Raw genomic sequence first — 56,328 nt, 5'->3', positions numbered from 1 at the left:
CACCAGCCAACCCAGACAAAGGACAATCACCCAACCAGCGCCTCTATCCAAACCTGCCAGAAGAATACAGACCCCCACCCTACTCGCCTCCCTCAGCCTCACCACCAGCTACTATACAGGCCCCTGTATTAACTGTGAGAGGGGGTGTGGTGAAGGGGGAAGTGGCAGTACGCCTGATGGAGGGAACAATCGATGTTGTGGATCTGGAGCCCCCTGGCGTTCTCTACTCCATGGACACTGGGAATTTGGGTTCCCCTGGAGGACGATCAACAAGCAACCCATTTATTTTTTCTGAGGAGCCAAGACTGCTGTCACGGCTCACTCCGAACCCCAGGACACAGGAAGAACCACTGGGGAACAATGACTTTCAGATATCGGGATCTTTTTCACATCAAAGAACTACAGCTCTCAGCAGGATCATATGAACACTCAGTTTGGGGACAGAGGGGAGCCACAAAAGGGATGGATGACCTCTGGCGTTCCCATGATGGAAGATTAGTAGCACCAGCTAATCTCTGCCCAGAACTGATTCGAGAAGCGCACGGCCTGACACATGAGGGAAAACTGAAGACCCTACAAAAAATTTCTTATGTATGGTGGCATCCATACATGAAGGAAATGACTGACTTGTTTTGCGACAGTTGCACTATCTGTGGAAATTACAACCCGAAGAAACCATACCAAACACCAATGGGTCATTACCCGGTGCCCAATGCCTGTTTTCAAGACATCAGCATAGATTACACAGATATGGGAGCAGAGCAAGTGAAAGGGGGAAAGAGATATTTGCTAGTAATGGTAGACAGATTCTCCAAATGGGTAGAAGCAATCCCAACAGCCAAAGAGGATGCGAAGTCTGTCATTAAGTGGCTACAAACGGAACTCATACCTAGGTATGGGGTCCCGCGACAAATCAGATCCGACAATGGGTCCCACTTCTCCAATCAACACCTGAGACAGGTTGAGGAGAGGTTTGGCATTGCACACAAATTCGGTTCGGTGTATAAGCCGCAATCGCAGGGACTTGTGGAACGCTGTAACCAAACTTTGAAAGCTAAGATAGCTAAGGTTTGTGCAGGGACAAAATTGACGTGGGTGGAAGCCCTGCCCCTGGCACTGATGGCCATGAGGTCCTCACCAGGTGCAGGGACACATCTTTCACCCCATGAAATAATGACAGGCCGAGTGATGCCTGGGCCGCCAAGAGAGGGAGGTCATATGCCCCCTCTTGATGTCCACCAGATAGGAATGTCTGACTATGTAAAAAAACTGACCGAATTATCTGCAGCTCTCTCCATACAGATACACCGTGTCGCAGAGGGGGAGCTGACGGATGACCAGGGACAACCAAGGGTAAAGGTTGGAGACTGGGTAAGGATCAAGGTCCACAAAAGAAAGTGGGCAGATCCCAGGTGGAATGGACCGTACGAAGTGAAGGAAGTTACTTCACACTCAGTCCAGGTCAAAGGTAAATCGGGCGCACCTTGGCACCACCTGACTCACTGTACACCAGCACCAGCACCTGACAGAACACTGACTGAAGTCAGAAGCGACTTGATCGCATCTAATTCGGCTACAAATTCGGTACGCCCTGACAACTGAAGAATGTGGAGGCGACTCCACTCCTCAGGTGCCAGGGAGGGCCACCCATGGTCTAGACAACAGAGAACGCCATGGAGTAGATTAGGATGTTCTCTTCCAATGTTTGTACTGTTTATGATAACCTCAGGTTGCATAGTGGGAATAATGCTTTGGGCTTTTGAACACATGGCTAAAAATGTGGTCAAGATATCTGATGGCGCCAACTCTACCTCTAACGCTAGTATGCCCAGGCACATAGTACGCAAAAGACACATTGAACCTATTAACCAAAATTGCACCACAAACCAGGTTAGAAGCACCACCTTATGTGTACCCGCTAATGTAACCACCACCATTACACTGTCTTGGGGGTTATTGGGAAAAGCTAGGAATGGCCTGGGAGGGCATGCTCTGGAATACACCAGATTTAACTGGTATATGACAAAAGGGGGGTTTCAGGAGTGGTCATGGAAGAGCCTGGTCGCTGAGACTGGTCCTGACTGGTCCAGTTATTCATCAGGACAAGCAGTTCTTATCTGGCGGAAAAGATTGTCACTGACTAGGACTAATTGCGTAATTGGGGTTTATCACTAATTATCCGACCAGGTACTGGGACGGGTTGTCAGGATTTTATACTAGCACCACATGTAGAATCTAGTAAGGATCTACTCTACTGGCCAGTAAAAATCTGCATTACACAGCAGGCTCAGCCCTCTGCTATTACTGACCGGTTTACTGTTTTAACATCTAAGGGAAAGGGCGATTGGGGTCCTATTAATATGGTCACCACTCCTACCACCCCTGATGATACCATTCTTACTGCCACCGGAATCTCAGGTTTCAATAACAATTGGCTACTATTGACCGAACAAGCAGCTAACATGACCCTGCAAAGCTGTGTAGTTTGCATGGGAGCTAGGCCATTGCTCCGCATAGTCCCAGCCGCTATTAGCGGAGACTGTCTATTGCCCCTTATGAACAAAGACAACCCACCTGAGAAATGTTCACAGTGGGACACTGTTTATCCGGTAGTCACCACGGTGGTCAATAAACCGATATTTTCCTCCAGTGTGGCAAGAGCTAATTTTACATGCATAAACATGATAGGTGGAGGGACAAGGTTGGGTAAGCTCCCTGATAGTTGGTGCTGGTACACTCACATGCTTACGGCAAATTTTAAACCAGTGTCTAGAGCTGATGTGTGGTGGTGGTGTGGAGGTAATAGGTTGTTGTCACGATTTCCTCCTACCTCATCTGGTTTATGTGCCCTAGTGTCTTTGCTCCTTCCCATTACAGTCCATCCCATGAGTGTGTCTGAACTCATGTCCCAAGTGGAAGAGGCGAAGTTGAGCCGACCCAAGCGAGAGGTGCACCCCACTGCTGAGAACCCGACCTACATTGATGCTATTGGGGTACCCAGAGGGGTGCCGGATAAGTATAAGTTAGTGAATCAAGTCAATGCAGGACTTGAATCGTCCAATATGCTGGTGGTGCACCGTTAATAAAAATGTTGATCGGATAAATTATATCCATTTTAATGTACAACGTTTAGGCAACTGGACTCAGCAAGGGTTTGAGGCAGTCCATGGTCAACTATCAGCTACCAGCCTTATGGCTTTCCAGAATCGTATCGCTGTAGACATGCTGTTGGCAGAAAAGGGAGGTGTTTGCTCCATGTTTGGGGAACACTGTTGCACGTTCATTCCTAACAATACGGCCTCTGATGGTAGTCTGACAGTAGCACTAGAGGGACTGAGGACTTTGAATGGTAAAATGAAGTCCCACTCCGGCATCGACTCCTCTATGTGGGATTCTTGGATGAATGTGTTTGGCAAATATAAAACCTTGATTTCCTCAATCCTAGTTTCTATCTCCGTCTTTGCAGCAGTTCTTGTTCTGTGTGGTTGCTGCTGCATACCATGCATACGATCCTTAATAGATAGGCTCATTACCAAAGCCATTGACCCCCATAGCACGGCGCAGATGTTCCCATTATTGGGCCCAGAGGATGTTTATGACGACCTAGGGACGGAAGCAGAGTTCATAAGTATGGACTGTGCTGTTGACTGATTGGTCACGTCTCTGAAGAGACGTGAAGAGAGGGAATAATCAAAACTTTTCTCTGAAAAGTTTCTTTCCAGACAGTTAGTCACGTCTAGGAAGACGTGAAGAGAGGGATTTGTAAGAAAAACTTTTATGCTCATATATGCTTGAAGCCAAGATAGGCCTTTATATCTATGCATTAGCTTTTAGTAACAAAAGGCAAAGCAAATGAACTTATATTACAAGTGTGTTTGCAGTATGTTGCACAACCTGCTTCTGGCATGCCATACTAATGTTTCCACATACAGCCAAGAAAACAGGAACTGGGTCAACCGCAGAGGTCTAAGGGACTTCATTTTGTGATGACATATCTGCTGATGGCTGGAAGACACACACACACACACACACCACCCACGCACATTCACACTCAAACACAGAGAACCACACACACCGCATTAATACCTAATAGAGCTTCTAGGGATCCTAAGCTTATCAACATTGTGCACCCGCGGCAGTTGGGAAATTCAAAACAGACATTAAGCAAGGGACATTCTTCAACAACAATGGTGGACCAATAAGCATGGACTACGCCCGGACCAGAGCCAACCAGAGGACCAGGACTTCAAAGAATCAACCTACTTTCTGTACTGTATATAATCTGTAATCAACCTGTTTTAGGGGCTCTCTTCTTTTAGCTCACTCGGAGTTCTTAGACGGAGCCCGCATGCGCAGTACCAAATATATTTACTCTGAATAAACTGCTGATTGTTAAACTTTAACTCCTCGTCTGAGTCGATCCTTGACCGACTCGCTCACCTGTGCACCTCACCTTTTATCAACAGGAGCCATCCACCGAAAGCAACCAATCTGAAACTCTACAAAGTAAGTTACTGGGCTCAATCTTCGGCTGAAACGTAAGTTTGCAATATGGTAATGTAAAAACTGCACACTCTAATGATGAGCGGCTTGACTCATAACCCGGTACCCACGGTTATATCAGTGGGGCGGGCGGGTTTAGGGTCATGAAATATTGTATGGATGAAGAAAAAACAATATTTAAAAAAAACGACAATGGTGAAATTCAAATCAATAAGAGAAAAGCTATGAAATAGAGAGTTGATAATAAAGAGAAAACAGGCCAGAAAAGTAATGTTTGGGAAAGATTTGGTGAAGCAGTAAAATAGGATGATAGAAGTGCCAGCTATGTTATGTGTGATGATTGTGAGGAGCTACACAAATTCGACAGTCACACGATGGGGACTTTAAATAGGACTATGGCACGTCAATGGAACTGCAGCCTGCACAGTGGATCTGGGCCGATTCTGGCTGAGAGACGGGGCACTCGGCCGAGGTCATGTGGCCCGCTTTTGGCAGTATTACTTATGGCTAGGATGCGGGGATTAAGCTCGGGCCGATTCCGGTGTCAGTTATCTGGCCCAAATGTGTTACTTGAGGCTCGGGCCGATTGGGGCTACTCTCTGGCAGATGATTACACGGGCTGCTTTATATAATTAACATTCCATAATGATAATTTTTTCTCCATATTTTCCTCATTGTTTCTGTGATCAAAAAATACAATTAACATTTAAATTAAATTCTTTAAGAGTCCTGTGTAGTATTTTGATACTTCGTGCCAGGCAATTAATAAGCATTCAAAACTTTGTGGATGGAACTTCCCGAGTGGTGCATCGCAGTGTAAACTGCGTTTCTACAGATGCTGGTTTGAGATCCGTGTCATTCCGGCCGCGAACAGGAGACCCGTGAGGCGACACACAATTGGCCCAGCGTCGTCCGAGTTAGGGGAGGGTTTGGCCGGCCAGGATTGTCCTTGTCCTATCACTTTTTGGATATTAGAGTTTTGGGCGGCAAAAGTTTCTGGGGACAAAGGACATTCCTTTAGCCAATACTGGATGGTCCTTAAATATAAGACCGGGTGTGAGCTGTCTCTTCTGTGGATGAGAGAAGGTCTGGTTATTGTCAACCATTGCCAAGCTGATCTAAACCATTGGATCCTCACAGGACAGTCATGAGAGTAGTGAGTGTTGCAACTGAGGACAGACAATTTTTATGAGCTTCAGCACTCACCGGTCCCGTTTTGTGAGCTTGTGTGGCCTAACCCCTTCCCGGCAGAGGCGTTGTTGCTCCTAGACATTTCCACTTCACAATAAGAGCACTTACAGTTGACCGGGGCAGCTCTTGCAGAGCAGAAATTTTCCGAACTGACTTGTTGGAAAAGTGGCATCCTATGACGGTGCCAGGCTGAAAGTCACGGAGCGCTTCAGTAAGGCCATTCTACTGCCAATGTTTGTCTATCAAGAATGCATGGCTGTGTGCTCGTTTTATACACCTGCCAGCAACGTGTGTGGCTGTGTGCTCGTTTTATACACCTGCCAGCAACGTGTGTGGCTGAAATAGCCGAATCCACTCATTTAAAAGGGTGTCCACATACGTTTGTATATATAGTGTACATCCTCAATGACATCCGAAACTGAGATCCCACTGATTACGTCGCGGTTCTGGGGCTTTTTTTCAATTCCAAGCTGCTTTCAGACAACAAGCTCTACTGGGCACCGTACTTACAAATATAGTTTGGATTTTAAACATGTATTGTAGTTTCACCTGACTGGTATTTTAGCAGGTAGAGTATGGAACTATGGAACAATCAGGGATGTGAGTGTATGAGGTTGAATCCTTTTAAAGGCATGCTATTTTGAAAATGTATTTCATGTGAAACCACACTTTCTGCGCTATTGTTCAAATCATTTGTTTTATTTAGTATAGTATATGTGTCTATCTTAAGCATCCTAAATAATGCCAGAGATTCCATTTTGAAAAATAGTAAACTTGAAGGCAAAAAAGGGAAGCATGATGTAAGATGCAAATGACTCCAACGACTTATCGCTACGAAATAGAGTTTTGATGAAAACAATGGAGAAGAAAAAAAGTATATCTGATAATTCCACTAAAGCGCATTGTGAACAGATAATGAAGCCCTGAGTTATGAACCGTTTTTCAGCACAATTTGGGTGAACGCTCCAAAGCATTCAGAAATCCTCGGTTTCCCATCACTAATGATCACCATCCACATGAGCGTGCCACCCGCCCTCAGGCCATGGATGAGGCATGCAATGACATCAACGCAGACCAGTGTCAGGCTTGCAATGCTAAACGTTTTTTCCCCAGGTGCATGAACAATGAAGGCATGCTAGATGCAAACTAGTGCCTGCTAACTAGTTTCTTTCATTCATTTATTTTGTTTCATTTAATTTGTTACATTTGATTACTGTACACCTATGTTCTACATGTAATTATATCAGAAAAATGTAATACATTTGTTGCATCAATGATTGGGGAAGATGTCATCAATGATTACACCTTTGATCACACATGGGATAGAAATTATGGACATTTTGATGGGTAGTACAAGTGTATAGCCTAATGTGAAAACAGTGTAATGTACTGTAATTTACTGTACTGTAGCATATCACTTTCAGCACTTCAAAGGGCAATTTAGAAACAAGTATCTTGCATTGTTTGCTATTGGATTAGCTGGTTGTTGAAACAACTATATTGAGAAGATATCATTATGTTGTATTTTGGTGATTAAACCAATTTTTTCATATTTCACAGCAAAGTCATATTTTCGATCAATGGTTGTGTGGTGAAAGATGTGGCCAAACATCTTGTGGCTCAGTTGGTAGAGCATGGCGCTTGCAACGCCAGGGTTGTGGGTTCGTTTCCCACGGGGGGCCAGTACAAAAAAAAGTATGGATGTATGTACTTGTAAGTCGCTCTGGATAAGAGCGTCTGCTAAATGACTTAAATGTAAATGTAAATGTAAACAAAATGAATGCACAAGGAAAGGTTTTGAATGTGTTACCAGTTTTGTATTTATAGTTTTGGGGATTCACCACATACTTGTGAAAATAGAACCAAAAGCGATTGATTAAAAATGACAAAAATAACCGTGCTGTTTGGATACTACATACTGTTGTTCAGATACTTTTATTGAATGTCTGATTTAACTACTGTACAGGTAATTCACTCATTGTGGAGTGAGAAGAGCTATCTACATCTACCAGACAGCAAGTCTTCCATCGCCTCCACCAATCAGCTATCTTCAAACTTGAAAAAAAAGGTAGATCATGGTATCATGGTAACAATGAAAATATAATTCAAGAGTGAGTGTGTGTGTGCATGTATGAGTGTGCATGTCTGTGTGAGAGAGGCCTTATTTGTAGCCTCAGAGAAGAGAGTACAGAATGTAATGTTTATAAATGTGTTATTTCTTTCTTAGGGAAATGGAGCGTACTAATCGAAGAAATAAAAGAGAGATTTTTTTCAGTGGAGAGCATAAGAATATCACCACTCTGAAACATGAGGCGATCCTTAACGACCATGGGTACCTTCATAACTCCATTCCACGGTACCCAGAAGAACCCGAGTTTCACATATCCAAAGTGGCCCATGTCACCAATGAATCTAAAATCGATGAAATCTTGGATTCAAATGGATTTAGGGGCGGGGATAGGAGTCTCCTGTGGTGGAGCCTGGCCATCGAGCATGATGATATCAGAGCAGCAGAAGATCGTTACCTGGAGAAGATCTTCCCAGACAGAACCCCAGAGCAGAGAGAGATGCAAAGAGAGATAGGTTCCTTCCTGAATCAGTTCACCACGTCACCTGCCTTTAAGCAGGAATCGCGTTATGGGAACTACAGGTTCACTCTCAGTCTGTCTGATCTCCTGAAGATGTACAGAGAGCAGATATGTGGTGGAGAAAAGCCTGTCCTGAAAGTGTATGAAACCTCTGTCTACCAGCAGGAGATAATGTACTGTGTGCTTGTTCACTCTCCAAGTGTGGATGAGTTTGAGGAGTACCCATGTCTTGGTGATGGTAGTGATGACGCTGTCTGTGGTTACAAGGAAAACGATGTAGAGGGGGAAGGAAAAGGACACATTGTCTGGCGAGCACAAGCCATGTCAGCAACACAAAAAGTTGGGTTAACCATAAACGCCATGGACAAAATAGTAGAAACAGATGGTCATGTTTACAATACATGGTACATGTGGGACCATGTGACCCTGGCGCTCCACCTGCCAGAAGGCCTGCTCCTAAATGTTGATAGAGAGAATCTAATCAAAAACCTCACTGCTTGTGAGGCTGATAAACCCTTCCTTGGGGCCCGTCGCCTGTCCCTCTTAGATGCTCAGACAAAAGTTCAGAGCTTAAACAACTAACTCTGGAACTGATTAACAAAATCAGTCAGGCAGGTTACATTAGATGTTTAAGGATACTCAATTAACAAACCATAAAACCATTATATTATGGTATACCATTAACCATTTTCCTTTTTTTCTTTTTTGAACTCAAATTAACTATTTTAGGGGGGGAAGATTTGTCTCATTCAATATTTGTCTCATTCAATATTTGTCCCATTCATAATCAAATGTCAAGCAAATGCAATACAATTTAAAACGCTTATGCCATATTTGTAAAAGCACCAGATGTCAGGACTTAATATCACCCTATGTAGTGTGACAGTTTAAATAATTTAAGCATCTATGCAGTTCTTATGAAGAAATGATGAATGCCTTATAAAGCTTTTTTAACTTGTTATTTTTGTGGGGCCAAAATGATGTTGTGTTATGTATTTTTTGGTTACTGTGTCATATTGGGGCCATTTATGGTCACTAATAGATTTAGTGTGATGGGACTGCAGTGGCAGTATTTACCACTCATTCCCACTTTCCTCTATACATTTTTGCATGATGTATGTATATTACAGCTTTTTGTTTACACTCCTTGAGTCTCTGTATTGCTATATAACTATGAGTATCATGTAATATTTTCTCTAATCTAATTGAACACAAAAAGGATGTTTTAAATGAGAAGGGCAAGATATGAACTGTTCTATTACCTGTTGTTTGTGTGCAAATTTACACATCAAATCCACACTGTTTGCCTTCTTTGGGAATAAATTATGTAAACGTCATCACAATATTTTCCTGTCATATGTTTCCCTCTTCTGTGTGGAAAAGTTTTATTACACCATTCTGTGACAAAAACAAACAGAAAACTTAATGTGTCAGTAGAGCAGAGTTATCAACAGACTCCTACTCATACCGTCCCAGATGGAACCATTCCAAAAAAATAAATATGTAAGAACTTTATATCTGCTGTTAAATATCATTTGTATTTATTGAATAATCTTCATCTATTGTTTTCCTGAAAAATCACTCCTAGTCAACTTTTCAATTTTTGGGATTTCTGAGGCCTTAAAACAACCCCAGCCGCACATTAGTTCTCATGGTCAATTCTTAGTGCCCACTAGAGCTGTCTTGTAACACCCACTAGAGGGCAGCACAGACTCAGAAGTCTATTTGATACGGTGTATGAAAGATATTATCAAGAGCTGCACTGGTCTCTCATTTAGATCAGAGCAGTGTTGGCTATTCTTCTTGCACCGTCAAGTAATGACCCCTCGCTTAACACATTGTCTCCTCATCTACTGCTTGTATGAAACTCACAGAGCAATAATACACCTATAAACAGACAGAAGGGGATTGATGGTGAGCCACTAGTGCATAGTACACAGGACACAGGCCTACATCAACAACCCACCACATCTACAACCTCCTGCTACCCTCAATCTGATCCTATCCATCTTCAGACCCTTCCTCACCTCCCCCTCACATCCTCTCTACAGGTAAACTACTATTCTCTCTGAGATCTCCCCTGGCATATTAATAGCTGTTTCTCTCTGCATGTTCATAATGTGGGCGTTGTGAGAGGAGTGATTTAGTCAGACCAGGAGGGAACAGTAGTGGAGTGAAGGTGGCATGTTGTATGATATTAGCCCAGTTCCTTCACTAGTGAAACACTGATTGATGATGTGTAATGGGGTAATATAATGGAATAACATGTTTATTCTCTCTCACTCTGATATAGTGTGCACACATGCACTCACTCACGCACACACACGTAGAGCAGACTGAGAGGGGGGTTAAGCTGAGAGGGGGGTTAAGCTGACAGTGCTCTCTGTACGGCTGATTAGACTCACGGGAGTGGGCTCTGCTGCACAGTGTGAGTCTGAGCCGTGAGCTCCATGCTAAGATACTGCTAATATTCTGCTGAAGCACATTGGAGGTGAAGTGGAACCGTGTCCTCACGGAAAAATAACCAGAGCCAAGTGATCAGAGGTCAAACAGAGGTATAGTAACAGGTCATGGGCTGCACAATATAATTTCTACTGAGAAATTACTATAACAGTTGAAATAAATATGCAACAACTGATTAAGAGACATTTATATAAAACAAACAACAATGTTATTTATTTAAACTTCTTCCTCATATACAACATTTTGCATGTTAAAATCACAACAAAAGTTAGTGGTCAGCAACAGATTTGAGCAAATAAGAAATAAATAATTCAGAGTAAATAAAAAAGCTTCTACTGTACCTAGTTATGTTATCAAACATTCACATTTCTAGCTTTACAGCACATTTATCAGCAAACTAATTCCAAAAAAGAGTTTAAAATGATAGTTGATACAACATTACCGTACAATCGCTAGAGTTATTCAGTAGACAGTATACGAAGTCTAATCCCCTTAGTCAGCTTTTAATTGAAGTCCATACAAACTCCTTTACAATTCAGTGCACAACAGATCACCTGTTTTACAAAAAGAGAGAATGAGCAGTGCAATCCCTAACAACATTGCCAGAGGAACCTTTACCTCGACTAATAGTACCTGCTGCTGCATCAACAAGACAAAAATCTGTCCTTCAAAAACGCATCACAGAAATAAAATGCAGCAACTAAGACAACCCGGAAGCTAGACACAGCTGCCATCTTGGACTAGTCCAAACGATAACAGAGAAAAAGAGAGAGTCAAACAAAGGCGATACGCTATACTAATAAAAATCCTGTCCTTTATCACTCTGCCATGTGTTAGCAAAGCTGAAAAATACAAAAAAAAATGTTTTATGACTTTTATACGACTTTTGCACCAAAATGGCAAAAGTGTCTGTGTGTGCTGGTGCAGGCCCGCTTCACCACATGTAGTAGCTGCGTGTGGTGTCCACGGGGGAGGGCTTGCTCTCTGTACCGCCCTCCTTGTCCTTCTCACTGTCTGCCTCCCATAGGTTGATGAGGGGCGGGTAGAGCTCATTGAGGGGGATGGAGGAGGTCTTCTGCATGTACTTCTTCAGGGAGTGGTGGTAGTTCTTCTTCTTCCAGCGCCGGGCCACGTACACCCCCACAGTAGCCAGGCTGAGGAAGGCCAGCATGGTGGCCATGACGGCTAGCAGGGCGGCGCTAGGTCTCTGGTCCAACACGTCCAGGGTGAAGGTGACGCTGCGCGTGGTCACGTTGACGCACGACTTGTGGGTCTGCAGGTGAATGTTGGACACAGTGAGGCACACCTCGTACTCGGTGGCCGGCTGCAGGTGGGTCAGGTTGTACTCGTGCACGTCGACGGGCACGCGTGCAGTGTAGGTGATGTGGGGGTTGTCAATCTTCATGGTGGCTGATGCCCACTTGAGGTTGGAGGTCATGACGTTGGAGTTGATCTTCCAGGAGACCAGAATGGAGTGGGACTCGGTCTGCTTGACGTAGATCTTCATCACCTCGGCGCTGTCCACCAGGGTACCATTGACCCGGATGGTGGTGACGCGTGTGTCGGCGCCCTCTGTGTTCTGGGCTACGCAGGTGTAGCGACCTGAGTCCTCCACCTGGACGTGGGACAGTCGCAGGGTGCCCTCACTGCTCAGGTGGTAACGCTCCGACACCGTGTCCACCGTTATCTTGCTCCCCATAGGAGACACCCAGTATATCTCTGGCTCAGGCTCAGCCATAGCCCTGCAGTCCAGGCTGACACTCATGCCCAGCTCAAGGCTCAGGTGGCTGGGGAAGGTGTCGTGGGAGATGAAGGGCAGGCACTGCTCTGGGGAGTCCTGCAGCTTCACCTCTCTGACTCGCTGGCCCCGGAGCTCGGGCGGCGAGGTACACAGCATAGCCAGGGGCTCCATGAAGCGCACACTGGTCCTGTTGGAGCTCATCCACTGGATGACACAGTCGCAGCGCAGTGGGTTGCTGTGCAGGCTGATCTCGCGGAGGTTGGGCAGCGCCTCCACGGTGTGCTGGTAGACAGAGTTGAGGGCATTGTTGTTTAGCATCAGGCTCTCCAGGGAGGACACGTCCCTGAAGGCCGTCCGGTGCACGTAGGACAGCTTGGGGTTGTTAGTGGCCTCCAGCTTGGTCAGCTCAGGCAGGTTGTCCAGGGCGTAACGGTCGATGGATACCAGGTCAGCCATGTTGTTGATACCAAGCTCCTTCAGACGCAGCATGTTCCTGAAGTCTCCCTCATGGATCGTGTGCACTGGGTTCTTGTTCAGGTCCAGGAACTTCAGGTTGGGCACTTTCTGCAGGGCCAGCTGGGGCACCCGGACCAGCTTGTTGTCGTAGAAGGATAGGCTCTCCAGGTTATCCAGGCCCACCAGAGCATTCCCAGGAATGTCAGTGAGGTCCATGCAGGCCAGGACCAGGCTCCTCAGGCTCCCCAGGGGCTTGAAGTTCATGTCCAGGATGCCAATGAGAGGGTTCTCTCCGATCATCAGGATCTCCAGGTTGGGCGTTGCCTCGAACCAGCGGTTGTCGATAACCCGGAGCCTGTTGGAGTTGAGGTGGAGGCGCAGCAGGCTATGCAGACCGGAGAACGCCCCAGGGGCGATGGTGCTGATCTGGTTGTGGTTGATGTAGAGCTCCTGTAGGTTGCTGAGGTCCTGCAGGCAGTGGCCAGGAAGCTGGCTAATCTGGTTCTCCTCCAGGTGAAGGGTGGTAAGCTGGTTCATGTTGGCCAGGCCCACAGCCTCCATTGTGCTGAAGTTGTTCTGGGACATGTCCAGCTCCGTCAGGTTGAACAGGGCTTCTAGCTCCCCGCTGGTGTGGGCGATGGAGTTGCTCTGGAGCAGCAGCACCTGGGTGTCAGAAGACAGGTTGGAGGGGATGTGTGTCAGCCGCAGGTCGTTGCAGTCCACCGTGGCCGCCTCCCTGTAGGTGGACTGGGGGGTGAACCAGGGGCGCACCTCACACACACACAGCCGCGGGCACTCCCCGCCCCGCACCAGGGGCAAAAGCAGCCCCACACACAGCCATCCCAGCGGGGGCCAGAGGAGGGGGCTTGGAGCCATGTTGTCTGCTCTCTCTGTCTGGTCACACTGAACTTAGAGGAGAGGCAGGGTTCCTGAGGACAGCCTGGAGGATAGGTGTGGGGTCATGGGCATCAGTGTCCTCCCTTTTCAGGCTTGTAGTGTTTTTTTTCTAGAGCTGCGGTCCATCCACAGTTAGTGTGAGAGTGCGAGCAGTCCGCGATGATTGCGAGTGTGTGTGCGTTTCTATTCAGAAGGGGGCCAGGGGATGTTCAGGGTTGTCCTCTTACTCACTCACGTATTTTTCTCTCTTCTCACAATTCAGCTGAATAAGTCTGCAACACACAGAAACCAGGAGAGGTATTAGAAGTCTGCAACAATGGTGAATGCATTACATTGTTCCATTATCATCCCAGAAACAGATGGTGATTTAGATAAAGAATAGATATAGAGAGGGAGAGGGAGACTGCGAGATAGAGGGGGGCGGTGAGGGATTGAGAGTTCCCGGTGAGAGATACAAGCCATAAAACATATCAGACAGTGAGTTGCATTTAATTTAACACAGCTGATATTGACAAGGCTTCCCAGCTAGCACATAACATTCTTAGAACCTCTTACATCTTGGTGAGAGCGCGGTTGTTCTATGGTTATTTTGCATACAATCTTCCCACAACTTTCTGGGAATGGTACAAGATAGTTGCTTGGCTTTGGAACATCCTTAGCCCATTTAGGTACTTTTCAAAAAACTTTATTTTCTTGGAATTTCATTACTTTAACAGAACGTTTCTTAAAAGTTCAAACATGGTTACATTTAAAATAAATGTAGGTTATGTTCCAGGAACGTTCGCCAACTGGTTTGCCATTGGGAATGTTCTCAAAAAAAAACATTAAGAAACAATAATCTTCTGTGGGAATTGTATTATTTCAGCATAAAGTTTCCTCATGGTTCTATTTAAAGTCATGTTCTCAAATTTGACGTTAAGAAAATATTCCATAAAAACCACAAGAAAACTTCAGTTAAGTTCAGAGAATGTTCTAAGAATGTTATTTAAAAACATATACCATTCTCAGCATCAACAAAACTCTTTCTATTATCTTTTTAAAGATGCACTATGCAAAAATTGCTCCACCATTTCCTGGTTGCTAAAATTCTAATAGTTCTCCTAATTTCAGTTTATGTGACAAAACCAGCAAGTATAGTGTAGAGAATCCTTGTACCATCTAAACCACTGTGAAATATATTTTTCATAACCAAAAATGTAGCATTTTCAGCTGTTTGAAGCTGGTGTACAAAACCGAAAGAAAAAGATGCAAAAATTAAACATAAGCACGGCAAGCATATAAATAACGCACATAGAACAGATTAGACTGTTAAAACAGTCATCACTAGCCGGCCTCCGCCCAGTACTCTGAAGCTTACACGGAACCCAAACCGGCTGCGCACGTGCGTCTCTTGCATACATTTATTTTGTCCCCCTACACCAAATGCGATCACGACACGCAGGTTCAAATATCAAAACAAACTCTGAACCAATTACATTAATTTGGGAACAGGTCGAAAAGCATTAAACATGTATGGCAATTTAGCTAGTTAGCTTGCACATTCACATACAGTTCATAAATACACTCATAAATGGCCAGTTAATTAGATACATCCATCTAGTACTGGGTCGGACACCCCTTTGCTTCCAGAAAAGCCTGAATTATTCGGGGCTTGGAAATGTTGCTCAATTGGTATCAAGGAACCCAACGTGTGCCAGGAACACCTTCCCCACACCATTACACCACCGCCACCAGCCTGTACCGTTGACACCAGGCAGGATGGGGCCATGGACTCTTAAGCCAAATCCTGACACTGCCTGCAGCATTACGAAACAGGAACCGGAATTCGTCGGACCAGGCTTTGTTTTTCCACTCCTTAATTGTCCAGAGTTGGCGATCACGTGCCCACCGGATCTACTTCTTGTTTTTAGCTGATAGAAGAGGAACCCGTTGTGTTCGTCTGCTATAATAACCCATCCTTTACAAGGACCGACGAGTTGTGCATTGCGAGATGCCGTTCTGCATACCACTGTTATACAGAGCCGTTATTTGCCTGTTTGCGGCCCGTCTGTTAGCTTGCATGATTTTTGCCATTCTCCTTCGACCTCTCATCAACTAAATGTTTTCACCCACAGGACTACCACTGACTGGATGTTTTTTGTTTGTCAAACCATTTTCGGTAAACCCTACACCCTATTGTGCGTGAAAAGCCACGGAGGCCGGCCATTTCTGAGGTACTGGAACCAGCGTGCCTGGCAGGCACCGACGATCATGCCACGCTCAAAGTCGCTTAGGTCACTTGTTTTGCCCATTCTAACATTCAATTGAACAGTAACTGAATGCCTTGATGCCTCTCTGCCTGCTTTATATAGCAAACCACAGCCACGTGACTCACTGTCTGTAGGAGTGAACCATTTTCGTGAACTGGGTGGTGTACCTAATAAACTGTCCACTGAATGTATATTTATATTCCGAACTCTGGTCTGGAAGGTAATTTCCTGAAATTCTATCCATTTTGCCATGGGGTGTTGTACTGGGTATTTAAAGGATAACTGCACCTGCTGATTTGGCCTCATTTCTTGGATTGCTTCTCAAGAAATGCTGGCGGCCATGACAGAAGCCAAATGTGAGTTGTCTTGTGGGTGTGGTTTGATGTCTGTGTTTCTTGGGGGTGTGTCCTTGCCATCACCAAGACACACCTATCTGTCAGACCTTTCCGGCAGCTGTTTCCCTCCACTCAATCATAACAAACAAACCTCCTGCAGGTTGAGTTCAATAACTACAGGCAGAGATGTACGGTGAGATGACGGAGGAAGCTTTGAATAGGTCAGTAGCCTACAGAGTAATATGAAAAGAATGCAATGGCTGAATTTATGTAGATATTCTAAACTAAGTGTTTTGCTAACTTTCAAATGTAGCAACAGGTCCGTGTTGAATAAACAACCACTTACATCATACCATAGAAGCAATGTTCTGCTAATATAACAATGCACACCTTTCCTTGTCATGCCCAGCCGATACAGAGCCAATCAACATGTTGTCTGGTGGTAATGGGGCAAACATGTCAGAGTGGTCATACCTTTCAATGTTGTGTTCCGTATAAAACAGGAGTTTCCTGATCCTGGTGCAGAATACACAGGGTTTCTCCCTCCCCATATTGACTGATAACATTCAATAATTAAAAAAGACAATACAAGTACATGTTGTGACAAGTTAAACATTTATGCCGAGTGCCAGGTCTCTCGCCATTCAGAGCCATCAGTATCAAGCCCGTCTGTCAGCGTGGACTTCATCAAATCATCTTGCAAGTCTCCACATGCTGGCTCCATATGTGTTTCTGTGAACACATACACATAGTCACTGTTATAATACCAATGGCAGTTAGGAGAGGTAATATCTGACATACAAACAGGTCATATGTTGAAGTTTGAACAGGTCAGATAAAACCTACCCAATTATGTTCCTCCCCATCAAACCACCAAGACTGTCATCTGCAAAAACATTTACAGTCCTCTCCATCTGTAGAAATAGGGTTAATCATTGACACATGGAATGAAAAGTGTGTTACAAATACTGGACATTTCTGCTGTAATGTATTATTAGTAATCACTTTCAGTCACACATTGTGGATGTGTTGAGCACCAGGTCTCTCTCCATTCAGAGACGTCAGTATCAAGCCTGTCATTTGGGCAGGACTCTAGTGCTGGCTCCATAGATGCATCTGAACACATACACAGTACAGTCCCTGTTCTACTACCAATGGCAGTTAGCATAGGTGATATCTGACAAACAAAAATATACTATGTTGAAGTTTGAACAGGTCAGACTAAACCTACCTAATTCTGGTCTCCCCATCGACGACCATTGGTGAGCAGGTAAGAGGTGAGGCTGGAGGTGAGGTCTTTGCCAGAGCCCCAATGATGGTCGTCAGGCATGGGAGAGTAGATCATCAGCTCCTGGCCCCTCAAAGATACTGGTCAGTCACACACACACAGAACATTGATGACATTATCAATGGTGGTTATGAATCACCTGGTGGAACCAACCTGATTGCTGCATTCACCTTTCTATTTCACTTCAATATCATAACATGTGAATTCAAATAGAATGCTGAACACACCGATCAGGCTGGTTCCACCAGGCTAGGTTATGCTCTGGACACTACATGCATTTAAGAAGTAGAAAATAAGCAACAAATAATATCAGTTTATATCAATTAGGTTTCATAATTTGGTTATAAAATGTATAAAAGTAATGTAGTTGTCACGATCGTCTTCTTTAGAGAATGTGGACCAAGGCGCAGCGTGTGCAAAATACATCTTCTCTTTATTTTGAAGATGAACACGAAACGAAACACTTATACAAAACAACCGTGAAGCTACAAACGAAAGTGCACACACAAGCTACTTACGTTCAACATAGACAATTCCCCACAAACAGCTAAAGCCTATGGTTGCCTTAAATATGGCTCCCAATCAGAGACAACAATAACCAGCTGTCTCTAATTGAGACCCAATTCAGGCAACCATAGACTTTCCTAGATACCTACACTCAACCATAGACACAGCTAGACTTCTATACTAAACTTAAACCCAACTACTCTAATAAACCCCCTAAACTTTACAACCACCCTAGACACTACAAAAACACATACATTCCCCATGTCACACCCTGACCTAACTAAAATAATTAAGAAAACAAAGACTACTAAGGCCAGGGCGTGACAGAAGTGGGCTACCTTCTGTATTTGTACAAATGATGAGCTGGGGAAAGCCGTTGCCGCTGACAGGTGAAGGTTGCTGGCCGGATACTTGCCAACATGTGACTGACTGTTCCATTCATAGTGATGCTCACAGCAAGGGCATGTCTGCATGATGCTGATGAGGGCTCTCTTGCTGGTCTTCTCTATGATGCATGTTCGGCTGCAAACTGGACAACTGCAGCAGGCCGTCTTATGAGGTGGTGTTGACTGGGAGGGCCTGTGACAGGGTGATATAATAGACAGTCAAGTGGTAAATTGCATTTTGTTCTAAAGAAAGGACCAAGCTTTTTGCTAATGCACTTCACAACAAAAACGACTACCAGTTGTATCTGCTTGGCTGGGGAATTAGCCTACTGTACTGAACAAACATATAAACACAACATGCAACAATTTCAAAGATTTTACTGAGTTACAGTTCATTTAAGGAAATCAGTCAATTTAAATAAATAAATTAGGCCCTAATCTATGGATTTCACATGACTGGGAATATAGATATGCATCTGTTGGTCACAGATACCTTAAAAAAAAGTAGGGGGGGTGGATCAGAAAACCAGTCAGTATCTGGTGTGATCACCATTTGCCTAATGCAACGTGACACATCTCCTTCGTATAGAGTTGATCAGGCTGTAAATTGTGGCCTGTGGAATGTTGTCACACTCCTCTTTAATGGCTGTACGAAGTTGCTGGATATTGACGAGAACTGGAACACGCTGTTGTACACGTCAATCCAGAACATCCCAAACACACTCAATGAGTGACATGTTTGGTAAATATGCAGGCCATGGAAGAACTGGGACATTTTCAGCTTCTAGGAATGGTGTACAGATCCTTGCGACATGGGGCTGTGCATTATCATGCTGAAACATGAGGTGATGGTGGTGGATGACTGGAACGACAATGGGCTTTGGGATCTCGTCACGGTATCTCTGTGCATTCAAATTGCCATCGATAAAATGCAATTGTGTTCATTGTTCGTAGCTTATGCCTGCCCATACCATAACCCCCCCACCACCATGGGGCACTCTGTTCACAACGCTGACATCAGAAAACCGCTCGTCCACACGATGCCATACACGTGGTCTGCCATCTGCCCGGTACAGTTGAAACCGAGATTAATCCGTGAAGAGCACACTTCTCCAGCGTGCCAGTGACCATAGAAGATGAGCATTGGCCCACTGAAGTCAAACCCACAGTTTCATCAGCTGTCTGAGTGGCTGGTCTCAGACGATCCCGCAGCTGAAGAAGCCGGATGTGGAGGTCCTGGGCTGGGGTGGTTATACGTGAGCTGCGGTTATTAGGCTGGTTGGACGCACTGCCAAATTCTCTAAAACAACGTTGGAGGCGTATGGTAGAGAAATTAACATTCAGTTCTCCGGCAACAGCTCTGGTGGGCATTCCTGCTGTCGGCATGCAGTGGCACTGTGGCATTGTGTTGTGTGACAAAACTGCACATTTTAGAGTGGCCTTTTATTGTCCCCAGCATAAGGTGCACCTGTGTTCTTAACATGCTGTTTAATCTGCTTCTTGATATGCCTGTCAGGGATGTAAACAAGTTTATGCATAAATTTGAGAGAAATAAGCTTTTTGTGCATATGGAACATTTCTGGGAACTTTTATTTCAGCTCATGAAACAACACTTTACATGTTGCGTTCATATTTTTTGTTCAGTGTAGTTTATCAAGCCGGGTATTTTTTATTACAACTTTCCATGTAACACACATTACCTGTTGTTGTTGATGAAGCCGTCTGTGTCGTCAGGGAAGTAACTCGGGTCACTATTTGAGGCCTCATGATGGCGTGTCCAGGCGGAATTTTAACGTCTGTTCTCAGGAGGTTTAAAAACTTTCCGTTTTACCGGTCAGGAACTATATGGCTTCATTCCCACACCATAGGAAAAAACATAAGTTTCCACAACTTCCAAGGAACCTAATGTGCTAGCTGGGTTTTAACCTAAATAACAGCATGAATAACAAATTCATATCTGCTAAATAGGCTACTGACAGCGCAACATTTCTGTGAAACTGAGAGTAATATATTTAGTTTGCTGCTGACAAAGTGAAAATAAACAGTCACACCGGTATGTTAGAATACATTTATGAGCAAGTCAAATACATGCACACCAGGTTTTGTGCAGACCTGGTTTCAAATACTATTTGAAATCATTTTGAATATTTTAGCTGTGTTTGATTGACCTTGCCTGTTTCAATGGAAACAATAGACAAGTCCCAAAAGTAAAAATCCCACCCAAACAGCAAATGTTTAAAATATTTGAAAGATTTCAAATAGTATTTGAGCCCAGGTCTGGTTCTATGTTTGGACTGAAATACCTGACATTCTGTATAGTTTCTCAGCAGAGGGTTAGACTGGAGATATCACCCAGCCTACACAGCACCAGCCTGCAGACTTCTTGGGGACTAATTTGATATGCCTAACAGGGTAGAATACATCTCTGAAATTATTATTGTTGCTGTGCTATTGTGCAGAGGTTAGTTTCTGTCTTTTAATGAGCTTTTACTCCGCCAAAAACAGGTGAAAAAAGCAAACACTTAGTTTTCAAGTTAATCAGTCAGAATGTCAATCAACCTGACTGCTCTGGCCTGTTGGTGGCAGGTTACCTCTGATGAACAAAAGCTAGAAAAAATGAAAGTGAGTCAGAGATTTCAGTAAAGTAATTAATCATATCGGTGTCCTCCTAATTCTCCTCCTTTTTATATCAAATAAGGAGCATACTACATACATGAACTGTGACATGTACTAGTCCTGCTGTTCTAACAGCTGGGTGAGTGAAGGGTGAAAGAACACGAGTATGTTATAAATCATACTACACATCCAACAATAAGCCTATAAAATCTGAGTTCACATTGTATTGAATTTGTATTGAATACACATTGTGTGCATATGGCTCACTATATTTGTGTACAGAAGACCTGTCTTGTTGTTCAGAAAATGTAAAAGATTATGGTCCAGAATTGTAATGCATATCAATGTATCCAGTGCCTTCAGAAAGTATTCACACCCCTTGACTTTTTACACATTTGTTGTGTTACAGCCTGAATGTAAAATTGATTACATGTAGATTTTTTTATCACTCGCCTACACACAATATCCCATAATGTCAAAGTGTAACTATGTTTTTCGAAATTTGTACAAATTAATAAAAAATGAAAGGCTGGAATGTCTTGAGTCAATAAGTATTTAGGCAAGCCTAAATATGTTCAGGAGTAAAAATGTGCTTAGCAAGTAACATAATAAGTTGCATGGACTATTTTTTAACATGATATTTGAAGGACTCTCACATCGCTGTACCCCACACATACAATTATCTGTAAGGTCCCTTTGCCGAGCAGTGAATTTCAAACACAGATTCAACCACAAAGACCAGTAAGGTTTTCCAATGCCTCGCAAAGATGGGCACCTATTGGTAGATGGGCAAAAAAAGCAGACATTGAATATCCCTTTGTGCATGGGGAAGTTATTAATTACACTTTGAATGGTGTATCAATACACCCAGTCACTACAAAGATACAGGCATCCTTCCTAACTCAGTTGTTGGAGAGGAAGAAATCACTCAGGGATTTCACCATGAGGCCAATGGTGACTTTAAAACAGTTTCAGAGTTTGATGGCTGTGATAGGAGTAACTACAACAACATTGTAGTTATGCCACAATACTAACCTAGTAGACCGAGTAAAAAGAAGGAAGCCTGTACAGAATACAAATACTCCAAAACATGCATCCTGTTAGCAACAAGTCACTAAAGTAACACTGCAAAACATGTGGCAATGCAATTCACTTTTTGTCCTGAATACAAAGTGTTATGTTTGGGGCAAATCCAAGACATCACATTATTAAGTACCACTCTCCATATTTTCAAGCATAGTGGTGGCTGCATCACGTTATGGGTATGCTTGTAATCGTTAAGGACTGGGGAGTTTTTCAGGATAAAAAATAAATGGAAAGGAGCTAAGTACAGGCAAAATCCTGCTTTCCACCAGACACTAGGAGATGAATTCAACTTTCAGCAGAACAATAACCTAAAACACAAGGCCAAATCTATACTGGAGTTGCTTACCAAGAAGATACTGCATGTTCCTGAGTGGCTGAGTTACAGTTTTGACTTAAATCTCATAGAAAATCTATGGCTGTCACGACTTCCACCGAAGGTGGCTCCTCTCCCTGTTCGGGCGGTGCTTGGCGGTCGTCGTCGCAGGCCTACTAGCTGCCACTGATCCATTTTCCCTTTTCGTTTGTGTCTGTCTATTTTTGTTATCACCTGTGTCTGATTAGTTAATTTTGGTGGTTTATTAACCTCCACTGCCTGCTAGTCTTTGTGTGGGATTATTTTGCTGTGTTAGCTCTGTTAGGGGTGCGTGTTTGCGCCACAGGTTTTTTTCCCCCTCACAGTCATTGTACCGTTGGTACTGTATTAGGAGTAGAGGTTTCTCCTCTGTGTGTTTCGTGATTTTCCCCACCTGTTGTTGTCGGGTTGGGACTTATAATAAACGACTGTGCCAACTGGAATTCCTTGCTCTCCTGCTCCTGACTCCTGCACATACCTCTTCTTAGGAGGCACCTAACAATGGCAAGACCTGTAAATGGTTGTCTAGCAATGATGGACAACCAATTTGACAGAGCTTAAACAATTTTGAAAACATTATGGCAAATGTTGCACATTCCAGGTGTGGAAAGCTCTTAGAGACTTACCCAGAAAGACTCACAGCTGTAATTGCTGCCAAATGTGATTCTACAAAGTATTGACTCAGGGGTGTGGGGATATTTCTGTATTGTAATTTTTTTTTTAATTGCTCAAATGTTTTGTTTTTATTTTGTCATTATTAGGTATTGTGTGTAGGTGGTTGAGAAAAAAAAATCGGATTAATCCATTTTGAATTCAAGTTGTAACATAACAAGATGTGCAATAAGTCAAGGGGTATAAATACTTTCTGAAGGCACTGAATGTATATTAGTAGATTAGAGAGTGGTAGCCTAAATGTATGATGCATATTTGATATGTATATTTGTTCCTATCAGAGGTGTATTGTGGATATGAACTCGGCCACTCTGATGAACAGTATTCTGTGTCTGTCTCTTCAGAGATTACCTGCATGTTACTCTCTCCCAGGGGAATATCTGCCTATGCTACCGGGCCGGCACAGTGACAGAGGAAGATCCTTTTGGTGTGGCAGCAGCAGCCAGTGCTCGTTGATCTGACTGTGGGCACATTACTTACACAACCAGGGCGGGCTAGAGAGAGGAAAAATGCTTGGCTCGACGTCGTTTTAAAGGGAGACTCAATTTTCGAGACATGTCTCTGGAAAGCACCGGGAACACAGGTAGGTAGAAATCAATTAGAGGCCTGGAACCTCTAGGCTGTGACTTTGCCAGCACCGGGCTGGGCCCAGGGTGGTGGGATGGATGTGGGTGGATGGGCAGGGCTGAGGCCAGCGTGTTGGTACTGGCAGGGCTGGTTTGACAGGTCTAGCCCCAGAGGACAGGGAGCATTCAGGAGCCCTTCACCGCCACCGTGCTAGCGCCTCACATCTATTTCAGATGAGCCACTGGCACTGCTGCGGCCTCCCCTTTCCCCAACACATTTATGAGGCCTAATTATGGAAATGAAACACAGCAGTTTATTCTTCCTCTCCATTTAAACAGTCAATATGGGATCGTAAGGCCTGTCAAGGGGGAAATATGTTTTTCCTATATCAGTTTGGTGCTGTCAGTGATAAGGGTATTTCCACTGTAGTGGTGAAATCCTCTGTGCTGCTGTGAGATTAGTGTTCTCAGCAGGTGACAGGTCAATGTATGTATGATGGGGATGAACTACCATGTACAGTATGATCTGCACATGATCTATGACTATGCCTCTTCTCTGTCTGCCCTGCCTGGGGATATTCAAATCAGTGACAGTGGAAAATAACACTGCATTATCATAAACAGATATGACAGTGATGAGCACAGAGCAGGCCCTAGTAACGCCTATCCATTTGAGCATATCAGAATTTTTCTCACAAATGAAACCAAATCTGTCAGGACCCGGTGCGAGAAACAGTCACTAATAATCGTCAGAACCCAGAAGATGAGGCAGACACAGCAGTACTAGAGATGGTGGTTTAATTAAAGAACAAAATCTTCAGGCAAAGAATCTAAATCCACAATGTCCAAACATAAAGCCAAGAAGCACAAAATGGATATCCTCCAAAATACAAAGAAACTCCAAAGTGGTAAAAACAGCAGGGAAAAACAAACCTCAAAAGACTACTCAAAAAAAATACACAAGAACTAAACCAGAGAACCTCTGGAAAATCCAATAAGAGAATCATATGTTCAGAACCAGGCTGGGGCTGGGTGCTAACATACAAACACTGAGCAAGGAACTGAGGAACACACAGGGTTTAAATACTAACAAGGGAACGACACACAGGTGCAAACAATAATTAGAGCAAGGAAAAACAAAAGGTACAAAAAAGGTGCAATGGGGACATCTAGTGACCAAAACCTGAACAGTCCTGGCCAAAACCTGACACAAATCCATCTCTATCCAGGCTAATTTATTTTCAATACTGGGGGAAAAGGATGATTAAATCCCAGCCTTTTAGGCAAGGTGAAACACTTTGTATCTGTTCAGGCAGGATTCAAGTGGGTGTGCGTGTGTGAAGATATTACAGCTGAGGACGGCAATATATCTCTTCAACCTGGAGGAATAATCAGTCTTCCATAACTCTCCTGGTCCTGTGTTCTCTGGGTCCTGCAGCCCCTACACTGAGAATAAACCCCAGTGTTCCTCAGCCTCCAGTCTAAGTCAGATACTCATAAAATAACACATTAATCCTCAAAAACACACTCCGCACAGCCTGAAATGGTGTGTCTGTGTGTTTACACATCAAAACCCTGTCTCTGAGTTTCAATATTAACATAGAACAGGTTTTGTTTGATTTCTCTCTTTTCTTTCATGTGTGATTTCTCATCTACATTCAGCGCAAATCTGGCAGAAACACAGAGCACAAGGATGTGTGACTGACAGGAACTCACAGCTTTGATTCAGCATATTGCAGGTGAGGTATTTATAAATATAACAGAATGTCAGTCCCATTGTTTCATGTCTGCATATTTTAACAATGATCACAACATGGAATCTACATATCCATAACCAAACGCCTGATCAAAGGCCTATCTGCCAGTACAAATTCTCAATTCGTTTTTCTAGTCAGTGTGGGAGAAACAAGGTTCAGTACTGTATACTGGATACAATATATGATGTGAAGTCCATTAGAGTATCCATTATCTGGTGAGTATCCTATTTTTATGGCTGTTACCGTGAGAAAACTCCCATACCTCTTAGATACTGTTCCAATAGCCATGATGATCCATATCATCATTCAAGTAAAATGCCCCGGGCATACAGAGAGCCATCTCAGTGATTCATTTACTGTGACTGAACTGAAACATCGGGGCTTTATATCCAGGCTCAGGGCCTGGGAATGGACAATATATAGATCTGAAAGTCATCTCTCCCCCTCTATCCATCCATCAACCTATCTAACCATCTATTCATCTACCTATCTACCTACCCATCTATCTATCTATGCACCTTCAGTTGAAGTCCGAAGTTTACATACACTTAGGCTGGAGTCATTAAAAAACTCGTTTTTTAACCACTCCACAAATTTTTTGTTAACAAACTATAGTTTTGGCAAGTTGGTTAGGACATCTACTTTGTGCATGACACAAGTCATTTTTCAAACAATTGCTTACAGACAGATTATTATACTGTATCACAATTCCAGTGGGTCAGAAGTTTAAATACACTAAGTTGACTGTGCCTTTAAACAGCTTGGAAAATTCCAGACAATTATGTCATGGCTTTAGAAGCTTCTGATAGGCTAATTGACATCATTTGAGTCAATTGGAGGTGTACCTGTGGATGTATTTCAAGGCCTACCTTCAAATTCAATGCCTCTTTGCTTGACATCATAGGAAAATCAAAAGAAATCAGCCAAGACCTCAGAATTTTTTTTGTAGACCTCCACAAGTCTGGTTCATCCTTGGGAGCAATTTCCAAATGCCTGAAGGTACCGCGTTCATCTGTACCAACAATAGTACGCAAGTATAAACACCATGGGACCACGTAGCTGTCATACTGCTCAGGAAGGAGACACGTTCTGTCTCCTAGAGATGAACGTACTTTGGTGCGAAGAGTGCAAATCAATCCCAGAACAAGCAAAGGACTTTGTGAAGATGCTGGAGGAAACAGCTACAAAAGTATCTATATCCACAGTAAAATGAGTCCTATATCGACACTGCTCCAAAATTGCCATAAAAAAGCCAGACTACGGTTTGCAACTGCATATTGGGGACAAAGATTGTACTTTTTGGAGAAATGTCCTCTCGTCTGATGAAACAAAAATAGAACCGTTTGGCTATAATGACCATCGTTATGTTTGGAGTAAAAAGGGGGAGGCTTGCAAGCCGAAGAACACCATCCCAACCGTGAAGCACGGGGGTGGCAGCATCATGTTGTGGGGGTGCTTTGCTGCAGGAGGGACTAGTGCACTTCACAAAATAGATGGCATCATGAGGGAGGAAAATTATGTGGATATATTGAAGCAACATCTCAAGACATCAGTCAGGAAGTTAAAGCTTGGTCACAAATGGGTCTACCAAATGGACAATGACCCCAAGCATACTTCCAAAGTTGTGGGAAAATGGCTTAAGGACAACAAAATCAGGGTATTGGAGTGGCGATCAGAAAGCCCTGACCTCAATCGTATAGAAAATTTGTGGGCAGAACTGAAAAAGCGTGTGCAAGCAAGGAGACCTACAAACCTGACTCAGTTACACCAGCTCTGTCAGGAGGAATGGGCCAAAAGTCACCCAACATATTGTGGGAAGCTTGTGGAAGGCTACCTAAAACGTTTGACCCAAGTTAAAGAATTTAAAGGCAATGCTACCAAATAGTAATTGAGTGTATGTTAACTTCTGGCCCATTGGGAATGTGATGAAAGAAATAAAAGCTGACATAAATCATTCTCTACTATTGTTCTGACATTTCACATTCTTAAAATAAAGTGGAGATCCTAACTGACCTAAAACAGGGAAATTTTACTCGGATTAAATGTCAGGAATTGTGAAAAACTGAGTTTAAATGTATTTGGCTAAGGTGTATGTAAACTTCCGACTTCAACTGTATCTATCGATCTGTCTATACACTGCATCTTTTATATCCGGCCATCTATCAGGCAATCTACTTTTTTGTCTCTCTTTTTTTGTCTCTCTCTCCCCTCATCTCTCTTCCTCGCTCCTTCCCTCTCTCTTCGCTTAAATTGGAGGAGACAGGCGAGGTAATCGCTGTTTTCACGCTGAGGCCATAAAACTCAGACACCTGGCACCAGGCTCCTGGATGGCTGGCAGCTCTGTGGGGGGGATGTATCCGGTCTGACAGAACGCTACCACAGTGTGTGTGTTCATGCGTGTGCGTGTGTGGGGGGGGGGATTGATAATGACAGGTCACCTCTAGGGCTGTTTCGGTGACCGTTTTGCCGCCACACCGGCAGTCATAAGTCATGACCGCAGTCAAATTCCATGTGACCGTTTAGTCACGGTCACTGGTAACTGGGCTTCTCCAAGCTCTGATGCTGCTGATGGTCATTCGTAGCCTACCAAACTTGCTTACTGCCTGGTACTCAGCACTCTATTGTCCCTCTAATCACTCTGGTATCAATGCAAATGTTTTCGAAAATCTAATCAAACACTTCATGAGAGCCCGTGAGCTCATGTTGTGCCATATTTCTATTTACATTTTTTTGGCTTACTTTTGTTGTTGTTACTTTTACCCCTTTTTCATGATATCCAATTGGTAGCTACAGTCTTGTCTCATCGCTGCAACTCCCATACGGACTTGGGAGAGGCGAAGGTCGAGAGCCGTGCGTCCTCCGAAACACAACCCAACCAAGCCACACTGCTTCTTGACACAATGCCCACTTAACCCGGAAGCCAGCCGCACCAATACGTCAGAGGAAACACCATGCACCTAGCAAACCGTGTCAGCGTGTACTGCGCCCTATTTCTATAGTCTATGCAATTGCTTGAGAAAACAGAGTTTTGATGGCCTCTATTAAAAAAGAAGGATCCAATCAGCTTTCTATAGGCTAGGCCTACTATATTTATTTATCAACTTTCTTAACATGAATCACATTGCTTTGCCTTACAACAGGAGACTGGCCTACCTGGCTGGCATGAAAATGAACAATGGGAAAAGTATCCTCCATTCACAATTTAGGTGCATAGATGACATGTATGTTTTTTACCCATGCCCCTGTTACCGAGACAGGTGACTGATAATGTTCCATTCTAAATCAAAACTAATTTCACACATATATTACTTAGCATATGTAAAGACAACAGTAAATTAAGAATAGTCTGATGGGTGCCAATATTAGCCTATCAGTTGTGACTGATGTATTATCACTTGTGAATGACACCCAGCATGTGCAGTAAGACAAGAAACAGTGCATTACTTTTTTTGCAATTTTTTCAGATCAGTCACACTGTAAAGGTTGTCGTAGTCGTTCTCCTCCTCAGACGAGGAGGAGCATGGATCGGACCAAGATGCGGAGTAGGAGGTATTCATGATTTTAATGGCAAACCAACAAACACTACAAATTAACAAAAACAACAAACGTGACTAACCTGCAACAGTCCTGTGTGGCCCAAACGCTAACACAGGAAACAAACACCCACAAAACACCAGTGAAACCCTGGCTGCCTTAGTATGACTCTCAATCAGAGACAAACGATACACACCTGTCTCTAATTGAGAATCATACCAGGCCGAACACAAAACCCCACATAGAAATAGAAAACATAGACTGCCCACCCAACACTCACGCCCTGACCAATAAAGACATATAAAACAAGAGAAAACAGGTCAGGAACGTGACACACACACCTCATGTAGCTTAGTCCATAGGCCAATATGTTTTGATAAGGTTTGTATCACAACTAAAGTGGCCAAAGAACTTCTTAAAATTAAGCACATTAATCCGCTTTACAACCGTTGTAGAGCCTAACTGGCAATCATAGGCGGCGCGTGAGTTTCAAGTTTGGGGAAGATCATTTTCACCATAAAAATGCACCTTTATAATAAAGCATTACATTTATAATCGCATTTGCGGTCACTTTTGAGAAGTGTTTTCCCGATAATTGATTGCATTTGGGAACGTTCACGCTTACAGCCTACTGTTGTGTGCACATTGCTGCATGTATAATGTGAACAAATAGCCTAATAGTTTATCAACATTTTAAGCTAAACGTTCTGATCTGTTGCATCAGCCTCATTGCTTTTAAAAGTTGTTTTGATGCGAGTGGTTGTATTCATTTGGAATATATACAGTTGAAGTCGGAAGTTTACATACACCTTAGCCAAACTCAGTTTCACAATTCCTGACATTTAATCCTAGTAAAAATTCCCTGTCTTAGGTCAGTTAGGAAAACCACTTTATTTTAAGAATGTGAAATATCAGAATAATAGTAGAGAAAATGATTTATTTCAGCTTTTATTTCTTTCATCACATTCCCAGTGGGTAAGAATTTTACATACACTCAATTAGCATTTGGTATCATTGCCTTTAAATTGTTTAACTTCTTGCGACTATAGGGGGTGCTGTTTCCCATTAGCATAATTTGCTCTACAGATTAAACTGCCTAGTACTCAATTCTTGCTCGTACAATATGCATATTATTATTATTATTGGATAGAAAACACTCTCTAGTTTCTATAGCCGTTTGAATTATGTCTCTGAGTGGAACAGAACTCCTTCTACAGCACTGTTCACGACAGGGAGTCAGATTTCAGACATCTTGGCCCCTGATCCCAGGTCGGTTTAAAGGTCCGTGTAAATGCTATGGAGAAACAGACACTTCTTACGTCTTCCCCTGGATGTCAGTACGTGATGACGCTTTGAATGGAGTCGATTGCGCAATCATGGCCTCTATAAATCACCAAATACCGGAAGTAACTTCCTTTGGCTGCCTGCGCCTGACGCACGAAGGACGTCGGACTCGCCTTCTTCCAACCTGTTGTTTAGCCAGTAATATTTCTCCGGTCATGTTTTTACTCGTTATAGGTGTTAACAACATCATAAGGTAGTTAATTTGAACCGTTTTATAGCAATTTATATCCGTTTAGTGCGATTTTGAGGCATTGCTTTGTTGTGCACTTTGAAGCGCCGGGCACGTTTCGGGGTCCCGGTCGAACGTTAGTGGGCATTTCGACAGACAAGAGGACATCTTTCGACCAAAAGAAGATTAGACCCAAGAAAGGATACATTGCCCAAGATTCTGATGGAAGATCACTTCATAGTAAGAAATATTTAAGATGATAAATCGTTAAATATTATATATATATAATCGAAAAATGTGAAACGCTTATGCCGCCATTTTGTTAGGTGTAGCTTCGCTTGGCGCAACCTGTATTGAAAAGTAAGGATAATTTAAAAAATGTAATTCAGCGATTGTATTAAGAATTAAATTGTCTATCAATCGCTGTCCACCCTGTATTTTTTAGTCAAGTTTATGAGTATTTATGTATAAGACTAGATCACTGTCTAATATGGCGCACAACATTTTCTGACCAGCTGGGCAACTTTTCTCATTGTCTAACCATGATTTTGGTGGCTAAATATGCACATTTTCGAACAAACTCTATATGTATGTTGTAATATGATGTTACAGGAGTGTCATCTGAAGAATTCTGAGAAGGTTAGTGAAAAATATTAATACATTTTGGCGATGATTACGTTATCGCTCTCTTTGGCTAGAATCAATGCTCTGGTAACGTTTGCACATGTGGTATGCTAATATAACGATTTATTGTGTTTTCGCTGTAAGACACTTAGAAAATCTGAAATATTGTCTGGATTCACAGGATCTGTGTCTTTCAATTAGTGTACGCTGTGTATTTTTACGAAATGTTTTATGATTAGTAATTAGGTAATACACGTTGCTCTGTATTTTTTCTAGTCGAGTTGTGATTGTGGGTGCAATTGTAAACTATGATTTATACCTGAAATATGCACATTTTTCTAACAAAACCTATCCTATACCATAAATATGTTATCAGACTGTCATCTGATGAGGTTTTTTCTTGGTTAGTGGCTATCAATATCTTTATTTGGTCGAATTGGTGATAGCTACTGGTGTTGAGAAAAAATGGTGGACAAAGAAAAATGGTGTCTTTTGCTACCGTGGTTAGCTAATAGATTTACATATTTTGTCTTCCCTGTAAAACATTTAAAAAATCTGAAATGGTGGCTTTATTCACAAGATCTGTATCTTTCATTAGGTGTCTTGGACTTGTGATTTAATGATATTTAGATGCTACTATTTAATTGTGACGCTATGCTAGCGATGCTACTCAGTGTGGGGGGTGGGTGGGGGGGGGGGGGTGGGGAGTGCTCCCGGACCCGGGGTAGAGACCCGTGAAAGGTTAACTTGTGTCAAATGTTTCGGGTAGCCTTCCACAAGCTTCCCACAATATGTTGGGTGAATTTTGTCCCATTCCTCCTGACAGAGCTGGTGTAACTGAGTCAGGTTTGTAGGCCTCATTTGCTCGCACACGCTTTTTCAGTTCTGCCCACAAATTCTCTATGGGATTGAGGTCAGGGCTTTGTGATGGCCACTCCAATACCTTGACTTTGTTGTCCTTAAGCCATTTTGCCACAACTTTGGATGCTTGGGGTCATTGTCCATTTGGAAGACCCATTTGCGACCAAGCTTTAACTTCCTGACTGATGTCTTGAGATTTTGCTTCAATGTATCTACGTAATTTTCCTCCCTTATGATGCCATCTATTTTGCGAAGCACCCCCACAACAGGATGCTGCCAGCCCTGTTCTTCACGGTTGGGATGGTGGTCTTCGGGCTTGCAAGCCTCCCCCTTTTTCCTCCAAACATAACGATGGTCATTATAGCCAAACAGTTATCTTTTTGTTTCATCAGACGAGAGGACATTTCTCCAAAAAGTACAATCTTTGTCCCCATGTGCAGTTGCAAACCGTAGTCTGGCTTTTCTATGGAGGTTTTCGAGCAGTGACTTCTTCCTTGCTGAGTGGCCTTTCAGGTTGTGTCGATATAGGACTCGTTTTACTATGGATATAGAGATTTCTGTACCTGTTTCCTCCAGCATCTTCACAAGGTCCTTTGCTGTTGTTCTGGGATTGATTTGCACTTTTCGCACCAAAGTACGTTCATCTCTAGGAGACAAAACGCATCTCTTTCCTGAGCGGTATGACGGCTGCGTGGTCCCATGGTGTTTGTACTTGCGTTCTATTGTTTGTACAGATGAACGTGGTACCTTCAGGCATTTGGAAATTGCTCCCAAGGATGAACCAGACTTGTGGAGGTCTACAATTTTTTTTACGAGGTCTTGGCTGATTTCTTTTGATTTTCCCATAATGTCAAGCAAAGAGGCACTGAGTTTGAAGGTAGGCCTTGAAATACATCCACAGGTACACATCCAACTGACTCAAATGATGTCAATTAGCCTATCAGAAGCTTCTAAAGACATGACATAATTTTTTGGAATTTTCCAAGCTGTTTAAAGGCACAATCAACTTAGTGTATGTAAACGTCTGACCCACAGGAATTGTGATACAGTGAATTATATGTGGAATAATCTGTCTGTAAACAATTGTTGGAAAAATGACTTGTGTCATGCACAAAGTAAATGTCCTAACCAACATGCCAAAACTATAGTTTGTTAACAAGAAATTTGTGGAGTGGTTGAAAAACGAGTTTTAATGACTCCAACCTAAGTGTATGTAATCTTCCGACTTCAACTGTAGCATCCCACAAGTGTCCCAGAGAATGTTTGGAATATTTATTTATTGCACAGAAGGACAAGTTGACCAATAGAATAGGTAATTTTTTCTAGTATGGGGGATAGTAGATTGACATAGGCTAGTGCTTTTGCTGTTCGTTAGGCCTACTCATCTTGTTGGCGGACGAAAAGTTGGCAAAATGTGGAACATTCTTCTAACATCTTCAATTTTGCAATGTGAGTGAGTGTGCTTCGGAGCACAGCAGCCGGGGATAGAAGGGAATTATAATTATTATATTCAGCCCAAGGACACAACGGCCACTTTGGCTGCAAAAGGAATGGATTTTTTAGGGGGCACTACGGCCACACAAGGGGGATGATGCCGGTAAATTCGAGGCCTGGTGAGTATATTATCAAGTGCCTGTCAAATTGTGAATGAGAGACTGATGAAGTGTGTGCAGCCTGCACAAGAAACAAAATCAGAGCTCATGCCTTTCATGCATAATTAGAGTCGCATCATGCAGCCTTAGAATGAATTAAAAATGAAAAACATATAGCCCAACTTGTGTCACAACTAAAGTTGAATAAATAGCTCTAAATCAAGCATATAGGTGGACCTGTTTCTTTGTTAACTGCTTAACACAGATAAACCGCATGCTATTCTAACTTCTAACTAACTTCCTTGGAAATCATTTGGGGAATATATTATTTCTATTTCATTCAGCTATGTTCAATTGTATTCTTTATAATATAAAATAATAAAAAAATAATGCCACGGAATTCTAAGCAAATCTTGTCTGCTAAATGAACTAGTGTAGCCCATAGCCATATCAGGGCCTAACATAAGGAAAACTCAGAGTATGCTATTCTGCTCTTCTGAAATAGACTACATTTTCTTCATATCATGTTTCTTTAGACCTGTCTGAAACAAATAATGGATTTATTGTGATGGTGTAGGCTATATTAAATGGATTTTTAGACTTTTTAAAATGTAGGATGTTCCAAAGGTCTGCATCAGTGGCTAGTAGGCTATGTGTGAAAGCCAGGAGAACGTGTTTATGTTCATTTCCGGTCAATTACTGTGAGACCGGCAGTTATTTGCTTGACAATCACCGGCTCACAAAATGTCATGACCGCCACAGCCCTAGACACCTCCCATGGAAACTGGAGGTAAACAAGGCCAGAGGTGCCCTCTCTAATCATCAAAGCCCTGAGAGACTACCAAGCTGTCCATTGGGGCCTGAAAACAGAACACTCTGACTGTCAGTGGTAAGTGTAATGAAAGTTGTCACACTAAGCAAAATTACATCTCCCCAACCCACAGAGTGTTCTGAATGAGGGGAACAGACGTTGCTCACACTGACACAGCAGCACTAGGCACTGTTGACAGGACCCTTTCCTCTCAGCTCTGCTGCTTTCAGATGTGGTGGCTAAATGCTGTTTAATCCTGGATGGAAAAAACGTATCACTTCAAATCCTACAAACTATCCACATTCTGATGGTAATCCTTCAGTCAATCCACAAGTTTTTTGGGGTGTGCTCTCTGTCACAGCCTTACTCACTAAAGTAAAATATATTTCCATTTCCTCTGGTTTGAGTGAAACTCTTCCACATAAGTAACCAATAGACTGATATTCCTGTTCCTGTGAAAGTGGCCAGGGTTGGAACTTGTATTCACCTGCAACCTGCACTCAGAATGACCACCAGATTTTGGATCATTGAGAGGAAACTACCTACGAGATTTAAACTGGAACAAACAATTCAGTAATAGGTGCAAAAAGTGTAACTAACTGATTGGATTAGTTTAGAAAAATGCATTCTATTTATCTTTGTGTAGCATAAGATTAATCAATCAATCAATGCACAAACATAGATATTGAAACAAACAATTCTAAAACTCAACCTGCAATAGAGCATGCTGAGAAATATGATGGGTGTGGTTTTAGTTCAAAGTGATGTGTATGAGTTTCAGGCCCCTGTACTGGAGTAAAACTGGGCCTCAAAATATAGCCTTATGAAATACATACGGTATTGGGTTAAATAATAATAAAAAATAATAACATATGTGCTTAGGGATCTCACTTAGTGAAGTCCATAAGACTGAAAACGGAGGAACGCAACAACCATGCCTCTGTCACTAACAAATACAGTCATGGCTGGTAACTCTACAATGTATTTGAAAGGCACGGCACTGGAAAATATGTGAATAAGGCTTTACCCTAAGAAGTGTGTTAATTTAACACTCTTCTGGTGTCTATATGGGTCCACAGACTCAACACTTTCAGTGTTGATTTAACACTCTCAGTAGCTAGGTTTCAATCCAATTAGTGACAGATTTTCATGTGAATATTAAAAAATCCTCATAAAAACAATATGCCCATTTTCCCACCAGAGATGCTTCCATCAAATTGACTTGTTGCGGATAGAAGGCTGAGTGTGATGACGTAGTGCACATAAAAATAAGTTTTGCGGTTAAATTCCCATGTACCAAATAAAAAATACAAGTTAAATGGGTTTCCATCGCATTTTCAATTCTACTGATGGTTTTGTCACAACAAATGTTGTGTTACATGGCGAATGTGCCCACTCTGGTCTTGGAACATGTGCTCTAGCCAACAGCTCACAGACAGTGTGGGAAGGCTACCTACATGATGAGATTATTATGGATAAGAGCAAGACTATTTTTATTTGTCAAACGGCAGCCAAGCATCGATCATCATCTGGTGGGGCAAACAAAACAAAAACATTTGGGGATGCATGCCAGCAAAGCCACTACACAACACTAAACAATATATTAATTGCACTATAACGGTGACAAACAGTGCCCATAAACTGTTAGGGCCTACATAGAGTCCCAACAGCAGTCCCAACACCTTCCCACTGCTACACCTGGCTATCAGCGTAGCCTTGTCTGGCAACGAAACAGTTCATTCAGCTTCATTTACTGCCTTTAAAATAAAAATAGCTGATAAGGCTGACTTGCTTAAACAAATGTGGTTTCTAGTGACAATTGAGATGTACAAACTATGGCATAAGGGGTCGACAAGCAAATAAGAGGCAATCCGTAATTTCGATTAAGACATTCATGATCGAGCTAGGACGGACATAGTCAATATAACTATTTGTTCAGCACTTTTGAAATGTACAGCGACAGAATTCAGAACATGGGCCGTTGTTACAGTGTTATCCCTGTACACCAAGTCAGAACCATAGGATAAATAAAAGGGGCATATAAGCAGACGATGAAAGCTCTTACAATATTCGATGACTACATATCTCTAAAACAGGTTATAGGCTACATGTGCACCACCAAGTCAGAACATTAGGCGAAATTAAGAGGGGAAAATATATCAAATTATTAGGGTGAGGTACATGGGCTACTAACAGCTTACTACACAACATACACTTAGTATTACTTTCTTAGCTACAGTATACATATCTCCCTGGCATATTAGATCATTTATGCAGCAGCATACAATACATTTTTGGGCTCACCTTGTGCTGTGCTCACTTGAACAGGAAGGCGGCGCGGCGGTCCTTCAGTGGCTAATATTGTCATCAAAGTCTGGCATTATCTGGATTTATGGTGCTTTCAAGAGAACTCTGAAAAAAACAAGGGCGAATCATGATGACGTCAGTGATCTTCAGGTCGTAGCTCTAGAAAGAGGCCTGAGTTCCTGACTTGCAATTCTGAGTTGGATGACCAAAACATATTTTCCAAGTCAGAGCAAATTTTTTCCCAAGTTCCCAGTTGTCTTCAACTCACTGAAGTCAGATTTCCCAGTTCCGAGTTAACAGTTGCTTTGAGCGAGGTAGAAATCATGCTGGATTGACAGCATGGCCAATGTTGAATGTTTAACATTTTAAACTTGGAAAAGAGACACTTAAACCCAGACTTGGGAACACTAACCCACTTAACTGAATAGCAGGCTAGTGATTGCTTTGCAATGCTTGCAGTTAGCCACTGATTCTTTCCAAACCACTCATGGTTGAGTTTGCGATTTCCAACTTGTTGTGTAATGTTTATGTCCAATACGTTGTATTTATAATTTATTTTCATTATTTCTCTTCATATGACATGGATTAAAAAGGATTTGCCAGTAGATTGTCGACTTGATTCATGATGATGTCTACTAGCTAAGATTTTGAAAGTATGATGTTGATATGATCAGTCCAATCAAAGCTACTGTAGATATAAAGTGATTTGTCGTCATTTTATCTGTGACCAATGACCTTGAGCCTTCTTGGATGGGCACTTCTAATGTAACTCTATAGCAGCACCCAAGGGAATTTTCAAGCTCTACCCTTAGATTTGGCGGTGACGTAGTGTCCCCATGAGTGACAGAACACTGAGCCAATCATGGCGTAACTAGAGAACATTACCAACCCCTACACTCTGTATTTTCTGCTGGCTGCTCCACCACCACAGAAAGCACTGAGCTGGGTTGAAACACCTGCATTTTGGAGCTGCCATCCTCAAGAAAGCAAAAAAGAGACCAGGTTAGTATGTCACTTTATTAACTCAATGATTTTAGATTTTTTTTTACATTGTTTGAAAACTGATATGTGACACATATTAATGCCAAAATAAAATGCTAAAAGAAAAATGCGAAAATTGTGGGGCTCAAAACAGGTGAAGCTCTGCCCAACCTTCCATGAATGATGGGTCGCCACTGCCTGAGTGCCTGAACCATGAAGCTAATCTCACAGCCTGGGGAAGCACAGAACAGCACACTCATTTACAGTTTACACCGAGGTACACACACAGACACGCCGATTATGCTCACACACAAGCTCACAAAGGCCTGCATACACACACATAACTCGCTCAACAATACACACACACACAAAGAGTTTAAGAGCTATACATACAAACACACATAAAGACGTATACCACAACATGAACACAGGCACCTCATCAGCAAACCAGTGCCTGCGAATCATGAACATCACCACCCACTCATACTGTACATGCTGTGGTTGTACATAAATTGCATACATAGTCCTGGTCCTAGTACTGGTGCACAAACAGTTTCTTTCACACACACTCCTACTCACACCTCCACAAACCAGTGGTACACTGAAAGGGCAGAAATCCCTCATCATCCAGGCATTATCCAGCTGGTTCAGAGCAGGCCTCAGGCATGCAGGGGGGATTTAGTCTGCCTCTTCATTCTGTCACAGCCTTTATGTGTTTTAGCTTCCTTAAAACACACATGCATGATCACGCACACCATACACAAAAGCTTAAAAACTCACAAAACACACACACACAAACAAACAAACATTCAACACAAACACACAACCATACTGTACACAAAATCATACACCAAACACACACACATACACACCTCATACCCCTGTAAATATGTTCACCCAGCTTAGTGCCTTCCCTTCCAGAAAGGATAAGGCAGGCAAGTAGGACGAGATGTCATTTAGGTATCATCAGCCCTGTCTATTTGATTCCAAGGCCTCATAAATGCATTTATTACCCGAGTCTCCAAACAGCACTGGTACTAATGAAGCTCATCAAAGCCACAGCAGCAGCACACAACCAGGAGAAGACAGATCTGGTCCCTTATCCAGGGTTAGGCTGTGTGGGTCTCTCTCTGTACCCACATAGAGCTCATTGGTTCTGGGGGTAAGAAGCTAACAGACACCCTGTTTAGAGCTCTGAACAGAGGTCTGGAAGTCTTAGACCAAAGATGGATGCTCTTTTTCCTGTCCTGCTGAGCTTTCATAACAGCATTAGGTTTCCTTGGGCTGAGTCCACTCTGCCAGCATAAGCACTCACTGCTCCACAAAGACATCAATAGATAAAACCTTCTCAATCGCCGAATCTGGACACCAAAGTACACAAAGACACGCATATGAATAAAAATGAGCCAAATTGCTTTTTATCCATTGGGGAGGAGACCGTGTATACAGAGTGCCTGTCTTCAGTATCCGTTTTGCTCAGTGACTTAACCTTCGGCTTTCAGATGCTGGCTGGTACTGCCAAGAGGAAACTGGGTCTAATGAGAACATGATAGCACTTTTCACAGGGAAGAATAATGTGTTTCTCCTCATTCATTCAGGCCCTTTTCATTGGGCCTAAAATGTGAGCAGTGTTCCCCAATCAGCAACCACACAACAGGCTCCCTCACATTCATGCCGTCACCATGGTAACCGGCTATGCCACATGTCTGTTTCATACCCAAATGAGGAGACAGCTGTGTGTGCCATTAGGCATCGTAGAGCGAAAAGCGAACAAGAACTGCCGCTAGCACGAGATCACAACCATAAACATCCATATGCAATGACCGGATTAAACAACAGACACCAAACGAAAAGGCTGATAATTGCTATACCAGCAGACAATGGCTCCCACTATAGCGTGGCTACGTTCAGTCTCCCACTACCACAACAAAGAAACAAGGGACTGCTGTTACCTAGTAGATTCTACTGACTACATCTACAAACGCACCGCAGCATGTCTCCTTCCCAAACAACAACCATTACTGATGAAACACAGCATATCACAATACAGCAAGCACAGCCAAACCTACCATTCCATCACTATTATTAGTTTTCAGTCACAATACTCCTATATTACAGCTCCATACACGAGTCCCCAGCTCCGCCATGTGCTGCTGACAGCCGGCCTGCCAGGCGTGTGTAGCTGATGGGCACTGCATGTCCTTGCTGGGCAATTCCACGGAAAAACAGAATTAGACTTTGACTCAGATTTTTCACTTTAAAATGTATGCCAACCAAATCCATTGATTTCAAAGTTTAACAAACCATACAACTTTATGCAAAAGGACTACTTTGAGCAATTTACACCGAAAATGTCACAAAAACACATTGACTGGAAGAACTATGCTGATGCAAAGTTTGGTAAGATTAAGATTCAAAGATGTCTGCAGAAACAATGGGGTGTCAGCTGTGCTATGATATGACACCTTGAGTTAAGAAATACTTTTTGCGGTTATTGAACTACAGTAGGTGAAGTGGATTTACATCTGGTAATGAAATTACGGTAACAGAATTACACCATGGGTCCCTGATCTGTAATATATAGAAATGCATAATTATGGATATGAATATCATTCTCTTCATGGTTATGTATCCTGAATAGGTACACAAAAGTAGAAATATGCAATATCCTTCTTTTGCATATTTGAGTATTGTTCTACACACTGGCTATTATTGTAATGAGCTCGGCCCCCAAACAAGACCACATTTGGTTGGTCCGGACCAGACCTAATCTGAAACAATCATAGATGTCTATGCTTCACAAGTTTGGACACCCCAGTACAGCCCAGTAGAGTACAGTACAGCACAGCAGAGTACAGTTCAGTAAAGTAGTTAAATACAGTACATTATACTGTAGTCTACGTTAATGCCCTATAACGTACTGTACTCTATTCTACTGCACTTTACTGTTCTGTTCTCTACTATGCTCTACTGTATAGTACTGTGCTTTCCAAATCTGTGAAACATAGATGCTGTTGCAGGCTGCCAGTGCAGGCTGGCCAATTTTAAACTACTTTTCACCCGGTGTCGGTCGGTGCTCAGTGAGTGAGGATGCTTGTAACAGTAAATGGAAAGAGGGTAGGTGTCAGTAAGAGCCGGGAGAGGTGACATTAACTGGAGAGAGTGAGAGAGCGAGCGAGACGTCTATACTGTTGTCACAGTCTTGGTTTGACCACCAGATAACAGAATGAGAAAAAAAAACTGTTATGAGCTAGGCTTGGGCAGTAAACCGTATATAATATATACCGTATACCACCAGGGTAGTTGGAAATAGCCATGGGAGGGTTTTTCAATATCGTCAATACCGTTGATAATATATGAAGTGTTTTCATAAATGTTAATATTTGTAGCTAGTTTTTAAGTAAATACCTGCAGTCAACTTGTGATATACGTTATGAGATGAAGAAGATTGCGTTCTTCATTTCACCTGTCACATAATTTTGTATTATTAAGTATTATTACCGGTAGTGCCCAGGCGCAAACTTTGTTTACAAGCACACAACGACACGAGACCAGAGTCTTGTGAGTCACTCACTGTTGTGCAGCAAACGCCAGGTGATCTAGTTACAGTATTGAATTCACAACTAAATGTTTGCCAGCTAGATATCTTCTAACTATTAAGTTAATTGTCTAAAATGTGCTAAAAGCTCTGCCGTTGTACATTTGATTTGCTAATTTAGTAGCTAGCTAGCTATCTAGCTAGCTAAGTAGTTGGCTTCTTCCAAAATCAATCTTCGCTTGGTAACACCAAAGAATCCAGTCCTGGATCAAGAGCCTTGCTGTCTAATATTTGTTTTGTGCAGCAAACTGTGAGTAGCATTTCTGAGTTACATGTATAACTTTATGAGCTAGGATGTCTGTCTTGCAAATAGTTTCGGTCAGAGACTGTATAAAGTGTTTGCAAATGCTTTCTCTATGGGATTTTACATGTACTTGTTAGCATTGCTAACCTTCGCATTACAGAGGCTATGTGGGGTTTGAAAATAGCACCCCTTGTGTTCAGTGCTGGTATGACTGGATATCCTGGTATGGCACAAGGTTAGTATGAAGGTATGACAATCTGGATACTGTCCAAGACTATTATGAGCTGAACATACAGTAACAGTATGCCAGTGGAAGGGTGTACAGTAGCAGGTGACCCAACTGTGGTTTGTGACTACTATGATTTCCCATTGTAGCCAATTCAACTGCAGTAATTCCGTTAACGACTTTTCGGTAATTCTGTTCCCGATTTGTCAGTAATTATGTTACCGATTTGGTAACAGAATTACGAGTTTTAATTATTCATAAACAAACTTGATATAAAAAGGGTCTTCCTTTACTTGCTGCTTCTGTGAACGTTCATTATCCTTCATCATCATGAGGGAGAGAAATAAGAAAATATCTTAGATATGTGGGTTTTTGGTAACAGAATTACAAAGTAAAAGGCATTGTGTCTTAAACTTAATTCATCCAAAATGAAATATGTGTTGATATTAGTTGGCAGGGGTCTTTGATCCAACATTATTGTGTTTTGATGTTTTTCTAATACCTTTTAAGACTTTTTCTGTTAGATGTTGTCTAAGACCCCTTTTCCATCTGTTTGACCAGAAATCAAAGCCTTTACTTATTCCTGGAAAATGGTTGAAAAATGTATATACTGTATGCCTTCAAATCTCAAAAATATAGACTCTTAGCTTTCATTTGATACCCAATTTGACATGCTCCTATGAACTTCACTTGAAGGTGCTCATAGGTTCATTTTGCAGCAGTCATAAAACATACAAACAAAATCAAATATTAAAAAACAACAGCAAATAGCTAGGGAAATTTACAAGCAAGTAGCCTGGCTAAGTGCATTTTCATTAGTCTGAGTGAGAGGCACCCTGTTCCTGCTGCATTGGCCTACCTGAGAGGCATGCTGCTCCTCCTGCATTGGTCTGCCTGTGAAGCACCCTGTTCGGGCACCATTAGTATGCAGGCGTCCCGCTCCACATCACACAGGGCTTTGGTGCAGCTGGTGGAGGCAGAGCAGAGGTGTGGAGCTGAGAAGAGGAGGAGGAAGAGAGAGGAAGGAGGGGGAGGGGACTGAGGAGCAATTCTCCTTCTGAGGAGCACTACCGCTTCTGAGCCAATAGGAATCCTTCTCTGCTCTGCTCTTCCATAAAGCAATTGGTGGCCTCTCAGGGGTGCGTGCTTAGTCCTCTCCTGTACTCCCTGTTCATCTATGACTGTCTGGCTCATCCATGACTCCAACACCATCATTAAGTTTGCCAACGACACAACAGTGGAAGGCCTGATCACCGACAACGGTGAGACAGCCTATAGGGAGGACGTCAGAGACCTGGCAGTGTGGTGCCAGGACAACAACCTCTCCCTCAACGTCAGCAAGACAAAGGAGCTGATCGTGGACAACAGGAAATGGAGGGCCGAGCACTCCCCCATTCACATCGACGGGGCTGCAGTTAAGCGGGTTGAGAGCATCAAGTTCCTCGGTGTCCACATCACTAAGGATCTATCACGGTCCAAACACACCAACACAGTTGTGAAGAGGGCACAGCAATGCCTCCTCCCCCCAGGAGATGAAAACAAATTGCCATGGGTCCCCAGATCCTCCAAAAGTTCAACAGCTGCACCATTGGGAGCATCTTGACTGGCTGCATCACCACTTGGTATGGCAACTGCTTGGCATCCGACTGCAAGGTGCTACAGATGGTACTGTGCACAGCCCAGTACATCACTGGGGCTGAGCTCCCTGCCATCCAGGACCTCTATACCAGGCGGTGTTAGAGTGTGACGCACTCAGGCGTAGTGGGTGCGGAGTCAGGTGCAGGAGGCTGAAGGTACAGAATAGTGCTTTATTTACGGCACAAGGAAAATCGTATACGCCAAAATGCCGGGCGCACAACCACCATTGCCCAAAAACAGGACCTAACTAGTCCGGAGAAAAACCCAACATGAAACACACTGCCACACATAAACACAGTGGAAAAATAAGCCCGCGCAAAGAGCAGGCAGGCCTACCGGCTTAAATAGCCCAACTAAAAACCTAAACAAGAAACAGGTGAAACCAATAAGACAAAATCAACAGAAAAGGGAAAAGGGATCGGTGGCAGCTAGTAGACCGGTGACGACGACCGCCGAGCGCCGCCCGAACAGGAAGAGGAGCCACCTTTGGTAGGAGTCGTGACACAGAGGAAGTACCTAAAAAATTGTCAAAGACAATCTGCTACCGCACGGCACCAAGTCTGGAACCAACAGGACCCTGAACAGCTTCTAACCCTAAGCCATAAGACTGCAAAATAGTTAGTTAAATATTTCACCAAATAGCTACCCGGACTGCATTAACCCTTTTTGCATTAACTTTGACTCTTCACATACGCTGCTACTACTGTTTACTATCTATCACTTTATTCCTAGTTATATGTACAAATCTACCTCAATTACCTCGTACCCCTACACATTGACTCGGTACTGGCACCCCTTGTATACAGCCAAGTTATCGTCACTCATTGTGTATCTATTACTACTTTTATTATTACGTGTTTTATTTTTCTATTATTTCTCAATTTCTTTTTTCTGTATTGTTGGGAAGGGCCTGTAAGTAAGTTAGTCCACACCTGTTGTTTATGAAGCATTTGACAAATAACATTTGATTTGTAATGGTGATATCACTTTTAACAAGATACAGATAAAACAAATATAATTATGCTAACAGCATCTAATGTGACAAGGTTAGGTAGGCTAATGTGAGGCAGTCTTGTATGTTTCAGTAGCTGAAGCTATTCAGATCCAACATGGGCGTTTCACAAATGCTTAATTCCCTATGGAACTGACAGTAACAATTTCTCTCTCTCTCACACAATCTTTCTCTCTCTCTATATGTATATATATATATATATATATATATATATATGAGAGAGAGATATCACAATATGTATATATATATATATATATATCTTCTGTCTCCTTTTTCCCCCTCATTCTATCTGCAACGGCAAAAAGCCAATATGTCCTCTGAGCATGGATCAATCATGGTGACTTTGGCAAAGTCCTTCAACATTGCACCAATAGAGAGACGCAAGTCCAATATCTCAAAGGATACCCATGTGGGACAAAGCCTAAAAATATCACCACAGCACAGTCATGCATGTAGATTACACAATAAAATTCTACTAAGTAAGCATTTTCAAATAGTTTGGTGGACCAATAACACTTTACGCATTAATATACTAGTCCAATCATAACTTCTCAGTCCATATTCTGATTCTGAGTACCCCAATAACAGTAAGTGCTCTTTGTAACCAGAAATATAGTACAGAGATGCTAGGATCCATTACCAATCCACATACAGTGGTATAAGAGCAAAACCAAGCAGTCAGCATCTCTGAATGCCCATTCTCTCTCTCTGAGATTTGAGTCATAGCAGCTACTTGTCTCAGAATAATGCCCATTAATTAATTCCCTACCCAGACATTAGATGGGTAGAGTTTGATAAACAGCTGCCTCAGTCAGAAACATCTTTACAAAAACCTCACAATGGCGTGACATATTTCCCTCACCCCTCAACTTGCAGTCACAATGGGAGAGGGTTGAGCTGGAGCACCTAAGTCATCCCCAGCCATCCCCCCTCAAACACCCCACTGAACCCCAAAACTAGAGCCCACAGTGCAGAGTCAGTCCCAGGCTCTCTCAATGGGTCTCAACGACTTGTGTGGTGAACACATGCACACATGCGAGTGCACACACACACATACCGTGTTAAACACGTCTTTGAGTTGGCTGGTTCTCACGACTCCTGAACTGCTGGCGGAGAATACTGCTTTGCGCGTGTGGGTGGGGCACGGCATACTCACTGCCTGTGCCAGGCCTTCTTCCTAAAGCGGGTTATACCTAATAGCTTCTTCCCCCCTCCTCCCTCACCACTCTGGCTAGAGTACATCCATTTATGTCAGCATTCTCAAAGTTTTCCCAAGACAAAACCCTGGTTCAGTTGGCAAGCCTAAAGAGGACAGAAGTGAATAACAGGATAATTTAAATCAACTGAGCCTCGGCCAATGAATTTCGCACATTGCCAAATCAGGCTCAATTGAATAAAAATGACAGAAACTGCAATTCCTTGAAAACAAAAGCCTTAAACTGAAAAACGAAACCCTGCTTAACTTTTATGTTGATTGCCTCTAACTGTAGGACTGTTCATCAAACCAAATATTACAACTTATGATCCAGCTTTTAATCCAATCCTCCACATTACCAAGACTTAACTTGTGAAGGTTTGATTGAATGTGGCCCTGAGTCACTCAAAGCATATTTAGCTCTGTGGCTTCAGCTTCAGAGAGAGTAGTAACAGGTGCCACTGTCACGCAATAGCTGCAACAGACCCGATGAGGATGAGGAATCAATTTACAAAGGTGACCCAACATTTTTTGTCACCGCCCCTACCAGCTCTGCCCCCAATTTATCTTGAGCAACCCATTGTCTTTTTCTTTTCCTCCAAAGACTCCTTGTCGAATTTCTCCACAGAGCAGTCGAGACATCTGCCAGGATCCTCACACTTTCGTATGCAAATTAATGTGATAGGGCATGAGAGACCTTAGCTGCCAGTCAGCTGTTTCAGCTGCTTTCCCTGTGATCGTGTTGTGTGTGTGGCAATAATATAGGCGACATTATGGCAGATTATCTGTTTAGCATTTTTTTCTGCTCTTGTTTATAAAGCGGTTTATAGTGGGTTATTTTACTGTGAGTGCACGTTTGTCCACAGGGTTAAATCAACACTGAGAGTGTTACATTTAACACTGGTTCAGTGTCTATACAGGTCCACACTTTTCAGTGTTAAATTAACACACTGCTTAGTGTAAAGCCTTATTCCCATATTTCCCAGTACCTTTCTTGTGAATTAGTTACCACCCATGACTGTATTTGTTAGTGACAGAGACATGGTTGTTGCATTCAGCCATGTTCATGTTATCTTTAAAGTTAGATTACTTGAAACACAATACAATACATATTTCATAAGGTAGGGATCATCAACTAGATTCGGCCACAGATGGTTGGGGGCTGGAACATAATTACAAATAATTTGCAATTACAGTCTTGCAGACCTTTGGCATTCTAGTTGTCAATTTGTTGAGGTAATCTGAAGAGATTTCAACCCATGCTTCCTGAAGAACCTCCCACAAGATAGACTGGCTTGATGGGCACTTCTTACGTACCATACGGTCAAGCTGCTCCCACAACAGCTCAATAGGGTTGAGATTCGGTGACTGTGCCAGCCACTCCAATATAGACAGAATACCAGCTGTTCTTGCATAGTTTGGAGCTGTGCTTTGAGTTATTGTCCTGTTGTAGGAGAAAATTGGCTCCAATTAAACGTCATCCACAGTGTATGGCATGGTGTTGCAAAATGGAGTGATAGCCTTCCTTCTTCAAGATCCCTTTTTTGTCTGTCCATAACACTTTATTCCAATCTTACTTTGTCCAGTGTCTGTGTTCTTTTGCCCATCTTAATCTTTTCTTTTAATTGGCCAGTCTGAGATATGGCTTTTTCTTTGCAACTCTGCCTAGAAGGCCAGCATCCCGGAGTCGCCTCTTCACTGTTAACGTTGAGACTGGTGTTTTGCGGGTACTATTTAATGAAGCTGCCAGTTGAGGACTTGTGAGGCGTCTGTTTCTCAAACTAGACACTAATGTACCTGTCCTCTTGCTCAGTTGTGCACTGGGGTCACCCACTCCTATTTCTACTCTGGTTAAAGCCAGTTTGCGCTGTTCTGTGAAGGGAGTCAGTTTCTTGCCAATTTCTTACATGGAATAGCCTTAATTTCTCAGAACAAGAACAGACTGACGAGTTTCAGAAGAAAGGTCTTTGTTTCTGGCCATTTTGAGCCTGTAATCGAACCCGCAAATGCTGATGCTCCAGATACTCAACTAGTCTAAAGAAGGCCAGTTTTATTGCTTCTTTAATCAGCACAACAAGTTTCCAGCTGTGCTAACATAATTGCAAAAGGGTTTTCCAATGATCAATTAGCCTTTTAAAATTATAAACTTGGATTAGCTAACACAACGTGCCATTGGAACACAGGAGTGATGGTTGCTGATAATGGGCCTCTGTACGCCTATGTAGATATTCCACAAAAAAATCTGCCGTTTCCAGCTACAATAGTCATTTACAACATTAACAATGTCTACACTGTATTTCTGATCAATTTGATGTTATTTTAAATGCACTATTTTTTTATAGCTTTTCTTTCAAAAACAAGGACTTTTCTAAGTGACCCCAAACTTTTGAACGATAGTGTATATTGTTGGGGGGAGGGTCACTTAGAAATGTCCTTGTTTTTGAAAGAAAAGCTAATTTTTTGTCCATTAAAATAACATAAATCACCTTTGTAAATTGATTCCTCATCCTCTGTTGTTGCAACTATTGCGTGACAGTGGATCTTTTTTTTTTTTTACTGGGGGGAGGGCAAAATAAAACCACTTGCGGGCCAAATTCAGCCTGCAGGATGCCAGTTGGTGAACCCTGTCATAAGGCCTTATTTTAAGGGCTTAGTCTTACCCTAATACAGTGGTCTGAAACTCATGGTTTACAGGCAAAATCAGGCCTGCAAATCACATTATGCTGGTTTGCAAAGTGATGTATAATTCCTATTAGAATCCAGCCGGAGTGGGGCTATCCAACGTTTGGAATTTTTATTCAGAATGACTGCTACGGTTGGGAAGACTAAGATACCTAAAGCTATAAACTGGAACAACCATTTCAGATACGGGTGCAATAAGCACAAATAACAGATTTGTTTCTAAAAAATATATGGTATGTATATTTGAGTAGCATAACATGAATTGAATGAATCAAAACATACATATTGAAACAAACAATTTAAAAAATCTACCTCCAATAGAGCATGCTGGGAAATTTGATTACAATTGGTGTGGTTTTGGTTTAACACTGGTTATTAACACCAACACTGGGGTTCATTTACATCAATGAGTGTTAATTTAACACCTCAATCAACACTAGAAATGTGACACTGAAAAAACAACACTAGGTAACTCTGTGCAATTTCCTTTGTCAGTGTGTCATCCCTCAGACAAAATCGATATGAATTCGCATTCTCAATTGATAGTAATGAATTAATTATATGCACACACATATCAGACTACATCCTCCATATTATTTGCCACATGTGGGCTACTGAATGCGGATCACAGTGCCCTTGCAAATCCAATGGGTGCACTGACGCTGTAGCTAGCCCTACCACTTGATGTGAGATTCAGCCAGCTTCTACAATATTAATATGAACAGCAAGGGTTCCGTAGACCTAAATAAACAAAGAGCTTAGTCTACATATAAGACCATTGCCTACATATTTTATTTGGACGATATGCCAATTGTGCTGTCACCACCACATTAGAAAGAATAATGCAACATCTTTCCTCTCCTCAATGACAGTCGCATTCACTTCAGTACGTGAGGAGTGCAGTGAATATAGGAGGCATATTTGTTTGAATCCTTTGGCAAGGCGCAGATAATTTCAGAAATAAAATAAAACATTCAGACCATGCCTAATTATTCCGTAATTACCGTTTCCAATTAAGTTCATGATTTTATATCTGTGAATAATATTCAAAAGCTAAGCATGCGATTCTCATTAATTGACTTATTTCACAATGGTTAACCAGATATGTAAATTGTAGCATAGGTCCTACATATGAAAAATAGCAATTGGTCTCACCTTAGCATTTTATCAACCACAAGAATGCCTCTTCCCTGTACACACACTTAGCTGCTCCAGGAAAAGCAGGCAATTTGAGCGCTCAGTCTTGAAAGATAATATTACTATATCTATGAAAAATAAATAATACAATATTTAACTTAGCAAAAAGCGAGGTCTCTTCATAGAGGTTTAGTTTTGATTTCTTCAGCCGCCGTTCTTCTGTCCTCCGTGCTTCGCCCGCGGCTGACTGAATAGCTTTATCATCGCCACTGGTAACCCGGGCACAGCGCTTGCCTTGAGCTCGCGCTTCTCTGAGCTCGTACCCTCCTCCAAGTAAACATGCAGAGAGCACCTGGCGCTGACCAGAGCAGCGAGTCCTGTCAACTGATTTCAAACGCGAGATTGGTCGTGCGGCAGTGTATGTCATCACTGCCTGATGCCCAACTAGACGACCTCACCATCTGCTCGAGTTCTGCTGTGATGGGAACAAAAGAAACTCGCTGTGGGAAACTACGAAGCAAGGGTGAGGTTGGCGTGGCAAGGGATAAAAGGGTTTACTGAGTGTCGAATGTCGAACATTTTCGACACTCATTTTTTAGAAGTTCCAGTGTTTGTCAGAAAGTGTCCAATGTAAGGTGAAGTGAGTCAATGACCTCTAAAATTAACTAATCTCGCATGAATCCAAAAACCTAGCCTACACTGAATCTACATAATGATATTGGAAAAGGTTTGGTGGCATATGGCTCAGTATCGGGCTACTGGATTTGAGTTATGTTGAGGTGTACAGTAAATCTAGGGTGTGGCAATATTTTGATGTCAAATTATAGGCCTAATTCCACTTTGTCTGGATGTGTGATGTCTTGGTAATCTGTGACTAAAATAGCACTACACAGCTATGATATATAACCTTACCAGCACACAATATAGAGAACATGCACGTGTGCCACACACACAGTAAAATTAAATTTATGTGCAGTTCAGAGATTATGTTCTCTCTCCACCTGTCAACATTCTCTCCTCTCTTTCTGCTTCCTTCCTTCTTCTCCTAGGATAGCTTTGAAGTGACAGTGCTTCATAACATTCTGTTTCATCTCTTAAAGCTGCCTGCTTCCACCTGAGCTGATGCATTGAGACTGAAGGACCTTGCAAGGCACAAGTGGGATCATTCTTGTGCTTGAGACAGACATGATAGGATGAATGCAGCTTTTCTCCTATTTGTTGATATTGTACTGGCATGTTAGGTTGCACTGTTGAGTGGTAAAGGGTCACAGACTTCGGTGGAGAAATCAGATGAAGTCAGAACATCCTGACATGTGTGAGAACATAAATCTGATAGACCATTTCAGCGATTGTCACACTTTTTCTGGTCATTGATTCAATGTCTTGAGCCCTCATACTAACTTTTATTCACATTGAACATCATCGTCAAATCAAATGTTATTTGTCACATGCGCCAAATACAATAGGTGTAGTAGACCTTATGTCACGTTCCTGAACTGGTTTTTGTATGTGTTAGTTAGTCAGGACGTGAGTTTGGGTGGGCAGTCTATGTTTTCTGTTTCTGTTTGTTTAAGGGTTGCCTGGTATGGCTCTCAATTAGAGGCAGGTGTTTGGCGTTTCCTCTAATTGAGAGTCATATTAAGGTAGGTGTTTTCACACTGTTTGTTGTGGGTGGTTGTCTCTTGTGTCTGTGTATGTCCTTGCTCCACATGGGACTGTTTTCGGTTTGTTTGTTTTTTCGGTTTATGTAGCCTGTTCCTGTTTCATGCGTTCTTCGTTATATGTAAGTTCTTATGTTCAGGTGCGTCTACGTCGTTTGTTGTTTTGTAGTTTGTTAAAGTGTTTTCGTGTTTTTTCGTCTTTACTTTAATAAATCATGTCTTATCAAGAAGCTGCATTTCGCATGAAGAGGAGGAGGAACGCCGTTACACCTTATAGTGATGTGCTTCCTTACAAGCACTTAATTTAACCAACAATGCAGTTAAGAAAATACCTAAAAATACCAAATAATTATTTGAATCAATATTTCGCTTTCTCTAGCGTTTGCACTTCAATGTATGATCAACAAACGGATCCATACGAGACAACTTCAGAAAGGAAGAGCAAGAGCCGTGGTTTTCACATCCCTATTTAAGAGCCCACACCAGCAGAAATCCAATTTTTTGAGCTGAAAGACAATGGCCAGAGCTTACCCATCATGTTGTATAACGATGTACATCAATAGGTCATCATTTTAGTCAAAAGTATGATATATTTGGTCTTGAAGAGAGAAATCTGAAGTGGGACATTCGTGGGAATCCGTGTCAATGCCGTGTCTTTTCCTATGAGATGACAGGCTGAAAAGAATTTGCACATGTTTCATTTCAGTGCTAGGTTTTATTTGATCGTTACCAGTTACCACCCACCTGCATGGCGTTGTTTATTAATCAGAAACAGCTGCAATGTTCCTCCTCTTCACAACTGAGCTGAACCAAACAGCCTTGTGTCCACTTGGCCGCCTGAGCAATGGAGCAAATACAAATATGGGGTCCAAACGTGTTTTTCACTTATTGTTGAGCTAGGCTGTATAAAAAATATATACAGTATACCTGACTATTTTATAAATGGTATAAATGCGTGATACGATTGAATTTTGCAAACCCCACTCCCCCAGTCGCCCCAAGATGAATGGTTTTAACCACTAAAGTTTTGCTTCACTACACTCTTGGCTCCACTGCTTTGATTGGTGCAACTAGAATCCACAAGTATCTATCCTATAATGAAAAGACACAGTGGAGTCATTAAGCCTGAACTTTCAAGGCTTCAGACCCAGATGTTTTTGGTTTCGAACATTTTGATGGTCTATAAAAATGTTATTATAATAATGAAAAAAATATACACAAAATTAAATGTGTTTTATATACACTACCGGTCAAAAGTTTTAGAACACCTACTCATTCAAGAGTTTTTCTTTATTTTACTATTTTCTACATTGTAGAATAATAGTGAAGACATCAAATCTATGAAATAACACATATGGAATCATGTAGTAACCAAAAACGTGTTAAACAAATCAAAATATATTTTATATTTGAGATTCTTCAAATAGCCACCCTTTACCTTGATGACAGCTTTGCACATTCTTAGCATTCTCTCAACCAGCTTCATGAGGTAGTCACCTGGAATGCATTTCAATTAACAGGTGTGCCTTGTTTAAAGTTAATTGGTGGAATTTCTTTCCTTCTTAATGTGTTTGAGCCAATCAGTTGTGTTGTGACAACAGAATATAGCCCTATAAATCCATATTAAGGCAAGAACAGCTAAAATAAGCAAAGAGAAATGACAGTCCATCAGTACTTTCAGCCACACCACAAAAAAACAATACATACAGTTGAAGTCAGAAGTTTACATATACTTAGGTTAGAGTCATTAACTCGTTTTTCAACCACTCCACAAATTTCTTGTTAACAAACTGTAGTTTTGGCAAGTCGGTTAGGACATCTACTTTGTGCATGACACAAGTCATTTTTCCAACAATTGTTTACAGACAGATTATTTCACTTATAATTCACTGTATCACAATTCCAGTGGGTCAGAAGTTCACATTCAGTAAGTTGACTGTGCCTTTAAAAATTCCAGAAAATTATGTCAATGCTTTAGAAGCATCTGATAGGCTAATTGACATAATTTGAGTCAATTGGAGGTGTACCTGTGGATGTATTTCAAGGCCTACCTTCAAACTCAGTGCCTCTTTGCTTGACATCATGGGAAAATCAAAAGAAATCAGCCAAGACCTCAGAAAAAAATGGTAGACCTCCACAAATGTCCAAATGCCTAAAGCTACCACATTCATCTGTACAAACAATAGTACGCAAGTATAAACACCATTGGACCACACAGCCATCATACCGCTCAGGAAGGAGATGCGTTCTGTCTCCTAGAGATGAATGTACTTTGGTGTGAAAAGTGCAAATCAATCCCAGAACAACAGCAAAGGACTTTATGAAGATGCAGGTGGAAACAGGTACGAAAGTATCTATATCCACAGTAAAACGAGTCCTATATCGACATAACCTGAAAGGCCACTCAGCAAGGAAGAAGCCGCCATAAAAAAGCTAGACTATGGTTTGCAACTGCACATGGGGACAAAGATTGTACTTTTTGGAGAAATGTCCTCTGGTCTGATGAAACAAAAATAGAACTGTTGACCATCGTTATGTTTGGAGGAAAAAGGTGGAGCCTTGCAAGCCGATGAACACCATCCCAACCGTGAAGCACGGGGGTGGCAGAATCATGTTGTGGGGGGACTTTGCTGCAGGAGGGACTGGTGCACTTCACAAAATGGATGGCATCATGAGGGAGGATAATTATGTGGATATATTGAAGCAACACCTCAAGACATCAGTCAGGAAGTTAAAGCTTGGTCGCAAATGGGTCTTCCAAATGGACAATGACCCCAAGCATACTTCCAAAGTTGTGGCAAAATGGCTTAAGGACAACAAAGTCAAGGTATTGGAGTGGCCATCACAAAGCCCTGACCTCAAACCTCAATGTGGGAAGCTTGTGGAAGGCTACCCGAAACGTTTGAACCAAGTTAAACAATTTAAAGGCAATGCTACCAAATGCTAATTTAGTGTACGTAAACTTCTGACCCACTGGGAATGTGATGAAAGAAATTAAATCTGAAATAAATCATTCTCTCTACTATTATTCTAACATTTCACATTCTTAAAATAAAGTGGTGATCCTAGCTGACCTAAAACAGGGAATTTTTACTAGGATTAAATGTCAGGAATTGTGAAAAACTGAGTTTAAATGTATTTGGCTAAAGTGTATGTAAACATCCGACTTCAACTGTAAGTAAAAATAAAAAATTATAATAGGTTTGTTAAAACAGATAACAAAACCTAATAATTATAAATTTATAAATTAATTGATCAGTAAACACGTAAAAATATATTATTTGTTTAGTTTAAATGTGTGTGTGGTTGTGAGTGTGTAAGAGATAGCCTATATGAAGGAGATAACTGAGTCATTTGGTTCATCAGGCTGACCCCCAGTCTTCGCTTGAAATATGGAGGGATGGTGATATTTTGGCAATGTGAAAATAAGAATTCCAGAGTATGGTACCTCTATATCTGATAGTGAATTGACTATGTGAGGTGCGGAAGTAGGGAGGGTGAAGGTTCTCGCAGTGTCTTGTGTTATATAGATGGATTTCAGAATTAAGAGTCAATTGAAGGGTTTAGGTAAACTGTCTGGGAGGTATGAGCATTTGTAGATGAAAGTGCATAATTGGCGTACATTAATGTTATAAATAGACAAGATATTGAATTTCTTAAGCAAAGGTGCCAGGTAATTAAAGGAGGTGGCTAGTCTTGCAAATGTATTTTGTATGATGTGTATTTTGTGTAGGTAGAAGGCATACAGTGCTATGAGGCTTGAAATGTAGCTCAGGTGCATCCTGGTTCCATTGATCATCCTTGAGATGTTTATACAACTTGGAGCCCACCTGTGGTAAAATCAATTGATTTGACACGAGTTGGAAAGGCACACCCTGTTTATATTTGTATTTGTTAAGGAACCCATTAGCTGCTGCCAAGGCAGTTCCTGGGGTCCAGCAAAATTAAGGCAGTTTATACAATTTTAAAAACATTACAATACATTCACAGATTATACAACACACTGTGTGCCCTCAGGACCCTACTCCACAACTACCACATATCTACAGTACAAAATCCATGTGTACGTGTGTGTATAGTGCGAATGTTATCGTGTGTGTGTATGCATGTGTCTGTGCCAATGTTTGTGTTGCTTCACAGTCCCCGCTGTTCCATAAGGTGTTTTTTCATCTGTTTTTTAAATCTAATTTTACTGCTTGCATCAGTTACTTGATGTGGAATAGAGTTTCATGTAGTCATGGCTCTATGTAGTACTGTGCGTCTTCCATAGTATGTTCTGGACTTGGGGACTGTGAAGAGACCTCTTGTGGCATGTCTTGGGGGGTATGCATGGGTGTCAAAGCTGTGCGCCAGTAGTTCAAACAAACAGCAAGGTGCATTCAACATGTCAATAGCACTCATAAATAAAAGTAGTGATGAAGTCTATCTCTCCTCCACTTTGAGTCAGGAGAAATTGACATACATATTATTAATATTAGGTCTCTGTATACATCAGCCGTGCTGCAATGTTATGAACCAATTGTAAGTTTTTTGTGGCACCTGACCACACGACTGAACAGTAGTCCAGGTTAGAGGTCAACCGATTAATCGGTATGACCGATTAATTAGGGCTGATTTCAAGTTTTCATAACAATCGGTAATCAGCATTTTTGGACACCGATCATGGCTGAATACATTGGACTCCACGAGGAGACTGCGTGGCAGGCTGACTACCTGTTATGCGAGTGCAACAAGGAGCCAAGGTAAGGTGCTAGCTAGCATTAAACGTATCTTATAAAAACAATCAATCTTAACATAATCAATAGTTAACTACACATGGTTGATAATATTACTAGTTTATCCAGCTTGTCCTGCGTTGCATATAATCGATGCGGTGCCTGTTAATTTATCATTGACTCATAGCCTACTTCGCAAAACGGGTGATTTAACAAGCGCATTCGCGAAAAAAGCACTGTCGTTGCACCAATGTGTACCTAACCATAAACATCAACGCCTTTCTTAAAATCAATACACAAATATATATTTTCAAACCTGCATATTTAGTTAATATTGCCTGCTA

At 42.1% G+C, this 56,328-nt stretch overlaps 2 protein-coding genes and 1 long non-coding RNA gene across 11 annotated transcripts; 2 read left to right on the top strand and 1 right to left on the bottom strand.

The window, feature by feature from the left end:
- The first annotated feature begins 4,465 nt into the window (after positions 1–4,465).
- LOC129846908 (uncharacterized) lies at positions 4,466–9,627 on the top strand. The gene is made up of 3 exons (XM_055914722.1): positions 4,466–4,538; positions 7,661–7,762; positions 7,922–9,627. Exon 3 carries the CDS (start codon positions 7,926–7,928, stop codon positions 8,862–8,864), a length of 939 nt encoding a protein of 312 aa, XP_055770697.1. The 5' UTR covers positions 4,466–4,538; positions 7,661–7,762; positions 7,922–7,925; the 3' UTR covers positions 8,865–9,627.
- A 1,290-nt stretch (positions 9,628–10,917) lies between these two features.
- On the bottom strand, positions 10,918–49,718 carry LOC129846866 (leucine-rich repeat neuronal protein 1-like). Of its 9 annotated transcripts, none has more exons than XM_055914657.1 (7): positions 49,627–49,718; positions 36,893–37,000; positions 18,557–18,797; positions 17,655–17,791; positions 17,270–17,337; positions 16,898–17,155; positions 10,918–14,111 (listed from the first exon to the last, which is right to left on the bottom strand). In XM_055914657.1, the coding sequence occupies exon 7, from the start codon at positions 13,816–13,818 to the stop codon at positions 11,680–11,682; it is 2,139 nt and encodes a 712-aa protein (XP_055770632.1). In that variant the 5' UTR covers positions 13,819–14,111; positions 16,898–17,155; positions 17,270–17,337; positions 17,655–17,791; positions 18,557–18,797; positions 36,893–37,000; positions 49,627–49,718; the 3' UTR covers positions 10,918–11,679. The 9 variants fall into 9 exon arrangements, with proteins under 9 accessions (XP_055770632.1, XP_055770622.1, XP_055770650.1 ...); XM_055914647.1 differs by having other exon boundaries at positions 17,019–17,155; XM_055914675.1 differs by adding an exon at positions 42,804–42,911 and having other exon boundaries at positions 10,918–17,155; positions 49,627–49,717.
- Positions 49,719–50,041: 323 nt separating this feature from the next.
- Positions 50,042–50,953, top strand: LOC129846917 (uncharacterized). The gene is made up of 2 exons (XR_008758307.1): positions 50,042–50,131; positions 50,658–50,953. It is a non-coding gene; the product is annotated as an uncharacterized LOC129846917 (long non-coding RNA).
- The last annotated feature ends 5,375 nt before the right edge of the window (positions 50,954–56,328 follow it).

The sequence above is a fragment of the Salvelinus fontinalis genome, chromosome 3, assembly GCF_029448725.1.
Source record: "Salvelinus fontinalis isolate EN_2023a chromosome 3, ASM2944872v1, whole genome shotgun sequence".
NCBI lineage: Eukaryota > Metazoa > Chordata > Actinopteri > Salmoniformes > Salmonidae > Salvelinus > Salvelinus fontinalis.
The sequence above is the reverse complement of the archived record's forward strand: the minus strand, read 5'-3'. Positions and strand labels throughout refer to the sequence as shown.

Coding starts and splice junctions, on each gene's coding strand:
- LOC129846866 (XM_055914657.1), bottom strand. CDS start 13,818: ATGGCTCCAAGCCCCCTCCTCTGGCCCCCGCTGGGATGGCTGTGTGTG.
- LOC129846908 (XM_055914722.1), top strand. CDS start 7,926: ATGGAGCGTACTAATCGAAGAAATAAAAGAGAGATTTTTTTCAGTGGA.